Source organism: Eleutherodactylus coqui, chromosome 10, assembly GCF_035609145.1.
Source record: "Eleutherodactylus coqui strain aEleCoq1 chromosome 10, aEleCoq1.hap1, whole genome shotgun sequence".
Taxonomy (NCBI): domain Eukaryota; kingdom Metazoa; phylum Chordata; class Amphibia; order Anura; family Eleutherodactylidae; genus Eleutherodactylus; species Eleutherodactylus coqui.
This window is the reverse complement of record NC_089846.1, coordinates 129,597,480-129,669,568: the sequence shown is the minus strand read 5'-3', so window position 1 is coordinate 129,669,568 and position 72,089 is coordinate 129,597,480. Positions and strand designations below refer to the sequence as shown.

The 72,089-nt window shown below is 45.3% G+C and overlaps 1 protein-coding gene and 1 non-coding gene across 4 annotated transcripts; both read right to left on the bottom strand.

Annotated features, from left to right (window-relative positions):
* Window positions 1–29,012: 29,012 nt before the first annotated feature.
* LOC136580914 (P2R1A-PPP2R2A-interacting phosphatase regulator 1-like) lies at window positions 29,013–61,041 on the bottom strand. 3 transcript variants are annotated; one of them, XM_066581842.1, is made up of 10 exons: window positions 60,767–61,041; window positions 57,714–57,792; window positions 48,183–48,239; window positions 45,748–45,791; window positions 44,343–44,397; window positions 43,694–43,795; window positions 41,465–41,553; window positions 39,952–40,013; window positions 37,865–37,958; window positions 29,013–34,680 (listed from the first exon to the last, which is right to left on the bottom strand). In XM_066581842.1, exons 1-10 carry the CDS (start codon window positions 60,859–60,861, stop codon window positions 34,536–34,538), a joined length of 822 nt encoding a protein of 273 aa, XP_066437939.1. In that variant the 5' UTR covers window positions 60,862–61,041; the 3' UTR covers window positions 29,013–34,535. The 3 variants fall into 3 exon arrangements, with proteins under 3 accessions (XP_066437939.1, XP_066437940.1, XP_066437941.1); XM_066581843.1 differs by having other exon boundaries at window positions 39,952–40,010; XM_066581844.1 differs by lacking the exon at window positions 29,013–34,680 and having other exon boundaries at window positions 37,861–37,958; window positions 39,952–40,010.
* On the bottom strand, window positions 38,569–38,709 carry LOC136581195 (small nucleolar RNA U109). Its single transcript, XR_010787067.1, has one exon. It is a non-coding gene; the product is annotated as a small nucleolar RNA U109 (small nucleolar RNA).
* Window positions 61,042–72,089: the final 11,048 nt, after the last annotated feature.

Below are 72,089 nucleotides of genomic sequence, written 5' to 3'. Positions count from 1 at the left end.
GTTTGCTGAATTTTGGGAAAAAGTTTGGTCTGATGCAAATTAGGGTGAACCGAACCTTCACCAATAATAATGATCCTAGTCAAATAGTGTTAAAGGGGTTGTCCCGCGCCGAAACGTTTTTTTTTTTTTTTTTTTTTCAACCCCCCCACCCCCCCACCCCCGTTCGGCGCGAGACAACCCCGATGCAGGGGTTAAAAAAGAACACCGCACAGCGCTTACCTGAATCCCCGCGCTCCGGTGACTTCTTACTTACCTGCTGAAGATGGCCGCCGGGATCTTCTCCCTCGGTGGACCGCAGGGCTTCTGTGCGGTCCATTGCCGATTCCAGCCTCCTGATTGGCTGGATTCGGCACGTGACGGGGCGGAGCTACACGGAGGCGGCATCCTGCACGAGCGGCCCCATTGAGAAAAGAAGAAGACCCGGACTGCGCAAGCGCGTCTAATTTGGCCATTAGACGCCGCAAATTAGGCGGGCTCCATGGAAACGAGGACGCTAGCAACGGAGCAGGTAAGTGAAAAACTTCTTATAACTTCTGTATGGCTCATAATTAATGCACAATGTACATTACAAAGTGCATTAATATCGCCATACAGAAGTGTATAGACCCACTTGCTGCCGCGGGACAACCCCTTTAACTCTTTTTCTCCTGTGGCTCAGCAGTTAGCACTTTTGCCTTGCAGTGCTGGGGTCTGAGGTTCAAATCTGACAACAGCTGCATGAAGTTTTATGTTCTCCCTGTGTTTTTATAGGCTTCATCTTCACAATAATCACCTTTTCTTATATAGTGCACACATTTATGGAGAAGAAGGCAGAAGAAACATGGTGTCTCAGTAGTTAGCATTGCTGCCTTGCAGTGCCGGGGTCTATGACAGGATGATAGGAGTGGTAGCAGATGGTAGGTTCATTTCTCCAAGGCTTCTATCATTCTGTCAGGCAGCAGGCTCACCTGTGAGATAATTAATTAGTTGTTCCAGTGGGTGGATGTAAAAGGGCAGTGGGGTGGAGATAGTTCAGCAGTCGGAAGTTAGGGACACATTATGTTAAGTTAGAGCCCTACAGGCAGATTTTATTTTTGACGTTACTGTTTGAAGTAGGTGAAGTCTGTAAAGCCACACCAAGTTGAAGAAAAATATTACTTGTGTAAGCAGCTTGAATTGAAAGTGTGTCCTCGGCGATCCCAAGCTTATCTCCCCACAGGTCCTAGGATCAAATCTGACTAAGGAAAACATCTACATGGAGTTTCTATGTTCTCCCTGTGTTTGTGTGGGTTTCTCCTTCATAAGAATCTCCTTTATTCATATAGTGCATACATTTATGGAGGAGAAGGTGGAAAAAGAAGTACGGTGGCTCAGTGGTTAGCATTGTTGCCTTGCAGTGTTGGTCCTAGGTTCAAATCTAATCAAGGGCAACATCTGCATGGAGTTAAATAAAGGTGATTATTATGAAACACAAGGAGAACATACAGACTCACAAGAAAAAACATATCCAGCTCACCACACTTTCCACGGACAAAGCATGGATACACCCTGGCCAGATGCTATGCAGAAATATGCAGAGAAAAATCCAGCGCTTGGGAAAAATAGTGCGATGATGTCACTAGTCTCCTGACGCGTTTCTGGTGCCATCCAGCTCCCTTAGTCATAGCAAATACATTAAAACCAACACAGAGAATTTAAGATGACAACACCTGAAACCACTAATTAAAGCCCACATGGTTTAATGGAAAATCACGTGAGCCAAAGCCAAGATAAATAAATGGCAAATGCCCAAATACATCAGTATAGAAGTCTCAAGAGCGATCATGCTGCATATTAGTATATGATAATAACATATCAAAGTTAAAATATCACATAATAAGGTCTATCCTAAGAAGACGTTTTCCGACAAAAATATGGATTTCTTAAAAAGCAAAAAATAAAAATACATTTATTGTCAAAAAATCAAGGACCTAGAAGGAGTTCTCAGAGTCAAACGGAACTTTCTATGTGTGATTGTAATGTTCATGTAAGTGAAAAGACAAAAGGATAATTTATTGTGGAAAACTGACCCCTTTAAGGGAGGCTCTAGTACCCTGTTGTATCGCCTCTAGCTTGGATACAAGATGTGATACAAGAGACATGGAGGCTCTAGTACCCTGTTGTATCAACTCTAGCTTGGATACAAGATGTGATACAAGAGACATGGAGGCTCTAGTACCCTGTTGTATCGACTCTAGCTTGGATACAAGATGTGATACAAGAGACATGGAGGCTCTAGTACCCTGTTGTATCGACTCTAGCTTGGATACAAGATGTGATACGGGTGGGTATGGAGGCATACAGGGTCAGTATGGTATCCTGCGGCATATCGGTCCACATTTGCTGTAACTGAGCCTCTAGATCCTGCAAACTTGTAAGCTGTCAAAGTTGGTGTCCCAGATAGTCCTATACATGTTCTATTGGTGATGAATCTGGCAACCGGGCCACCCACGGAAGTGTGGCAATGTTGCGGGGGCTCCTGTGACCCCCCTTGTGTGTGTGGCCGAGCATTATCCTGCTGGAAGCCGCCATGAGAGGAACACATGTGGCTGCAGGATGTCCTGAACATATCGCTGAGCTGTCATTGTCCCTGGTACCACTACTAGGGGTGACCATTTGTCGTACGCAATGGACCCCCAACACACCACACCATCAGGGAGCAGTGCGCTGCTCCAGAGCAAAGGCAGAATTGAGGCATTCACGCCAAGGTCTCCAGACACAAACACAACTGTTGTTAGTGCCCAAACTAAACCTGGATTCATCGTTGAAGACCACCTGGTCCCACTCCATAGCAGTCTAACTTAATTGTTCATGAAACCACTGCAAATGGAAAAGACATGACATGTATAACATTTATGGTGGGCCCAGCAACATAGACTTCTGGCCACTACACAGATCTCATGAGTGTAAAGGCCTATTTAGACAGAGCGATGATCGCTCAAAAGCGATCTTTCGAGCGTTAATCATTGCGTCTAAACGCGCGCCCATTGTGCACTTTTCATGCACTGCTAGCTGATCGTTAAATTCAGTCCAACCTTAAAATTGGCGTGCGGTCTTATGAGGACCGCACGCTGAGTTCTCTACAGGTAGTGCTGATAGTGTTGTTTCAGCTATTTAACCCGTTGGAGAACAAAGGAGCTAAAAGCAGATAGGAGCCCTCTGGCTAATAACTGCATTCAGCTAAATGCTTAATTTGCACGCTAATAAGCTATTAAGTAGCTGAGTAGCTACTTAATAGTTATGCAAAATGATCGCTCAAAGCTGTCACTGTCGTTCGAGCGATTTTTGAGCGATCATCGCTCCGTGTAAATGGGCCTTAGTCCATCGATATTGCTGGATTCCATAGTGCCATCTCAATAAATGCAAGCCCAGAATGAATAATATAGATGCTAGCGCTTGCTGCACATGACACACATCAGTGTCGCTGGGTTCCTTAATACAATCTACATAAATGCAGACCCGCTAACCAAATGAGCGGAATGCACCAAAAAAAAAGCCAGCGCCTGTGCCATGGATTAGAAACCTCCCAGACTGATTATTCAGATGGCGTTTAGCTTTGTTGAGTGACCATGTCAGAACTTTTGAAAAGTTTTTCAATACATTATATTATACGTTAAATCGTACCATTGCGAAATACAACACGTCCCACAAGAAACAGAAACATAAAAAAATATGATTTTTTTTAAAGTGGTGATGGAAAATGAAAATATAAAAATGAAAAGGGCTGTAGTGGGAGGGGGAGGGGTGTAAATCCGACCATCTCTTTAACAATCTTTCATGTTGATATGAAAAAATAGTAAATGACCAAGAAAATAATTTTGTCATTTTGTGAATATTTGCATTTTCTGTGAAACACCTCTTTGTATTCAGCGCTGTTACACTCATGTCCTTTTAAGAGAAAGTATCTTGTTTTCTACATGAAAAGATCTCATGGGACAAAATCAGGAAATTCACAGCTGACTATGGATATATGAGAGAACAATGAACTGCAACTAAATCAGGATACATGTGTTCATGGTTCAACTAATTATGTATGGAAACCAAATATAGTGGAAATCTCATTGTTCGACCCAGTTCACATTTGGAAATGCAGTGCAGTATGGACCATGAGGCACAGTACATCACTAGAGATGAGCGAGCACGCTCGGATAAGGCAGCTACACGAGCGAGCATTGCTCTTCTCGAATAACTGCCTTCTCGTCCGAGCAGGCTCGGGGGGAAAGGGAGAAGGGGGCGGCGGGGTTGAGGCGGGGGCGGTGGGTGTAGCAAGGAGGAGAGAGAGAGATCTCCCTCACTCTCCCCCCTGCCGCCCCCCCAAGCCTGCTCGGACAAGAATGCAGTTACTCGAGAAGAGCGATGCTTGCTCGAGTAACTGCCTTATCCGAGCGTGCTCACTCATCTCTAGCCACAGTACCCAATGCAGTTGGGTCCCTTACTAGCGACTGATGGGTATAAGAAAAGTGACAACGCTAATTATGTTCCAATGACAGAATTGCTACGGAATTTTCAGCAGTAAATTCCATCTTCAAAAAAACGAAGCAAAATCCGTTGCTTCCTGCCGCAGATCTCAATTTGACACGTCAAAACCCACATTCAGATCTGCACCAAAAACTGCAGAAGAAAGCGGCTGATTTCGTTGTGGTTTTTAGAGACGGAATTCTCTGTGGCAAATTCCGCAGAGAACATGACAGTGAAGTCCCTTGACACGGGATGACTACCGGATGCATTAGCACTAGAGATGAGCGAACGTACTCGCTAAGGCACATTACTCGAGCGAGTAGTGCCTTAGCCGAGTATCTCCCCGCTCGTCTCTAAAGATTCGGGGGCCGGCGCGGGTGACAGGTGAGTTGCGGCGGGGAACAGGGGGGATAGAGGGAGAGAGAGATCTCCCCTCCGTTCCTCCCCGCTCTCCCCCGCCGCTCCCCGCCGCCCCCCGAATCTTTAGAGACGAGCGGGGGAAATACTCGGCTAAGGCACTACTCGCTCAAGTAATGTGCCTTAGTGAGTATACTCGCTCATCTCTAATTAGCACCTGACAGCCGTCCCGGTGACTATAACTTGTGTGCTTTTACAAAGGAGCGTTAGTCGTTCTGCCAATGTTGGTGGAGTGGGCTGGGGATAGTTCCAAGCCACCTGCCACTTTTTACAGTCGCGGGCAGTTGCTTAAAGATTGCTTAACTCCTATTTACACCGCTGACAGTCGCTTGGTTTTTAGGTGAACTGGTAGACGGGGTGACTATCATCCAAATTCAGTGTTTCCAGTAATAATTCATTAGATAATCATGTTCATATGTAGATCTACCTTTACTGTGACCATGACATGTTACCACTCTTTGGTTGCAGAGTATCAGTACCCCATCTTTTTCGGATGTACTATATGAAAAAGACACTACAGACGTCACTTTGCATTGGTTGACTTCAGACATCATTGTGGGGGAAATGGGGTTCTGGGAAGTTCTCTTTCACTGTGCCGGCACTTAAAGGGGTTGTCTCGTGGCAGCAAGTGGGGGTATACACTTCTGTATGGCCATATTAATGCACTTTGTAATATACATCGTGCATTAAATATGAGCCATACAGAAGTTATTCACTTACCTGCTCCGTTGCTAGCGTCCCCGTCGCCATGGTTCCGTCTAATTTCGGTGTCTTCTTGCCTTTTTAGACGCGCTTGCGCAGATCCGTCTTCTCCCTTCGGCTCCGCTCGGCAGCATCGGCATTTTGGCTCCGCCCCCTTGTACGCATCATCGCGTAGCTCCGCCCCCGTCACGTGCCGATTCCAGCCAATCAGGAGGCTGGAACCGGCACACATCATGGGGCGGAGCTACGCGATGATGCGTACAAGGGGGCGGAGCCAAAATGCCGATGCTGCCGAGCGGAGCCGAAGGGAGAAGAAGGGAGAAGACGGATCTGCGCAAGCGCGTCTAAAAAGGCAAGAAGACACCGAAATTAGACGGAACCATGGCGACGGGGACGCTAGCAACGGAGCAGGTAAGTGAATAACTTCTGTATGGCTCATATTTAATGCACGATGTATATTACAAAGTGCATTAATATGGCCATACAGAAGTGTATAACCCCACTTGCTGCCACGAGACAACCCCTTTAATTCTCCCCAGCATAGCACTGCTCTGGAGCAGGTAGGTGATACTACCTACGGCACTCTACAGTGGTGGTCAGGTAAGCAGCCATTTGGCAAGGGGAACAGGTTTATCGTTTTTACGTTAATAATCCAAACTTGTTTCTTTTCTTATTGGAGGGCTGGACAGGGTGTTTTTTTAATTACTAAATATATGCTTAAAGGGTTTTTCTGGGATACATAATGAGTTTTTTCTGAGTATATCAGTAAAACATTATACTTTTTTGACTTACCCTATTATTTTATAGCCATCCATCTCTAACCCTGCAGAGGCCATATTTATTGAAGCAAATTAGTTAAAAAAAACCAGTAAGCAACAATGGCTAAAGTTGGCAGCCAAGTGCTTGTTTCCCCGGCCGCTCTCCCCCCGCCATACACAACATGCTCAGTTCTGCAGAGCATGTGTTCTAAGTGGGAAGAGGCAAGTCATTAACCATGTTCAACCTTCTTCCCCATCTATCATTCGGAGAGAGTGGGATACCCCCATACATAGTATATAGCCTTCCAGTCCCGCTGCAACTGATGAGTTCAACCACCATTCTTTGAATGTGTATGGCCACCTTACATCTGGTATATCGGGTGGTCCAGAATACTGATAAACAACCATTTACATGCCTACTTTTCAAGAGGGAAATGACTGTAAAGTACTACAGATTGACAGAGAAATGCCTCCCTCCTCCGCTGACAGCCTAGTGATGGTGGCACAGGTAATCTGCCCAGTAGATGGCCACAACCACAAAGCCTGCATGGCATATAGCCTTTGCTACCACAGGTGTTGGAGCATCAGACTCAGGATAGGGTGCCAATAGGTGGAAGGGGGAGCCCCTTCCTTCTGTTAACCGCTTGCATGCTAAGGTCCTTATTAACCACGGCATGTAATGAGTTCAACAGCCGGGATTGGAGGTTTCTCCGTGCCGCGCTGTTAGAGCAGGAGCCCAGCTGTCAGCAGGCAGCCAAGTTCCAGCTCTTCCTGGCACGGGACACCTGTGCTGATTTAAACCTGCAATGGCGTATGTTTAAAGCCTATTAGTGACTATCATAAAAAGGTGTATTGGAGGTCACTAATTGGTTGAGGCCTTATACTTGGACCTAAAAGGTTAGTGGAAACGAGCAAACAATACCAAGAATACTGTTTATTGACAAAATTGATCATTCATACTTTCAAAGTACGAACAATCTCCCATGCACGAATGAAAGTTTATCATTCACCTTGTTAGGTGGGCTCTGATGGATGGACCATATAACTACTATTCACTTTGGATAGTTGGGGGTTTATGGCATTTTTATATATAATCATATAGCAGTTAGAAATACTGTCTAGCTACTTCTAGTTTCCGCCTTCTATTCCTGGCTCCACCATGCTATTACATGATTGCATCTACTTTTTGCCGCTGTCACTCATCAGAAAGTATTCTGAGGACTGCAAAGTGGGAATTTCCCTGGGTGAAGACCAGAGACTCCACACCTAAATTTAGCAAGTGGCACTACAATTGGGACATGGAGGGTTCACAGTCCTCAGCTCTTTCCATTAGTGTTAGTGGGACACCGAAAGTCTCAGCTACTATGCCAGTAAGTGCCACCCACAGTACCCACACATAAGCCAACAACACTGACCCCAACTGGTAGGCAATATGCATCTAAAGGCCAGTAGGAATTGGTACTGTCCCTCCTAAATAGGCAAACGTGGAGATTCTGTATACTCAAAAATATCCTCTGAATAAAACCTTGAGGGTGCATTCACACGAACGTATATCGGCTCGGTTTTCACGCCGAGCCGATATACGTTGTCCTCATCTGCAGGGGGGGGGAGGCTGGAAGAGCCCAGGAGCAGGAACTGAGCTCCCGCCCCCTCTCTGCCTCCTCTCCGCCCCTCTGCACTATTTGCAATGAGAGGAGGCGGAACAGGGTGGGGCTAAGTTTTGGGAATTAGCCCCGCCTCTGTTCCGCCTCTCCCCATTGCAAATAGTGCAGAGGGGTGGAGAGGAGGCAGAGAGGGGGCGGGAGCTCAGTTCCTGCTCCTGGCTCTTCCAGCTCCCCCCCCCCCTGCAGATGAGGACGACGTATATCGGCTCGGCGTGAAAACCGAGCCGATATACGTTCGTGTGAATGCACCCTCAAGGGAATGTAGCACGTATATATTTTTACTAATTAAAACTAGATAGTGAAACATATTCCAGCTTTTTTTAGCTGTTTTTATTTTCTGATTGTAGATTTTTTAAATTCTATTTACTTTATTTTTTTCTGTACATGACTATGTATGGGCGTTGCCATCTTGTCTAAACTGCAGTCAACAGTATCTGGAATGCCTTAAGGCCCATTTAGACTGGACAAATGTGGGGCAAACGATGCCTGACACTCGTCCCTGTACATACTCGCTCTCATGCTGCTGCATCGGAGCTAGTATCGCTGGCTGACAGTGGGCGGCTGCAGGAGATTTCTCTCCTCACGCTCCCCCGCTCCTCTTCATTGACCTAACATAGCGGCTGTTCAGTACTGAACGGCTGCTATTTACACTGAAAGATCAGTGATCAGCTCATGGCAGCAAGGACACACAGGGACGAGTGTTGGGCATCGTTTGCCCGACATTCGTCCCATCTAAATGGACCAATAGACACAGTGGACAGAAGGAGATCCGTTGACGTCTTTGGGAGACTGTTCTAGGCATGCTCTGTGACATGTGCCAAGGTCATTGTGGAGGAAGGGAGAAGAGGTGAGCTGTGACCAAAACCTATTGTAAATGTAGAATCCTATGTTATCCTATCTTATTACCTTTCATTGTAATGATAACGAGATGACTGCTGAAAAGTTTTATTTACAGAACAGGAAGTCTCTGACTTTTATTATACTTAGTGGTCAGTGTGAAAACTGCAGAATATTAGGATTGTTTTAAATATAAATTGTGCCATTAGAAAAAAAAAATATATATATATTTAAAATTATGTTTAACATAAAAACTTGATTTTTACGATGGGCCATTTTCCGATGACATATTCCCTTTAACCCCTTAGTGACAGAGCTTTTTTACATTTTTCTATTTTCGTTTTTTCCTTCCCCCCTTTTAAAAAATCGTAAGTCCTTTATTTATTCCTTGATCTGACTGTATGAGGGCTTGTTTTTTGTGGGATGAATTGTATTTTTCAATGGTACTAGTTAATATATCATATAATGTACTGAAAAACTTTAAAAAAAATTCAAAGTGGAGAGAAATAAAATAAAACGACATTCCACCATCTTTTAGTGCGTCTTGTTTCTACGGCGCACAAACTGCAACAAAAATGACATGATAACTTTATTTTATGGGTCAGTACAATTACTTTGAAACCAAACTTATATAGTTTTTTTTTTTTGCTGTACTACTTGTATTTTTTTTAAAGATATTTAATTTTTTCAAATTATTTTCTGTCTTCATATTCTACGCACAATAACTTTTTTATTTTTCCGTCAACTTAGTTGTACAAGGGCTCATTTTGTGCAGGACGTCCTGTAGCTTCCGTTGGTATTTTTTAACACATACGGCTTTTTGATCTGCTTTTTATTACATTTTTTTCTTGGAGACAGGGTGACCAAAAAAGCGCATTTATGGCGTTCTTTATTTTTTCTGGGGGTTCACCGTGCGGGATAAATAATGCATTACTATGATAGATCGGACTTTTATGGACTCAGTGAAACCAAATATGTATTTTTGTTTTATTATTTAGGTTCTTTTATTGTAAATCCTGCAAAAGGTTTTTTCTTTCCTTACTTTTATAACTTTTTTTAAAATAATTGGTAAAACTGATCTTATTTTAAAATATTTTTTTTAAGTCCTCCTAAGGGGCCACAACATGCGATGCTTTGATCGCTCCTGCAGTATGATGTAATGCCACAGCATTACATCATACCGCTATCTGTCAGGCAGTGTATCAGGCCACCCCATGGGGATGACTTGATAGGCATACTACTATGACAACACTGGGGCCTTTCAGAAGGCCCCCGGCTGCCATGACACCCACACGACTCGCTGCGATTACATCGCTGGGGCGCCATACGGGACAGCTGAACATCGGGGGATTTAAATGCCGCTGACAGAATTCACAGCGGCATATAAAGGATTAACAGCCCCGATTGGCCATGCGGCTTGTTGGGGCTGTTGCCTGCGGGTGTCAGCTGTAAGAAACAGCTGACTCCCACGATGTATGGAGGGAGGTCACAGTGTGATCTCCCTCCATGGACGTCCTGCAGCTGCAGGGCGTAAAAACACTGTAGGGCGGTCACTGAGGGGTTAACATGCAATGACAGAAGAAGGCAAGTCGAAAGTATAAAAGCAGGTACAAGCACTAATTCCAACCTGCATGCAAAGCCCTTGTACCTTTGTGTAAGTACCTGTCTTCTTTTGGTAAGTAAATTAAATTAACCCTTTCCAATCCACTGTCTGACATCTAAAGACATTATGATTTAAGGCTGTACAGCTCCGATGTTGAAAGACGTCCGTTGGGGTTCTCTTACTGTATATTGCCAGCCTCTCTGCTGTCGGAGTCTATCCAACGCGTCACCTCATGCAGTACTGGCTTTAGCCAGCATATAGCGCCATTGTATAACGGCAGAAAAAGAGTAAGCCCCCTAGGAAAACCAGAATACAAATTGGATTGGAAAGGGTTAATTAACAAATGAATTAATGTGAGCCTATTTTCTGCGATTTGCGAGCCAATTTACATTTACAGGTGATTTACAGGTGATTCTTTATTGTCTTGTAAATTGTTAAACACTATTAAAATATCATTAGAAGAAGGTTTAGCAAATATTTTCATGTCTACATCTATTAGCACCTTTGCCAAGGTTTCCGCTCCTTCCAAGAGGCTGACAGTGGAACAGAGCATCTGCATAACAATAGCGCAACCATCCACAAGTCTATACACACTTCCTGTTATTGATGTGAAGTGAATGAAAAGCACCACAGTCAAATCTATGCTAAAAATAATCAGCTCGGCTCCAATCGTCTTGACTTGAATAACTTAAGAAAGTTTTGAATAACTTAAGAAAGTTACAGTATGTAAAGTGCAGAGACGTTAATGAAGTAATTGTTTAGAATTCCTTGGTTCCAGTCCAGGTGATGTGAACACTGTTGGCTTCACAAAAGTTTATATTATATGTAGACATTTATGGTATGAACTGTCTTAAAGGGGATGTCCGAGTTATGACAAGGACATCTCAATAGTCTCCCCATGGTGTGAATTAACAAAGCAGTTGACACCTCTCCTTGCTCCCTGCTATCCCCTGCTAGGGTCTCCCTGCTGAAGTCATCATTACAGGCTGCAGTCAGCTTGAGCTGTCTCCAAATAAGCTGCTGCAGCCAATAGCAGGACTCAGTGATAATTGGTGAGCACTGTCATTGGCTGCTGCAGCATGTTTACAGGGCATCATAAACCTGCTGCAGCCAATAGCTGCATTCAGTGATAATTCCTGAGCACTGTCATTGGCTGATTCAGCGTGTTTACAGGGCATCATAAGCTGACTGCTTACTGTACCAATCTTTATCATCCAGGCTTCTACAAATCCTCAGTCTCAAGGCTTATTTTATAGAAATGAAGGCCCCATGTAAGAAGTCGAGCGGGGTCTCCTCCTTTATCGTAATTGCCAACATTTATCTCAGAAAACTTGTCATATAGTGCCAAAATAATACCTTTATATCGTATCCAAATAATACTATCATATATGTCCCACACAAGTCTGTTATTCCTTGCTCTGATTAAACTGCCATTCCGTGTCCATACAGTAACACCATACAATGCCTATATAAAGAAGGGGGTAACATCCACAGTGGTGTAAAGACCCATTTACACGCAAAGATGATCGCTCAAAATTTGTTCAAATGGTAGGTAGAATGGCAGTTTGAACGATCATTTAGCATAAGCTGCTAATGGGCACTAATGCCCATTAGTAGCTTACTAGCTTCATTTGCATGTAAATGAGCCTCCCAGAGCTGTATGCAGAGAACAGCGGGTGGTCTGTTCTCTGCATACAGCCGTTTTGTTCTGCCACAGGACTGCAGCTGAATACAATGCTATCAGCTCTCCGGCCAACCAATGGATTTTAAACTCAACTAAAAATCATCGTTCGGACGAAAAGCAAACAATGGTAGCATTTACACGTAACGATTATCACTCAAAAGACATTGTTTGAGCAAATTTTGAGTGATATTCATTGCTTGTAAATGGGGCGTAAGGCAATGAAGTGCTTAATCGTTATGGGTACTTTTACACTATTTTCTGAAATATCGCCAAAGCGAGCGATTTATAATGAGAGTTGGGTGTGTAAAAGCACCCCAAGTCCCTGTTAGTTAGTAAAAGTTTATTTGGTTCAATCTCAGGTTACAACTGGTACCATTCTATGTAAGCAAATGTCAGTATCCTGCACTGGATACATGTAAATGGTAAACCGTGTTCATTTTATAATGAATGAATGTCAGATTTTACACAGGGACAACCCCTTTAATATGGTATATATCAATATAAAGATACATTTTATATTATACACACACTTTTTGATTAGAGTTGTGGTGTGATTAGATGAACGGTTTAGCCACCCGAGGGTCTTAGGCCTCATGTCCACGGGCTTTAAATCCGCAGCGTTTTTCCTGCACGCGGATCCGCGCTCCATAGGGATGCATTAGACACCCGCAGGTAGTTAAATACCTGCGGATGTCATTTTTCCCGTCAGGCGCGGATCCGCGTGCGGGAAAAAAAATGGACATGCTCCATTTTAGTGCGGGTCTCCTGTGGGGATGGCTCCTGCAGGCTTCTATTGAGGCCTATGGAAGCCGTCCGGATCCACGGGAGACCTGTAACAGAATTAAACTCACCTGCTCCGGACGATGCGGCTCTTCCCTTCTTCGCGGCCGGATCTTCTTTCTTCGGCCCGGCGGATGTGCTCGGGCACATCTGCCGTGCCAAAGAAAGAAGATCCGTCCGTGAAGAAGGGGAGACACGCATCGCCCGGAGCAGGTGAATTTATTCTGATTTTTAGGCCTCATGTCCGCGGGGCTGGAGGGACCCGCTACGGATTCTACATATAGAATCCGCGGCGGGCCTGATTTTCCCCGTGGACATGAGGCCTAAAAGTGGCAACTTGTCTGGATGGGACCTCTTTTTCCACTTGTGTAGAGCTTGTTGACCACTAGACATGCATCAGCAATACAATTGAAGAAGCTGGATGGTTGCATCGATGAATTGCCCTCCACCTGAGCTGTTTCTGACCTGACAGCACCATCATTACAGCTTATGTCTGTTGGAACCATTTCCAGTCACTCGGCTGAAGGACATTTGGTCTCACAGCGCCCATTACATGTACCGCCATTGAAATCACCTTTACCTCCATTTGCAATGATGTAGTTAACAATGAAACTGGACGCTACGTAGGGGAACCGGGTTGTCTACAGCGACAAATCCAGGTTTAGTTTGGGCACCGACGATGGCCACGTTTGTGTCTGGAGACCTTGGGGTGAGCGATTCATTCCTGCCTTTGCTCTGGAGTGGCACACTGCCCTCTGCTGGTGGAGGAGCATTATGCTACAGGATAGCCTCCATGTCCCCTATATCACATCTTGTATCCAAGCTAGAGGTGGTTCAACAGGGTACTAGAGCCTCCATGCACAGCTGTATCACATCTTGTATCCAATCTAAAGGCAGTACAACAGGGCACTAGAGCCTCCATGTCTGCTTGTATCACATCTTGTATCCAAGCTAGAGGCGGTACAACAGGGTACTAGAGCCTCCATGCCTGCCAGTATCACATCTTGTATCCAAGCTAGAGGCAGTTCAACAGGGTACTAGAGCCTCCATGCCTGCCAGTATCACATCTTGTATCCAAGCTAGAGGCGGTTCAACAGGGTACTAGAGCCTCCATGCCTGCCAGTATCACATCTTGTATCCAAGCTAGAGGCGGTACAACAGGGTACTAAAGCCTCCATGCCCACCTGTATCACATCTTGTATCCAAGCTAGAGGAGGTACAACAGGGGACTAGAGCCTCCATGCCCACCTGTATCACATATTGTATCCAAGCTAGAGGCGGTACAACAGGGTACTAGAGCCTCCATGCCCATCTGTATCACATCTTGTATCCAAGCTAGAGGCGGTACAACAGGGTACTAGAGCCTCCATGCCCGCCTGTATCACATCTTGTATCCAAGCTAGAGGCGGTACAGCAGGGTACTAGAGCCTCCATGCCCACCCGTATCACATCTTGTATCCAAGCTAGAGGCGGTACAACAGGGTACTAAAGCCTACCCTCAAGGGGTCAGTTTTAAATTATCCTTTTGCTCTGATATTGTAATCACTTACTTCTATCAACATTACAATCACACAGAGAAGGTTTCATTCCATTCCGACTTCTTCTTTTTTTTAACAATGAGTGTATATATATATACATCTCCATACAAGTGACAGATACGGCTGATTTTCCCCTCATCCTGCTGTATGTCTATAGTTCCTGTGATTTTAGCTGAGTTAGCATCTGTTGGCTTAGCAGTAAATGCAGTTACCAGAGAGACAGGTCCAGGTCTGGAATAACTTTTTCTCAGATGTTAGATTTCCGTTGCTCTGGTTATCCAAGAACACAGTTTGTTATTTGCAGAAAGTCCTCACACTGAGTTTGGTCTTTATTAGACACAACTTCAAGAAAACTCAGAAAGGGCTCATTTCTATTAAAATTACTGAAGTCCTTTTCCAAACCTCATTTTCAAAGGTTTTAGTGCTTTGTATGCAAATAGCAAATTTCTTTGCATCACTCCTATGAAGGGGCATTGATAAGGGCGATTTTCACGCACGAGTTTCATACGAAATGGACGGAACTCGCAAGTGAAAATAACAAATGTTTATTCACGTTAGCGATTTTTTTTTTGCAGCGCTGCATGTCCGATTATTTACGATGGTATCTTTAAAAATATGCAATCTGAGGATGGATTCAGATGACCGTATATCGGCTCGGTTTTCACGCCCAGCCGATATACGTTGTCTCTCTCTCTGCAAGGGGGGAGCCTGGAAGAGCCAGGAGCAGTGCTCTGAGCTCCCGCCCCCTCTCTGCCTCCTCTCCGCCCCTCTGCACTATTTGCAATAGGGAGAGGTGGGATGGAGGCGGGGCTAATTCTTGGCACTTAGCCCTGCCCCCGCCCACCTCCTTTTATTGCAAATAGTGCAGAGGGGCGGAGAGGAGGCAGAGCACTGCTCCTGGCTCTTCCATCCTCCCCCCCTGCAGATGAGGACACCGTATATCGGCTCGGCGTGAAAACCGAGCTGATATACGGTCGTCTGAATCCACCCTAACATTTACTATTGAAACTATTGGAAGCACTTACAATTTTTTTTTTCCCATGTGTGAAAATCTCAAGTACATAGATGCAATGCATTACATGTGCAATTTTAAAGGTGCTTTCACACAAACCTAAGAAAACCGTGTGAGATTTGTCTGTTGCAAGATGCACAAATCTTGCACGAATGTACAAGGAAAAAAAAATCGCTGCATGCCCTATCTTTGGGCGCTCCCCTGGAACGCATCGCCCATTATTTTCAATGGGGTCAGAAAACACATCGCACAGTGCGCAATGTGCATGTAAGGTTTCCCATTGACAACAATGGGAAACACTTACCGATCCTCCAGCAGGGCTGAAAGCTGCCGTGGAGGATCGCTACTTTACCTGAAGTGATTGCAGACAGTTTTAAAGAAAAACGCCTCACATCCACGGGTAAAACACATGTTGATGAGCGCAATATCAGAAACCTAAGAATATGATATCGGTTGGAGTTTCTTGGGCAGATATCGTACTTGCCCATGTGAATGCTAACGTGTCTGTCGTTTGCTCCAGTGGTCTATTTCACATACCTGCTCGCCTCCACTGAGTGGAAGAAGACCCTTCACAAGCCTAATAAATGAAGTATGGGCAGAACTGGTGCTAAAAGGTCTAGAATTAGCAGCAAGAGTATTCACAATCTATTCCCTATCTGGTTGAGGCTACTGCTCTGGTTTCCCTTCATAATTGTGGGATAAGGGGAGTGAAAAACCACTCTTCACGGTTACATAGTAATCAATTGATGGAAACAGTAGGGGTGAGGGTCCTGCTCCAACGAGCTTACGTGCTACAAATAATGGGGTGGTACAGAAGGTAAAGGGTCTGGAGATGACCTCGGTATGGTGAGGTGGAGAGTGAGGGAGGCTATACACATAGACAATGGTCAGACATAAGACGTATGGTGGCTGAATCCGTATGACTACGTGCTCCATTTTGGAGGAAATGGTGTGATTTGTCTTTGTGGTTATGCTGCCAATGTTGAAATATCCCTTTCTCCATACTTGGGGGGAAGCCCGGATAACCGAGGACAGGGGAAAGGGGGATACCTCCAATCTTGGGTCCTACTGTGATGTGATTTTTAATATTTATATTTATGGGAATTTTATCTAGAAGCCATGGTAATGCCATCAAAGGTGCAGGTGAACCACTTTGTTTCAGAGATATCCAACGTTTTCGATCCTCATGCCTTGGCCAATCAACGACTCGTGCTAGATGTGATGCTTGATGGTATGTCATCAGGTTGGCAGTCCCGAACCTCCCTTCAGTTTAGGTCTGTAAAGAGTAGTCCTGGCAAAACGTGGAGATATTTATCTGCCCAGATGAATTTGTTCACTGAAAAGAGCCTGGGGATAGAGATGGGTAGTGCCCGAAAGACATAGAAAATGGAACATCTGCCCAGCCACCAGAATAGGCCTTTTGTCTAATTGTTCAAGTCCGATCTAATTTCGTTTAATAGGTTCTGGAAATTGGCCGTATATAAATCCTTCACGTCTGCGGCCAAGTGAATACCTTAATATTTTATGTGGGTAGTAGCGCGATAAAAGGTAAAGGAGTGTTTGAGCTCTGTCACCAATGATTGGGGAGGAGAGATATTAAGCGCTGACGATTTTTCAGGGCTAGTATTAACGGGTGTGTACACCTTTCATTGCTTTTAAGTTAAAAAAATGAAACAACTTTGCAGTCATAATTAAAAATCTATTCTTGTGTGTCTACAGCTGCTATACAGGCCTATGTGTTTCCATAGCAACAGACTACAAACACACCATGTAGTCAGATACTGAAGTTATAGTGCTATCTGTCTCCTATTTCTAGCTCACCTACCAAATGTATGCTGGTAAGTAATAGTGAAAAGATGTGACAAAGTCTGTTTCCATCTTATACATAAAACGCAAGATCTGTTAGTTTATTTATGTCGTATATAGAGATGAGCGAGCACGCTCGGATAAGGCAGTTACTCGAGCGAGCATCACTCTTCTTGAGTAACTGCATTCTTGTCCGAGCATGCTCGGGGGGACGGCGGGGAGCGTGAGAGAGTATACCATATAACAACACACGGGTATATAACCTAGTATACCATAAAACAACACACGGGTATATAACCTAGTATACCATATAACAACACACGGGTATATAACCTAGTATACCATATAACAACACACGGGTATATAACCTAGTATACCATATAAGACACGGGTATATAACCTAGTATACCATATAACAACACACGGGTATATATCTTAGTATACCATATAACAACACACGGGTATATAACCTAGTATACCATATAACAACACACGGGTATATATCTTAGTATACCATATAACAACACACGGGTATATAACCTAGTATACCATATAACAACACACGGGTATATATCCTAGTATACCATATAACAACACACGGGTATATAACCTAGTATACCATATAATAACGCACGGGTATATATCCTAGTATACCATATAACAACACACGGGTATATAACCTAGTATACCATATAATAACGCACGGGTATATATCCTAGTATACCATATAACAACACATGGGTATATAACATAGTATACCATATAACAACACACGGGTATATATCTTAGTATACCATATAACAACACACGGGTATATAACCTAGTATACCATATAACAACACACGGGTATATATCCTAGTATACCATATAACAACACACGGGTATATAACCTAGTATACCATATAACAACACACAGGTATATATCCTAGTATACCATATAACAACACACAGGTATATATCCTAGTATACCATATAAGAACACACGGGTATATATCCTTAGTATACCATATAACAACACAAGGGTATATCACCTAGTATACCATATAACATACGGGTATATATCCTAGTATACCATATAATAACACATGGGTATATATCCTAGTATACCATATAACAACACACGGCTATATAACCTAGTATACCATATAACAACACACGGGTATATATCCTAGTATACCATATAACAACACATGGGTATATATCCTAGTATACCATATAACAACACACGGGTATATATCCTAGTATACCATATAACAACACACGGCTATATATCCTAGTATACCATATAACAACACACGGGTATATATCCTAGTATACCATATAACAACACACGGCTATATATCCTAGTATACCATATAACAACACACGGGTATATATCCTAGTATACCATATAACAACACATGGGTATATAACCTAGTATACCATACAATGACACACGGGTATATCACCTAGTAACATATACATAAGCAGAGTTGGTCGTGGACATAGCCTTCAATGGAGCGAGGTGTGAGGACCTACACAGCAGTTTGAAAAAAACTCCTCTTGTTCGGGTCTTGAAATATGACTTTCATAATTAGGTGGACGCATTCACTTGTAATATTTATTTTTGTAGAATTCAGTCTCACGCTGTCACACCTAGATTAACAGAATTGGCAGTAATATGTTCCAACAGCTGTCTTACTGCATTTGGCACACCGAGGGAAGCATGTGAGAGCAAACTCCATGTCGGAGGGGTGTCCCGGCTCTGTGGTTAGAGAGAAGAAAAAACTATCACCCCAGTACTGCGTTCATCATACGGCCCCCCTACATCCATGCAGAAATAAGTAGGAAAAAGGGGTGGAAAGACAGATACTGTTGGACCATTTCAAGCCATTCTGGGTTCGGGTCCTGTACAACTTTACAGCTGAGGAATCACTTCCTTCTCAACGGCCGAGGTCTACGTGATCCGCCGTCCAGACAAGTTGCACTTCTTTCCAAGCGCCCATGACTTCTAGTGACTGGGTAATTGAGGGGGGCGCTCTAGGAGCGCTTAGCCTAGTGATTGCATAGAGATTGAGCTGCTAGAAACAATCCCCCCGCGCAGCACCCAGAGGTGAGACATTGTGGCCGTCCTCAATATGAGATCTATAAATTGAAGCGGAATGTCTGTTTCATTAAATATCTGCTCCGGCAGAGTTCATTGTTTAGTCAAGTCCTGAGTAATATCTCTCTGGCAGACGTCCTACACAGCGTGGCTCCTATTTATGTGCTACTTGCCAAATGGAATGTTTGGCCAACTTTCCACAAGTGTTCATTTACAGCAGTGGACTTGGAATTTAATTTCATGTATTTCTTTTAATATGAGTGATTAATGCTGCAGGTTTACCCTTTATTCGTTGCAAGGTGTGTTTGATATGCTAGTTAAAGCTACGCACACAGTTTGGGGTAAGGTGACATTCAGCTAAGCAACAAATTGTTACATGGCTAGTGTTACACAGTTGGTTTTTGTAAAAACGCCAAGGCCTTTGTGTTTTTGCCGGAGGGAGTTTTTGTCACTTTTTTTTACAGCAAAATAGACTGCATGGAGAGGTGAGCTGTAGGTCATCATAAGACGTGGGAAGCCCTGGAACCGTCGGGATTTTAGGGGATTTTTTTTTTTCTGTATTTTGGTGCATTTTGTGCCGCATGCCGTTTTTCAAAATCGCAGCACGCTCTGGCGTCTTTTCAGCCATTTTCAGACTGTTTTTGTCCTATTACGAAGCCCATAAAACGCCTGTATGTGACCAAAAACACACCGCCTTTGAAATATGCAGATATAAAAAAAAAATGCGCGCTTTTCTAATGTTCTTTTTTTTTAACAAACAGGGGGGGGAAAAGCAATGTCTAAATAAAAACGCGAGGCTACGTTCACACGAGCCGAATTTGCTGCGGACATTCCATAGCAAATCCGTAGAGCAAAATCCACATCAAAATCCATACCATTTAGTGCCAGTTTTGGTGCAGAATTCACCCCCTAGTGCACTGAGCACTATTTCCAATGGGAGGGGGCGGGGGCGGAGCCAAGTCTTGAGACTTAGCTCCACCCCAACCCACCTCCTCTCATTGCAAATAGTGCCGAGGGGGCGGGAGCTCAGAGCACTGCTCCCGTCTCTTCCAGCCTCCTCCCCTTGCAGAGAGGGATTCCGTATATCGTCCGGGCATGAATACCCGACCGATATACGGTCGTCTGAATAAGCTCTTAGGCTTCTTTCACATGAGCGCAAATCGGCCAGCCATTTCACAACCAGCCGATATGCGCTGTGATCTGATGCATTGGATTCCAATGCTATGGGAGCCCATGGCAGCAGCCGTGGGTGGGTGGGAGTTTAGCAGCGTGGCTACTAAACTACCTCCCTCTGTTCTCCCTACCTTCCTTGTGCAGGCTTACCTCTCCTCCCCGCTCCATCTCTGCAATGGGAGGGGGTGGGGCGGGGTAGAGCTAAGCACCGATCCCCCCCCGCTTCCTCCTACTGATGGCTAAGGACAAGGGGCGGGACGTGGGCGGATATTGCATCACATTTTGTTGTGGTTAGGCTTTATTCCCACGAGCGCATATGGGCCACCGCTTTCACAGTCGATATACACTACGTTGGGAGAGGAAGATCTGGTGAACGGGTGCACAGGCCATCGTCAGGCGAGCTCACCAGGCCATCGTCATTTCCCCTTCCTTCGCATCGCAGGTTCACCTCTCATTCCTCCCCGCTCGTTCTGTGCAATTGGAGGGGGCGGAGCTAAGCACCAGTCCACCCCGCCTCCTCCTATTGATGCCTATGGACAAGGGGCGGGGAGAGGGCGGCCGCTTAGCTAAGCACTGTTCCTCAGCATCTCTTCTACCCAGTAATAGAAAAATCCCCGCCTCCTGGAAGCACTGCCTATGAATGGCTGGGTGTTGTGGCACTTCAATCAGAGCCAGCGCTCGATGGACCAATCACAGCCATTCATTGAGCGCTGGTTAATGCTCAGCCAATCAGAGGTAGTGCTTCCAGGAGGCGGGGATTTTTCGATCCCTGACCAGAAGAGATGATGAAGAATAGTGCCAGGGATCGGGGGAAAAGATGCAGTGGAGTCGGACAGCGCTTCTAAGGTGATGTATTCTTTTTTTTTTTTACTCTCCCTAGCGGCGCTGTTGGCTGAAGCACAACCGTGCCGCTAGACTTACCATAGGAACTTTGACCTGGCCTGACAGTCATTCAATGTATCAAACTCAAATTTTATGATTTTACGGCAGTGGTGAGGATGTAAAATCTAATGACACCAAAATCATCCAAAGCAGTCAAAGTGTGGTGCAAGCAAAAGCCTGTAGGCTTTTTTATATGAGATGTGGGGTCTGGTTTATGCCACAGAATGGCCCCCAAACTTTACATTTGGTAGATAAGCAATAATAGTTTAGGTTGTTCTACATTGTTACATTCATTCATTCATTCACATAAAGGAAAATACAGGAAACCTCTGTTAATAATATCTTCCTTCGCTGTCTCTATTGGAAACAGAACTGTGAAAAACATAGTTACGCTCCTGACTTACAGGGTTAATTAGAACAGCGACTCTAAACTTTCTACTCATTAATGGTCCTTCTAGACGAGCATTCAGGATCGTTCGGTCCCTTGTTTAGGGAATGAGAACGACTGAGCGATCGCTGCTTAAACCGAACGCTAAGCAAACGAGACAACGATGATTGTTATGCCTGCAGAAACTGAATGGCGAATGAAACGCGCACGATTCTCATTTGTCGTTCAGTCATTGGCTTGTGGTTAGACCGAACGATTATTGTTCAGAAAAACTGCTAAGGGGCCCTGGAACACAAGGTCCTCTGTGCGGTGGCAATTACAAGTGAAGAGAACCCTAGAGCGGCAAGTATATATTTTCAGGCATTGAAATAAATGGAAACTTGGCCTGCAATACCAAGCCTGACCACTGCAGTGAGAACAGAGCTGTCTGCTTCCTGCAGAAATCAGCTCAGTGCGTGAGTACAAAGACCCAGCATACAGCTGACCAGCAGGTTTCCCAGGCGGTTGGCCTTCGCCGATCTGCTACTGATGGCCTATCCTAAGGAGAGGCCATCTATAGTTCACAAGCCCCTTAAGTGGCCTTGGACACTAATTAAAACTAGCCGAGTACCCATGCTCTATATTGCTGACAATACTTTTAAAATGAAATGTCAAGCAAGCCCATATGGATGTGATGTCTGACCAGTAATCCGTTTTTGTTTTTTTTTCTTTCAGGAAAGCCTTGTAAATCAGGCTGTGCTGAAGGATAGTATGGCCCAATGCCCATGGGCGTATTTGCATTGCGGAATTCGGAGCGGGCGTCCGCCTCTGGATTCTGCAGCAAATACTGCCCATAACATGCTATTAAAAATCGCTTTTTCATGTCCACGAGCGGAAATCAATTGTGATTTTCTGCTCCTGGATGGAAAATCGCCGCATGCTCTATTTGAGCGCAGATGGGTTCCATTGAATCAGTGGAAGCCGTCCGATCTGCAGACGGGACGCAGAATCCGCATCATTGCCTAGCGACGGCACAATCTGTACTGCACATGTGCCTGGTGCGCCGGCCGGCACATCCGCAGCACAGATCCGGACAGGTAAGCAACGGTCTCTGGTTGGATTCGGCTGCGGGATCCTTCATGAGCAATTCGACCCGGCCGTGTGCAAGCGGCCTAAGAAAAATATATACAAAATTTGTCAATTTTGTACACTTAGGTGCATAGTCCATTGCAGTCAATGTAAGCCGGCCGTCACGCTATACTTATGCTGTAGCACAGCGGAAGTATCGAGTGAATACACGTCCCCGTCCACCGCGTCATCTGACACCGCCAGGGCATCATGCGCTGTACTGCGCCGGCCCTCCATGCGGGACTCGGACAGCGGATCCGGAGTGGTAAATATGGGGATTTTGGGGGTGCCGTGGCAGCCTCCGCTGCGATATTCCCCTGGCGGAGTCAGTCGTGGCCGTGGGCTTAAAGGGGTTGTCCCGCGCCGAAACGGGTTTTTTTTTTTTTTCAATAGCCCCCCCGTTCGGCGCGAGACAAACCCGATGCATGTGTTGAAAAAAAAACCCGGATAGTACTTACCCGAATCCCCGCGCTCCGGTGACTTCTTACTTACCTTGCGAAGATGGCCGCCGGGATCTTCACCCTCGGTGGACCGCAGGTCTTCTGTGCGGTCCATTGCCGATTCCAGCCTCCTGATTGGCTGGAATCGGCACACGTGACGGGGCGGAGCTACGAGGAGCGCTCTCCAGCACGAGCGGCCCCATTCAGAAAAGAAGAAGACCGGACTGCGCAAGCGCGTCTAATCCGGCGATTAGACGCTGAAAATTAGACGGCACCATGGAGACGAGGACGCTAGCAACGGAACAGGTAAGTGAATAACTTCTGTATGGCTCATAATTAATGCACAATGTACATTACAAAGTGCATTAATATGGCCATACAGAAGTGTATACCCCCACTTGCTTTCGCGGGACAACCCCCTTAAGTGGATTACTGGACTCTATACATTGTAACAAGCCCTCAGCTTGTTACACAGATCTTGAAAAAGCGAGGAACTTAAAACAATGTATAACGAAAACTTCATCAACTTTCTCATACTTATTATTTACATCAAACTTCACAAGTCCTGAAATAAAATATGTTAGGTTTTATATTAATAGAGAAGTAGTAAAACGATGCAATTTAACTTAATTACAGTTTGCTTTTTTTAACCAACTTTTTTAAATGAGTAAATCCAATTATCAAATTGTTCTAAAAACACCTAACCAGAAGTAAATACGCAGTGAGGTTGTGCTACTGAACTCTGAGTAGCTCCACAATGACATCTGCAGGTGGACCTCATAACAAAACTCCCCCCCCCCCCCCCCCCCTTCCCAAGTGTTACTATACACATTGACATAAGGAAAAGAACAGCAGGGGCTGCAGGTGCAAGCACTCAGGGGCTGCGAGGGTCCCCGTCCATAAAGGGAAAAAACATGTGAAACAAAGAGCCGTCCAAGAGGTCATAGTCTGAGGGCGACAAGGGGGATTAACAGCATCTAATGCCAAGAGGTTGAATAGATTTACAGCATCTAAACTGTTAAATATCATACGGAGCCCACCAGCCCCACCCCCCCACCAAGTATTCTCCGTTATGATGGTGTACTGTCTTTTGCTGCTTTCCAGGCCTGAAAACATAAAAAGAACAGCCTGGAACTGGATTGTAATAGATGCAACGTAACAAACATGAGCAGTTTGTAACACAAAGCTGTATGAATACGCTATATGTGATATGTCGCATCATTTATGTGACTAGGCAATGATTCTAAGAGCACAGCAGCCTTCTAAAGCCAGAAGTTACCTAGAAACATAAAAGGGGGTAGAAAGCTAAAATTTATAAATTTTTTAATTTATACTTTATTTTTAAAATTAGTATATTTACACTAAAATAAAGTATGAGTTCTCCCCCCCCCTCCCCCGACGTTTGATATATAATTTGTATAGTCTAGGATTACAGGGCGCAGATGGCGACGGTTTTTGGTCGGTCATTTTCTTTATGTATATATTTTTATTTTATTCTGTAATGTTTTAAACTTACTTTTGTAACTTTTTTTGACCATCTATAACCCTTATGACATCTGGGGGTCATTTAGATTGTTTTTTTATTTTTTATTTCACACTTTTTCACTGTAGCTGGGGTATTGTTAGGAGCCCCAGTTATAGGAGAAGCCACCCCCCCTGTAGGGATAATAGTCACTAACAGAGCTAATCAGAGTCTGCTGTTACAGAGGGCACCAGGCAGTCACGTGATCACCGCGTCGCATAGTAGAAGTAATACTTCTACTTTCACTCCTTAGTACATGGCGCTCATTGAGTGCTATGTAGCCTGGAGAGAAGTAGTGGTTAAAAACTGCTTCTCCATTCTCCTCTGGGTCCACAGCTGTGTCTGACAGCTGAGGACCCGACCTGCTTCTGCTTGATTGCAGGACCAGAGGTTTTAATCCTGCACCGGGACCAAGCGCTGTATGTTTACTGCGCTTGGTCCTTAACAGGTAGAAAAAAAAGAAAAGAATGCACACACAGTTCAACGAGAAGCTATCATATTAGTCCAGTATTATTTGCAAATGGATTAAACAGGTTGTCACACCACCTAAAATAACTTCGCTACCACTTTGTTCTTCCAGGTTGCTGCTGATCAGGACCTCTTACTGCTGCAGCCAAGAGCTAGTGATTGGCTGCAGCAGTCACATGTCTTTATCAACAGCAACCAGGTGAGACAGAGAGGTTGTAAAGCAATTTTAAGTCATAGGAACAACCCCTTTAATAAAGCCAATTCATTTCAATAACCTCACCGTTTGGCTTCCCATTGAAGCCCCCCAAGTATACAGTACAGGGTACTTAAGTGAAAAGAAAAAAAACATACCCAGATTTTTTTCCCCTTGCAGCATCGCTCTGAGGGAAGACATCACGCAGGTGTATGACTCCATGCAGTTCATATTCACAGAAGTTAATGAGTCTTGCAACGCACAAGACTCATGCGAGATTACTGCTTGTGTGAAACCAGCCTTACCGTAAAGAACCCCTTTCTATGTCGGTGTAGAAACCTGCTTTCCTCTAGACGTAGATGGCGCCCCCTTGTTATAATCCTGGGTATGAACAGATCATGGGAGAGATCCCTGTATTGTCCCCTCATGGATTTATACATAGTTATTAGTTCTCCCTTTCTAAAAAAAAATTAGCCTCGATTTCGGTAACCTCTCGGGGTCTTATCGTCTACCCATTCCACTTATTACCTTAGTGGTCCGCTTTTGTACTCGCTCAAGCTCTGCTATGTCCTTCCTGAGTGCCGGTGCCCAAAACTGTCCACAATATTCCATGTGTGGTCTGACCAGTGACTTGTAAAGAGGAAGAACAATGCACTTGTCATGTACCCCCTATTCCTCTTTTGATGCCCCCATGATCCTATTTGCCTTGGCAGCAGCTGCCTGACACTAGTTACTCCAGGTAAGCTTATAGTTAACTAAAATCCCCAAGTGCTTTTCCCCATCCACTTTGCCCAGTGGTTTCCCTTTAGTGTGTAATGGTGGCACGCATTTCCCTGCCCATGTGCATAACTTTGCATTTATCAGTGTTAAACCTCATTTGCCACTTTTCTGCCCCCAACTTATCCAGACCCATTTGTAACCACATTCTGTCCTCTCGTGTTCATTTCTTTAAATAGTTTTGTATCATCTGCAAATATTGATATTTTACTGTGCAATACCTTCACCAGGTCATTAATATATTCAAAAGAATAGACTGCCCCCCTGTGATGCCCCACTAGTAGTGGTGACCCAATCGGAGTCATTAATAATCACCCTTTGCTTTCCATCATTGAGCCAGTAGCTGTGCAGATCTTCCAAATGGAAACCCAATTTGTATTTTGACCATATTTTCCCACCAGGTACTCCAAGTGGGAAAAGACTTCCAACGGTGAAAGACTTTATTTTTTTTTTTTAAAGAATGAATTTTAAAAAAAAACTTTATCATTCTGCCTTGACGCTTTAAGCAATCCTTAACCCCAAAAGGTGTTTAAATTGTGTGTTGGCTTGTGGAAACCAAGAATGCTTATATCCACTCATTGAGCAGAAGCGAGGTGGCCGACCAACCGGTCAGAAATGATCAGTGAGAGTGGGTTGGGTGCGATTTGGCCTCCATCTTGCATTCACACTAGATCCAAGGAGCTGGTAAAAAGTCAGCCCTGCAGTCGGCCCCTGGGTGCTGAACGTCACAGGTAGAGTTACCGTATTTTTCGCCTTATAAGACGCACCCCCGTTTTAGAGCGGGAAAATAGGGGGGGGGGAAAAAAATAAAATCAGTACTCACCTCCCCCGGCGTTCTGCGGCACTGCTGCAGGCTGTCGCTCCCTCCTGGTCCCCGGCAGAGCATTGCTTTCCGGACGCAGGGCTTGAAATACCCGCCTCCAGAAAGCTAATACTGTGATTGGCTGAAGGCGCACGTGTGTTAGCCAATCACAGCCAATGATGTCATTGAATGGCTGTGATTGGCTGACGGCGTGTGTTAGTCAATCACAGTATTAGCTTTCTGGAGGAGGGGATTTCAAGCCCTGCGTCCAGAAAGCAATGCTCGGCCGGGGACCAGGAGGGAGCGACTGCCTGCAGCAGCGCCGCAAAACGCCGGGGGGGGGTGAGTACTGATTTTTTTTTTTTTTGACAGGAGAGAAATCTTCTAACTGATCGCACATTTGTTCGTGCTAAATAAATTGCGTCCGCGCGTTAAATTCACGATCGCGCTAAAAATGGCGATCGGAACGAATTTTCGCCACATTTGCTTTATAAGATGCAGGAACTTTTCCCCCCTGCTTTGGAGGCGGAAAAAGTGCGTCTTATAAAGCGAAAAATACGGTATAGAATCAAGATCATTTGTCAGCCTTTTTAATTTCCCTTTTTGTTTTAGATCAGGGGTGTCAGACTCATGGCCCACAGGCCGCATATTATCTATTTTTTCCCCATGTGCATGGTACCTGCTCCTTGTGTGTTGCACAGAGGTTTATTGCTATACTATATACTCTTATAGTAAAAACCTCTATCCATGACTCAAGGGGAAATTTATAAGTTCTCGATTTGGATACATTGGGTTTCCATTCCTTTACTATTAAACATGTGCTCCATCAAGCCACGCCCATTATCATACATATTTTTATAGCAATATAAAAAGAAAATGAGAAACTTGATGAAAATCTTCAAACCCCTAAATTGTAACTTAGCTCGGATATTTGGGGTTTCTTCTATACTTTAAAAGGGGTTGTCCAACTTCTAGCTGTTTTGCTGCAGGAAGCAGATGGCTCTGTACATTGCGCAGTGGCCCATGTTGGTATTGCAGGGTGTCCCTTATTGAAGCAAATAGGACTCTGCGCAGTGGCTGGGGTTGGTACTGCAGGCTATGTATGGAGCTCTCTGCATCCTGCAACATAACAATCCTATTAAATGTAATCTGAACTCAGCCTCACATTCAATAGAAGGAAGTGGAGCCAAGGCCCTCAAGCTCAGCGCTTCTCAACGCCAGTCCTCAAGCACCCCCAAACAGGTCATGACTTGAGGATATTATATAGAGCAGTGTTCCCCCAACTCCAGTCCTCAGGGACCACCAACAGGTCATGACTTGATATTATATAGAGAACACCAGTGTCCATTTCTGATGCGCTGACAATAAATTTTATCACTTGTGCAATACTAAGGAGACTCTGAAAACCTGAACTGATGCGGAGTACCTTAAGCAGCCCTCCGGGCCTGGACGATCCGCGGTGGCCGCACCAGCGCCTGACTCCCAGATGCCCACTGAACATTAGTATGCATTATTTGTCTAAGACCATAAACCAATGCTGTCCACATGAGCAGCACTGGCCAGTCAGAGCAGCATGTAGTGTCTAAGACCATTAGTACACAGTAATGCAGTGTGCATCCGGTAGTCAGAAGCAGTGCAGCCATCTTGGTTTGTTCAGGCCCGAAGGGTCGCTTCAAGATCTTGAGCTGAGGGGGGGGGGGGGGGGGGGGGGGGAAACAAAAAAAAACAAAAACAAAACTGTTCTCGCCAATGCTCTGGGAGAAATAGCTTTCACAGATTTCAGCGACGGGTCTTACCGTTAAAGACGTGAAAACGGAGCTATTGCTTTTGAGCAATCAAATATGAGTTGTCCCCTTTTTGGAACACAAGGTCCCTGAGAAGTATTGGCAACATGAAAAACGTCTGTTTAGAGATTTTTAATTTACACATATACATAGCAGAGCATTATGGAAACACTGTAAGGACAAATAGGCAACATTTTACCGATGACGAAGCAGTATCATTGCAGAAATAGATCTGTACATTGACATCGTACATTCCAATACCGATCGTGCGCAGGACTTTACAGTGGAAAGTTTGACCAAAAAAAAAAAAAAAATCAGAGGAAGAGAACTGTACAGCAGATGAAAAAAAACTGCCAAAAGTAGCTTAGCAAACAATCATATATAGGAGGACAAGCCTTCACAGAAAATATCACTTTATACATTTATATACAGACATATTTGCACAATGTTACAGCCAACACCATGAGAACGGGTTACTTGGATTCCATTTAAAAAAAAAAACAAAAAAAAAAAACCATTTTGGCACCACTAGCAGAAAGCCAATGTGATTAAATGGCAATTGCATTCATAAAGCAGCACATTAACGCAACCATGGCACGGTATGGTTTGTGTACCTGGTGAGGATCTTGCTCCCCAGATAAATGCACAATTAATGCAATAAGGCACTGCAGGAGTTAATATTGGAGACATGCTAGTCAAGGGTTGGTTTATACGTCCCATTTGTGATCAATGTTGCTTTTTTTTGTGAAGGTCGATTAGGAAAAAAAAAAAAAACACATCTAAAAGGAAAGAAAATTTTTGATTCTTGGAGAAGGGGAGGAGGGACATAGACCACAAATATGGCAGGGTAGGCAATCCTGAAAAGTGGATATTAACCCTTTATCATCCAAATTTTGGTTCAGTGTTTCCTAGGGGGTTCTCTCTTTCTGCCATTATACAATGGTGCCATCTGCTGGCTAGAGCCAGTACTGTGGTATGTGACATGCTGGAGAGGCCCCTAACACAGTGGCTAGTAATATACAGTAAGAATACCCTGCTGGACGTCTTCCGAAATTGGAGCTGTACAGCCTTCAATCAGAATGTCTTCAGACGTCAGACAGTGGATTGGAAAGGGTTAAGGCTTTTACCTTTTCCGCAAAGGTAGGAATGGCCAACTGTGGATTCACTTAAATGCTTTTTTTTGTAAATAAAGTTTGTTGAAACTGTTTTGCACTTATTTTGCAATACTGTTGGCCGTATCCATTATCTGATGCGTATGGCCAGCTGTAACTTGGTCCCCTAAAACTCTCAAGCAATATGTACTGTGCTGCTTGTCCACATGGACCGCATATGGCACCTCTGTGAGGCAATGCCTCCATACTAGGGAATGCAATGGAGCGTGCCTCAACTTTTTTGACCCGGCGCACAAATAAACTTCTATATACACCTTCATTCACACTGTAGCATTTTGCATCAGCATTTGAAGTACAAAAACAAAAGTGCAAGTTTTTTCCATTCTAGCTTTCCCTCTGGATTTGCTCCTGGTCATGGCTTACAAATCCTGCCATGCCAACGAGGCCTACCTCCATACAAAATCAGCAGGATATGGGGGTACATTATGGGCTCATAGCAGGCAATGGGTACTGTATTTCGGCGCTATACTACAGTTTGTAACAGGGCCATGTGCATGAGCCCAAAGAACATTTCCTGTGCTTTTTTTCAATCAACTTTATTTACATTGCCTTAGAACAAGTCTAAGGACAATGACATGTTACGGCCGATTCACAATAGCATTTCATTTTCAGTTTTTATGTTCCATCCTGAGAGCAGAAGGATGGGAAAAATAAATAAATAAAAGTAAAAACCTATTGATGTCTGTAGGACATTTAATTTCAGTTTCCTTCCATCTGATTGGAGATATTGAGCAGAAGGACTTTTTTTTTGTCCAAAAATGGAAACTGGAAGAATCGGTGCTTTTACTTTTTTTTGTACATTGTGTCCATTTCCCATTGAGTACAAACGGCAACTATCACATTTGTATCAGCTTGGGCTTCCATTTAAAGGGATTCTGTTACTAGCTTCTTGCTTGACTCAGAGCTGAGCTCCAAGTCACGGGGGTGGGCCGCACCGACCTCTTCCTACATGCAGCGCTCTCCCTATATACAAAAGGGGAGAGAGCTGTCAGTGTGATGCGACTGTGGAGAAGCTGGAGCTGAGCTCGGAGTCAAACTTTAGGAACCTTAAGACAGAATCCCTTTAACGGATCCATTCAATACAACAATGCAAAAAGAATGAAAATTTTTTTTTTCATAGTAGCAAATGGATGTTGCAGTAAGACGGACATTCTATTCTGCAACATGCCAGACCAAGGCCACCACCGTGGTAAGAGAACTAACGGACATGTACTACAGGCTATTCCTTACTATTGTGCAGGTCTAAGTACTAAGCCACCTTAATAAAAATACATCTCTTAAAAGATACATCGATAAGTTGGTAGAGCTTATTTCATATAGCATATACATTTACAAGGAAAATTACACAAATAGTATAAATAACAGGGAGAAAAATAAAATATTACTTTGTAGCAAAGTCTATGTAAATGTGACAACTGGGGAAAATAAAATAAAATTTGTGCATTCCCATATACAAAATGTCGCGGAGGTTTCTTTATTCCAATCCAGGTGGTCGAGCAACACCTAAAAGAGGACACAATCAAGGTGCAAGTCCTTATTCACACGGCTGAGAGTCACACCCAATACTCTAGGGAGCAGCCAGCATTGGACAGAACAGTCGCCCGTGTGCTGCACATCTGCATGTCCTAATCTAATCCGAAAATCGGACAAAAATAATACATGCAGCGATTTTCCAAACTCAGTCCATCACTCAGAGTGGAAACCGCTCGTGTAAATGAACCATACAAATGAATGGGTTCTTTTTCTATGCACGTTCTGTCCATTTTGGACAGCGCATGTACGGATTAATCGCCCGTGTGAATACAGCTTAAGTGGCAGTCTGAAAAGGAGTATTAAAGATCTAACCTCAGTTGATCCCCCAACACCCAGAAATCCTGTGGATCAGCTGATGTGTCTGGGTGTCCGGGGCTGTGTGCTTCCTGCCACACAATGCTTGTGGGGTGGTGTTCCAGGTACAATTCCCATTCCCAAGCCCCTGCAGTGTGTAAGGAGCCGTGCGCCTCCGGCAACATAGCAGAACTGTGACAGTCTGATCAGCAGGGTCCTGGGCAACAATACTTCAGTTTCGGAAAACCCCTTACAAGTCCAGGGCCAATGTACTGCCAAGCATTGCTTGCATGTTATATGCAACTTTACTTATAATGTCCTACCAAATAACTTGGGAGATTAGTGGTTCCTACGGAATGAATAGGATGCTGCTTCGGCCAATAATAGGACTGCCTTTACCATGTATAATAGGCAAATCTTACTACAAAAGCCATATAAAGGACACATGAACCTCAATATAAGGGAATGTGTAGCTTAGACTAGAATTTGGCACATTTTATTGATAGTGAAGAACATATGTACTAAAATCTCAAAAAAAAAAAAAGATATGTGCTTCACTGTACAGAGGAGGATCTCCTATAAATAAGAGTTATAGTAGGTAAAATAAAAGAAACCTTTATTTGGCAGTAATCTGCACCTGTACCCTTGTCCACTACACAATACTGATGCAAAGATTTGGTCAGCTGACATACTTCAAGACACAGATTTGGAAATACAAGTGCCAGTAATACAATAAAACTTCCAACACATCACACAATTGTTTTTTGTTGTTTTTTTTGTTTTTTTTCCAAACAACAGATTTCAGTTGCTATTTTTTGGACAAACGTGTAAAATTAAAGCAAATTTTCATGATATTCCCCTTAGAATACTAAATTGATAAATTGAAGAACTTGCTAGAACTACTTTGGTACTGCCTCCCTTGTAAGTGCGGGAAGCAGAGGGTCCAGGTATTGGAAGCACACTTCTTTCATAGGTTTGACTTTAGAAAGTAGCTCAGCACTGACGATAATAGAGGCAACTAAAAAACAGAAATGAGGAAGGGGCGAGGAGCTAAAAACCATCTGCAGACTATAAACCCTTCTGGAGAACATTTCGATTCCATATTGTAGCAAATATTCAATATACATTAGGCCTCACAACATCTATTAGAGGGGTTGCCCATAGCAGCCAACTGAAGCCCATCTGATATATATTTTATTTTTTAAATGGGTCCAAGTCTGTTAAAACAAGAAAAAGCAGCGAGACTTGCCTGTCCTCTCCTAGTAATCCAAGGTCCTCCTGGTCTTTGTGCAGGAAGGTGGAGGGCCATGGGAGCTGCAGCGTTAAATTACCAGGAGAAAGAATGGAAGTCTCACTGCCTTTAATATTTTTTTCAATCATCCCACCCCTAGACAACCCCTTTAAATGGCTGTGGGAAAACAAGATGACCCGTGATTGGTTGTTAGGAGCAACAAGGAACTTTTCTGTTAGACAATTTTGATAAATGAGGTCCATTAGTAGTGGTCGATATTTTTAATTGCACAGGCCCTACCTGTTCATTTTCATAATGGGGCAAAGTAATAGTGGATTGAGGTGGGCAGTCAGAAAAGATCTGCAGCACGCTCCGCCTCCATTCACTGAACGACTATTGCTCCTGTGTGAAAGCACAAGACCGATAGTCATTGGGACGACTATTGGGCACTTTTGAGCCCATCTAAAAGTACCCTTAGCAAGTTAATTTTATTTGGCTCAACTCAATATTAGACAGCAATGTCTTTCCTATGACTTTAGATAGGACTTAAGTAATGCCATAGATTTACCTAAAGACTCAGTTATTGCTAAGCACTCACACTACAGTTCAAAGTGAGGATGTCCCACTTCTAGCTGCAGGAAGCAGATAGCTCCATACATTGCACAGTGGCCCAGGTTGGTATTGCATGTTGGGTCAACTTCTTTAAGGTGGCCATACATATTAGACTAATGTCGGAAAAATCAGTTAATCTCGGCAGGACTGGCCAACCATCTAATATGAATTAGGGCATGGTCGCAACAAGCAGCAGGGGCCTCTGTGCTGAGCCTCTAGGGCAAATACAGCATAAAGTCCCAGACAAAGTACAACAGCATGCTGCACCATTTTGTCCAGAAAAATGGCATTTGGTTCCGAAAAGTGCCGGCTCCAATCATTTTCATTGTTCAGCTCAAAGGGCGGAGCCTAACAACCGAAATAGACCAGAGGCCTAGCTGTAGGTGTGAATGTGCCCCAAGATGTTTGGCCGAGATTCGTTCAGCAGATTTAGGGAAAGAAGAACAAAAAAAAAAAAAGGATTGGATATTTTGAATTTCAAAATCTAAATTAAATAACATTCTTAGTCTGCATGTATTTCACTTCTTGAATAAATAAAAACAGCAAAAATTATACTTCAAAACTCAGGTTTTGGATAAATACCTGGAACGAGCAGGCAAATTGCATGGTACTGTACATAGCGTTCTGTACACAAATTACAACCCTGCCACTCCAACAGTCCTTCAAGCTGGAGGGAGGAGTAGAAAAAAAAAGTATATGTACAAAAATAAAAGGAAAAAAAAAAATAATACACAGGGTTAATTCTTCTCCCAGTCTTTAAATAATGGGGGTTGAGGGACACTATGGTGCTGTGTCACTCACTTGGGTGACAGATCATCCAGTGATATGAATGAAGAGCAGGAGTTAGAACAGGCAGCGGGGGAGTCGGTCACACAGCCGTCCTTCGCTGCAGAGTCAGATGAAGAGCCGATACTGCTGCTGCTGTCCAGATCTGAAGAAAAGCTGCAAAATGAAATGCAACATAAATTAGACTCATTCTCTGATGGGCATCACATTGACTATTCTGCACATGATGCATAGGAATAGCATATAGACTGCACTGCATGAGCAAGGTCTTTGTAGGAACCACTTTTAAAACTTCTGCTCATACTTTAGGGGTTAGAGATCCAGCAGGAAAAAACAAATTATATATATAATGTATTATCTCAGAGCAAGTTCTGAGATGGGCCGCTCCTCAAGGCTCTTTCCACCAATCAGCTGTCAATGCTGCAGGAAGTTGTGCCTAATAAAGCTGAGACAATAAGGGGCTTAATATGGGTACCCCTAGTCAAATCACATCCATAAGCCCCAATGGTGAAAATGAACAGAGGCTGCCTTCATAAGACAACCCAGAGGTGTAACTTAAAGGGGTTGTCTCACGCCGAAAAGGGTTTTTTTTTCAATAGGCCCCCCGCTCGGCGCGAGACAAACCCAATGCATGTGTTAAAAAAAAACAAAAACGTTTAGTACTTACCCGAATCCCCGCGCTGCGGCGACTTCTTCCTTACCTTACTAAGATGGCCGCCGGGATCTTCACCCACGATGCACCGTGGGTCTTCTCCCATGGTGCACCGTGGGCTCTGTGCGGTCCATTGCCGATTCCAGCCTCCTGATTGGCTGGAATCGGCACACGTGACGCGGCGGAGCTACGAGGACCAGCTCTCCGGCACGAGCGGCCCCATTCACCGCACAGAGGACCGCACAGCGCAAGCGTGTCTAAAATCGCCAGAAGACGGCGATTTTAGACGGATCCATGGCGACGGGGACGCTAGCAATGGAACAGGTAAGTGAATAACTTCTGTATGGCTCATAATTAATGCACGATGTACATTACAAAGTGCATTAATATGGCCATACAGAAGTGTATAACCCCACTTGATTTCATGAGACAACCCCTTTAAAGCTTCTGGGCTCCAATGCAAAATCTATAACAGGGGCCCCAACTATAATGCTTTATTCATAGTACTGGGCTCCCAATATGGTGAAGAGAGGCCTTATGGACCCCCTAAGGCTCCTGGGCCCGGGTGCAACTGCATCCCCTATAGTTACACCCATGGACAACACCTTTAAAGGACCACTCCAGTGAAAACTCATTCACCCATCCCTGCCCCTCTCAGCTGATTATCACAATTTGGAAGTCTAACATGTACAGTGAAATTCAAAAATAAAAGATGGTGCAAAAGTAAAGTGGATTCCTTCATACATGGACTGACATCCAAGAGACAGAAAGACATGAAAAGATAGAACTCTTCAAGTTTTTACTGCACCTTGCAGATGTTGGATGTGGGCGCAGTTGGCAACAGACGGCCTAGAAACCCATCTCCATTGCAGTGGAATCAATAACAGGAAATGCCAGGACTAATCTGGGCAGAACTGCACTATGGACTTGACATCTGCCGCGTTATCAATGGCATCCACATCGAACCTTTGTAAGGTGCATTTAAAACTGGAAGAGTTCTACCTTTTCACATCATTCTGGCTGCTGTATGTCAATTCATATACAAATAAGTCCGGTTACTTTGCACCATTCTTTTTCAATCATACTGTATATTGCAGTCACTTCCATGCAGTGCAGCCTCCTGTCTTATACGTATGAGGCACCATCTTGATTTTCTACATGCTTTCTCTTCTGATGCATCAGAACAGCGTCACATGACCAGCTAGAGCCAGTGCCAACTCTGCCTGCTGAGAGGACACTAGAAGTATCTTAACCTCCTCTATGTCACTTAAATAATGACTAAGATATGAACCATCATCCTCTTCATTATTACTGGGCGATAGAAGCCTCTAATCATAATCAGTAACTTGATAGGAGTTTTTGCCTCCCTTGTAAAAAGCCTGTGTGGTACAATCCATGCAGGAATCCTGGTGAATGAAATAGTGATTCCTGGAGAGAGCACTAAGCCAAGTATTTCCCAGGCAGTCACAATAACAGAAGGAGTCAAGGAATATTTAGATTAAAAGAATAACTAAATATGGTAACGCTAGCCAACATTATCCATCTATCACACTAGGACACTACTTCCCTAATGAATGAGAACACTTTTTCACCAGAGTGTCCCTTTAAACATCTATAAGATCGGCACTAATAAAATTGCCACTTACTGTAGTCTGCTTTTACATGAATGGAAAAAAGGCATGTAAATTGCTGAAGAAAAACCAGACATTACATTTCATGGTTGTGGATATTCGCATACAGAATTAAAGGGGTTGTCCCGCAAAAGCAAGTGGGGTTCAGCACTTCTGTATGGCCATATTAATGCACTTTGTAATGTACATTGTGCATTAATTATGAGCCATACAGAAGTTATTCACTTACCTGTTCCGTTGCTAGCGTCCTCGTCTCCATGGTGCCGTCTAATTTCAGTGTCTAATCGCCCGATTAGACGCGCTTGCGCAGTCCCGTCTTCTCCCTGCTCAATGGGGCCGCTCGTGCCGGAGAGCTGGTCCTCGTAGCTCAGCCCCGTCACGTGTGCCGATTCCAGCCAATCAGGAGGCTGGAATCGGCAATGGACCGCACAGAGCCCACGGTGCACCATAGGAGAAGACCCGTGGTGCATCGTGGGTGAAGATCCCGGCGGCCATCTTAGTAAGGTAAGTAAGAAGTCGCCGCAGCGCGGGGATTCGGGTAAGTACTAAACGTTTTTTTTTTTTAACACATGCATCGGGTTTGTCTCGCGCCGAACGGGGGGCCTATTGAAAAAAAAAAAACCCGTTTCGGCGCAGGACAACCCCTTTAAACATTTTTAATAGAGATGAGCGAGCATGCTCGGATAGAGCAGTTACTCGAGCGAGCATTGCTCTTCTCAAGCAACTGCTTACTAGTCCGAGCAGGCTCCTACACAACCAGCATTCTGTTACATACTGCTTTATCCGAGCGTGCTCGCTCATCTCTAATTTTTAAGTCTTGCAGCAATGAGGTGGTATATTTGACTAGGACAACATCTCTGTAGGGTATATACATTCTTTTGTATTAGTTTGGGTGCTCCTACATTCCAAAAGCACATACTTTAGTTCAGTCAGCCCCGGATTGTGTGAGAGCTTGAGAAAGACTGTAAATTAATGGGAAAAAGCAGCAAATCGGTGTAATCTATAATGCCAGACCCACTGCAGCACTGTACAAAAACTATAAAAAGGTCCTACTTACCAACTGAAGTCCGACAGATGGGTGATGTCAGGAGAAAGCATGCTGGTCGTTCCTTGAAACAGTCTCTTTGGTTGACTTTCTATTTCCATTTCAACTGGTAGGAAGGAAAAGGAAGAAATGATAAGAAAAGCTGTGAGAATGGAGTAACATTAGCAATCATGATTCTGATTCCCTCAAGGAACACAAGACACTTTCAGCTTCCTCTGGCAGCACTTTATTTCCCTGGGAATTCTTACATTTTGCAGACTGCCAATAGTAAGAAAAAGTTTCCAAAATCGGTTTTGCAAGATGCACCAAATCTGTAACACAGCACACGCCTATGTGACACATTTGGCGCATCTTCTGCTTGTCTGGTCTAGTTTTAAAACCGTAATTGTAAATCTCCGTCAGTGTGAAATAAAGACATCTTTTTAAACCCAATTTCACACATTCCAGCCCCTCAAAATGACTGTTGGGGTCTTGTCAGACACAGAAGATTCAGTGCAGAAATTTCAGCTATTGCCCCATTAATTTTAGTGGTTTTTCAGTAACGCATTTATGCTGCAGAAATCACCACCTTCAGAGGTTAGGAATTGATTGTCCGTTCTGCAACAAGTCCGCTGCGTACGATTTACCCTTAGTATACATTAGATGCAGCTGCATAGTAAATTGGGACAAGTTTAATGCAGTAGAGCAGATATCCACAGTATGTAACAGAATGCTGGTTGTGTAGGAGTAATATACTACTACTCAGTCTGTACTCGACAACTGGCAGCCCTGAGAACTCCTCAAGTACTTTCTCTAGCATGAATTAGATACACTCCTGTACCACGGCATGGAGCACAAGAGCGACATCCGTCATGCACACAAATCTTAGGTAGAAAACCCTAAATCTGTTTGTGTCGTATGCAAATCCACAGTTCTGGCCCCTAGTCTCCCCCCCCCCCCCCCCCATCAATCCATCTTCAAGCATCCCCACAATGTCAGTATAGTCAGAGCAGAACTTTATTTGCTCTCAAACACATACAAAGATGGTGACGTTTGGGTTCCTCAGAACCTTTATCAACACTATATAAATCACATTTAAAAACATCCTATATCCTGTCTTGATGGATATTAGAGATGAGCGAACGTACTCGGTAAGGCCGATTTCGCAATCGAGCACCGCGATTTTCGAGTACTTCACTACTCGGGTGAAAAGATTCGGGGGGGCGCCGTAGGTGAGCGGGGGGGTTGCAGAGGGGAGTGGGGGGGGAGCCCCCCCCCCTGTTCCGCGCTGCTACGCCCCGCTCCACCACGCCACGCGGCGACCTGAGTAGTGAAGTACTCGAAAATCGCGGTGCTCGATTGCAAAAATCGGCCTTACCGAGTACATTCGCTCATCTCCAATAGATATCCAATCAAATCATTACTTTTTGGGAAATGCTGCTCGGCCGTCAGCCATCAGTTCCACAATGCTTTGGCATCTGACACAGAAAACAATGCGCCTGCTCCAGTAAAAGCATCCATAGTAACTGTTCATTCACCATGCACTCCAATAATGTTCACCAATGTCAAAGAGACACGAGAAATAAAAAGACCGAATTGTGAAGTCCTTTGGTCTGGTGCCCTTATTGGAAATCAGAGGATGTGCACAGGAAATACCCCAGATGTGGAGATAACACGGGCGCTGTGCCGATGGCTGGTGAATGGGTAGTCAGGGTGAGCAGGACCGCTGTTGTGCCAATATATCGAATAAGCCACGTGTGTATAGGCTTAGTAGGATTGATTGACATGCACAGTTTTCAGTGCAGGATACCGAAGCATTGTGGATCTGACAGCCTAGCAGCATTTACCTAAACGTAATGATCTGATTGGACAGTGGTTATGATCATATCGAGGGACATATCGGATGTTATTAAATGTGATTGCTTGTACACTTGATAGTGTGTGTCTATATGTGGTGATGTACTGATTGATTTTAGAGGATTGAAAAAGGTTCTGAGGAACCGAAATGTCGCCATCTTTGTACGTGCTTAGGATGCAATCAAGTTATGATCTGAATCTGTCCTGCAGACGTCATCATTGACACAAAGACACCACTGGAATAAGAGAATAGAATACAATACCTTTCCTCTTTATGGGGCCAAGAACACTTGGACGTATACAATTAGGACTCTGACTCCTTCTGCTAGAAAAAACACATAGTTTAAAAAAATAGAAAAAATAAAATAAAGACAAGCCTATAATTTGTGGGATATAAAAGAAGGTTACACTATACTTCAAGAAGCACTGTCACGTCCTCGTGTAAAGGCCCTTTTACATGGACCGATAGTCGTTTGGACGACTGTACGAACGCTGATGGCACCGCTAAGGTCGCCAACACTCTTGCAGAGCGTCAAACTGAAAGTCCTGCCAGTGGCTCACGGGCTTCTTATCCGCTTCTCGTTCAGCGCTTCCCCCTCCGATGGGAAGCGCTGAGTTTGAAACACTCACACAGAACAAACTAGCGAGCGCCAACGAGGTTTTTTAGGCGGATTTGAAAAGTCAGCTTAAACATCCGTGAAGACAAGTGAGTGATTTGTTCACTTCACACTGAACGATTATCGCTCACTTTCACTCATTCGAACGAATTTTGAGCGATAATCATTGCGTGTAAACGGGCCTTTAGTTGGTCTAGCTGGATAGCTTTGCAGCTGCTTCCCTGCTGCTCAACACTGTGCTTTTTTCCCTGTACATACTCATCCCCGTTACCCCGTGCGGGTTGTTCTTAGATTAGGATTCCGGCGCTGTGAAGGTATCATGTGGTGGTCTCCACTGCTCACGGTCAATGAGGCAGATTTGATTGACAGTGGGCAGTTTATATGCACAGGAGTAAGTATGAACAAAAGAATCATTGGATTCGGTGTGGACACTGCTGCCGATATGAGGACCTGACAAATCCTTTTGAAACTGGCCTTGAATGACAAACCAACATCATTCATTGACAGCGAGATGCTGAGATTGCCAACTTGAGACAGTGACGGGAGCTGAACTTAGGAGCCCACCTGGGTGAATGGAGGGGAGCATGGGGAAAGAGGGAGTTCATTATTGCCGACAGCCCTTGCAGTGACTATAGTCGTTCTGTGAATGGAGGTGGAGCAGACCAGAGAGGTCTTCAGGGCCGCCCGCCTCCATTCACAGTAAACAGTCGCTCAAAGAATGAGCAACTCCTGTTTACACGTCAGTTACTTCATTTTTAGGGGAACTAAAAAAAAACAAAAAACAAAAAACAAACAAACAAGCAACTCTGACAAATACAATTTCTCGCTCAGTGCCCCATCGGCAGCCGCTTGCATATGGGATGACGACTATTTCCCGAATTCACCTTGACACAAAAAGGTAAAATACAATAAGTATCGCATTAATGACCACATACCATAAATATACAGTGCTGGGTCCTGGGCTTTAATCCCACCCGATAGTAATTATAAGACACAGGATTAAAGCTCCTGCAATCTAGCAGGAGCAAGTCAGGTTTCGGATGTCAGACACAGCAGAGGGTCTGGAGAGAAGACAGAAGCGTTTAATAGCTTTTGCCTTCTCCCTTACAAGCGACATGGCGCTAGAAATGTAATTACCAATAGGATATACCATACTTACGTGGTAAAGCGCCTTGTGGGACTGGGGATAGGACTCGGAGGCAAGCCATTACTGCTCACAAACATTTGCAGAGATGGAGAAAAACATTGCTGTGGGTGAAAAGGAAAAATCAGACTCTTTCCAGGGCCGATATGTGTGCATAATTAAAAGAGGGTATAACAAAATATAAAGTTATTCCCCATCCACAGGACAGGAATAACTACCGTATATACCGGCGTATAAGACGACTTTTGAACCCTGAAAAATCTGCTCTGCAGTCGGGGGTCGTCTTATGCGCTGGTAATACAAAAAAAAAAAAAGTGTAAAAAAAAAAAATTTATTACTCACCTCCCACGGCGTTCTGTCGCGCTCCGGCAGGATGTCGCTCGCTCCTCGTCCCCGGCGCAGCATAGCTTTCTGAATGCGGGGCTTGAAATCCCCGCTTCCAGAAAGCTAATACACACGCCGGCAGCCATGACAGCATTGAATGGCTGTGATTGGCTGAAGGCGCACGTGTTAGCAATCACACCCATTCAATGATGTCATTGAATAGTGTGATTGGCTGAAGCCACGTGTGCTTTAGCCAATCACAGCCATTCAATGATGTCATGGCTGCCGGCGTGTGTATTAGCTTTCTGGAAGCGGGGATTTCAAGCCCCGCATTCAGAAAGCTATGCTGCGCCGGGGACGAGGAGCGAGCGACAGCCTGCCGGAGCGGGCGACATCCTGCCGGAGCGCGACAGAACGCCGTGGGAGGTGAGTAATGAATTTATTTTTTTTTCTCCACTGTATACCGGCGTATAAGGTGACAGTTGGGGGGTCGTCTTATACGCCCCGTCGCCTTATACGCCGGTATATACGGTATGTTCTGTGGGGGTGTGACTGCTGGGATCCCCACTGAACAGGAAGGTCCCCGCATGAATGGAGTGCTGCGTGCCGCCGCTCCATTTACTTCAATAACAACGGAGACTGCTGAATACTTGTAATTACAATCTCTGATACAGTCATTGAAATAAATAAATTCCATTCATGCAGGGACCTTTGGGATTGGTGGGTGGTACCAGTGGTCAGCCCCACCGATCATAAAGTTATTCGCTATCCTGTGGGCAACTTTATATCTTGCAATTCCCCTTTAAAATTTGCAGCTCGGATGTTAAACATAGGAAGATGTAAATTCTTTTAAAATATACTATCAAATAGCTTTCTTATTCTAAGTGCATAAAGCACATTTTTATGGAAGTTATCAGGAAACAGAACTTTTATAGCTAAAATAAAAAGGGAACCAGAGAGCTACTTCCTGCCTTGTCAACATAAAATGTCCAGCAAGCATTCCACCATATAAAATGAGATATTAAAATGGGTATTCCGGGACTTCTTGAAATTTTTTTCTATCGATGACCAATAGGGATTAAGGCCCATTTAGACACAACGATGATCACTCAAAAGATGTCGCTCAAGTGACTTTTGAGCGCTCATCGTTGTGTCATTTACAGTACAAGATGAGCGATCACCTTGCGCTGCCAGCGGAGGATGCAGAAGACAAGCAGGGTGTCCCCACTTGTCTTCTGCATACAGCTTTTCCCAGCTCCGAGCGCCCGGCTGTTATACAGTCAGGCGCTCAGAGCGGAGAATGCAGAAGACAAGCAGAGTATCCCCGCTTGTCTTCTGCATACAGCGGTTCCCGCTACGAGCGCCCTGGCTGTCATACAGCCGAGCGCTCGGAGCGGAGGATGCAGAAGACAAGCGGGGTGTCCCCACTTGTTTTCTGCATTCAGCGGTTTTCTGCACGGAGCACCCGGCTGTTATACAACCAAACGCTTCGTGCCGGGTATGATGAACAGAGCAGACGGGGTAACGAAAACTGCACGAGGTGAAACTGCTCAAAAGACGACTTGAGCGATAATCGGTGTGTCTAAATGGGCCTTTAGCCCTGCTGCTTGGATCCATACCAATGGGCTGATTCCTGAGGCCACTGTCAATATAGTCAGTGCAGGAAGCACTGACCATGGCGCAGCAGCCGGGAATGGTACTGCAACACAACTGCCCTTGAATTCAACGGGAGCTGCACCTGCAATACCAATCCGGGCCACTGCGCTACCGTAGGCGCCTTCTGCTTCCTGCCTTCACCACAGTGACAGCCATCCCAGGAATCAGCTCATCGGCAGGACCCACACAGTGGTTCGCTGTCAGTCATAAACTAAGAAAAATAAAAAAAATTCTAGGAATGCCCACCAAAACTATACACAATACCTTTCCAATTCCTCTGGTGGGTGAGGGAGCTGGTGACACTGGTGTAAAATCAATACGCTTTGGGGAAGAAGATTTATCCAGTTTATCAAGATCATTATCACTCTGTAGGGAAAGAAAAACCCGTTAAGACACCTTAATAAATTCAGACAAAAAGGTGAAAGAGCAAAGATAACATTTTGAAGTGTGATATCTGGTCACTTAAAATTTTGCTTGCAGGTATTTTCCTCCTTCACGGCTTGTGCCTACATGAAATGCTCAGCATCTTTTGAGATTGCTTGACTTTACTTGTCTTGTGCTAATCTAATTTACAGAAGATATTTTTCTACATTCATGTCTTATGCCAATTTCTGTTCCCAATAGGCAACAAGCAGGATTTTGAAAGTATAAAAACTGCTAAAAGTAGAACATAATCAAGGAGGATGTTTACAAGGTTAGCAAATATATACATTTTAGCTGTAAGAGTTATGCATTTCATATTGGAGCTCAGGCACACTGAATCTTGGTCTTGACCTGCAGTCCCAGAGAAATCCAATCGTCAAGCCTAGTGCCGTTTTTTTGGAAAGACAGACCCTTTTTCCCTAATCCTAAACCACCAAATAAGGCTAAACAATATGTAATAGATAGCAAAAACAACTGTTAAGAAGCCTACCAGGCTGAAGCTCTCCTCCCAGGACAGGCTCATCTGCATCGCAGTTTGAATCTCTCTAAAAAAAAATTATATATTATGAATAGAGAGGAGCGAACGTACTCGTTTTGAGTACTTACGCACCCGAGTACCGCCATTTTCGAGTACTTCAGTACTTGGGTGAAAAGATTCGGGGGGCGGGGAGAGGCGTGGCGGTGCGGGGGGTAGCAGCGGGGAACAGGGGGGAGCCCTCTCTCTCTCCCTCTCCCCCCCACTCCCCACTGCTACCCCCCGTGCCGCCACGGCGCCCCCCGAATTTTTTCGCCCGAGTACGGAAGTACTCGGAAATCGCGGTATTCGGGCGAAAAAGGGGCGTGGCCGAGCACGTTCGCTCATCTCTAATTATGAACAATGCGTAAAATCTGTAAAAGGAATATATCGTCAGCAATGTTGGACTGTGATATGCATTTCTCCACGTTGCTCATATCTAAAAACTAAACTTTATAACATCTATAAAGTGTACAACACCAATCCGGAGGACACAACTGGCACTCCCTTGTCTGGATCGTTACTAAAGGAGTAATGCCAGGGACATTGGCGGCAATGGGGTATTCTTTAAAGTTTAACCCATCCACTAGATGGGTAACAACTGATAGATCAGTGGGGATCCGACCAATGAGACCCGAGAATGGGGTACAAGCGTCACCTCCTCTTCACAGTTCACGGTCCATTCTCCCATCTCTTTAGTGGCGAATGGGCTGCTGGTTGCACATGTTTGGCAGCGGCTCCATTCCTCTCACTAAAATTCAATATTGTCTTCATAGATCTAGTGTGAACAGTGCAGATGTGCTGCTAACAATGACCATACTGTACTGGGGTCAAACAAGTCCAATTGTGATCGTCCATCCCCAATGCAGACTGCATCAGCCTGTGTAAAGGCCATTTAGCAACTACCAATCTCACTGATCGCTGCACACGTCAAATGGCTGCTATTGGCCATTATAAAATGACCCTTACAGAGCAGATTACTGGGGTCTCAGCAGTGGAACAGTCTGATTAGCTAATGTGATGGATGACCCCGTTTAGCTAAAAGGTGGGGCCCTCTTCACGCAAACACTTTCCATGTAGTTTAATAAGACATGTAACATCAAACAAGGAGGTTCACAAAAAAGATATTCCGGTATCGACCAGAGCAGGTAGTAAGGTGGGACCTAAACTACAGAACTAGACTCGTCCATATAGAAGGATCATTGACTTCAATAGATTCTACGGGATGCCCCTTCACAGAAGTGATTAGTAAGCATTCACCAAGGGCAACTGAACTTTGCATAGCCGGCCTATCAGATAGCTCAGCTCGGTAGGGGCTATCTAAAGGAAACAACCACTTATAGGTTGGTAAGAGTACAAAATGCATAGTGGGAATACTCACCTCTCACGTGCCGTTTCACGGTTCATTAAGTTGACACCTTCCTCCTTTAAAAAAAAAAAAAGACATTTTTGTGGTAAATTACTTGTTTGACCAATTCCAGGCATATGTAAGCTGTCTATAAAGCTTCTATCCATTATATTTAATGACAGTAAGAAATAGTTTTCTAAATTGAAGGGGTATTCCAGAGACTGGACATTTCTGCAAGTATTCACTGGGTAAAAATTCGATGCTATGACCCCAACCGATCCCAAGAAAGGAGGTCCCATTTTCCCCATCCTCCTCGCAGTGAGGACAAGATTGAATAGAACAGAGGCCACGTATTCGCAGAGCTGCTCTGTTCATTTTCAATGGGACTGATTGAGATAGCCAATTACTTTGTGCTCGGCTATGTCGATCAGCCCCATTGAAGTGAATAGAATGGAGGCCGTGCACGCTCAGCCAGCACTCCAATTCACTGACATCAGTATGGGCCACATGGAAGCGAGAAGGAATGGGGAAACAAGACCCCTGTTCTTGGTATCGTAGGGGTGCCGGCGGTCAGACACCTACTAAACTATCAGTTTTCACCCATCCAATACATGGGTAAAAAACACAAAAAATGTCCGGTCTCCAGAAAACCCATTTAAGTTTTGGTATTCAGCATCTTTTACTGTAAAACATAAAATATCAAAAAATTGTTTATAAAAAAAAACAAAAAAGTTATAAGATAAATAAAGCAAACGATTTACAAAGTTGAATTCATGATATACACAAACTGAAGTATTAATATCATTCGAGAGTTGAGCTCAACAGCATGGAAACCGTCAAGTAGGAAGTTATAGTTTGTTTGTGCAACATGCAAATGAAATAGTAACGTCTATCTCTACACGAGAATTGATGAGGTTTTGTTTTTTTTGAGTACTCACCGTAAAATCCTCTCTCGTTGAGTTCATTGGGGGCCACAAACAACATGGGTATAGGCTGCTGCCACTAGATCTGCCGCCTCCATTCACAGTGAACAGGCAGTTGTTTACACATGACTGTTTAAACTGAATGATGCAGCGGCAAACCAACGATAATTTAATGGTCTGCATGAAAGAACCAATCAGCAATTTATAGCCGATCGGTATTATCCTGCACGGGTTCACACGGCACAATTGTAGTGCAAACCAATCGATCTAACTAGCAGTTTGCCTGATAATCGTGCCGCGTGAAAAGAGTTTTGCTCTGATTCTTTTTTTCCCCCAGAAAAGGAGTGAGAAGATGCTCAGCTAATCACTCCTCTACACTGCTTGACTTTACGCCTCATGTCCACTTGCACGCACGGAATCCCGCAGTGAAATCCGTGTGTGCCTGCAGCCATGGAGAGGAAAAATACAATAAACTTACCTCCCTGTACGCTGCGGGGCTCTCCTTAGTGCAGGCCGGATCTTCTTTCTTCCAGACGGCGGATGAGCTTGGCACGCCTACGCCGTACACATCCTTCCCCTTTTTTTTTTTGTTTAAATCCTGCGATTCCGCGTATCCGTGGCACAGCACAAACAGCTGCGGGTGTGCCGCGGATACGGACGGCTTCCATAGGCTTCAATGAAAGCCACGGGAGCCGTCTGTACGGGAGTCCCGCAGCAAAATGGAGCATGCTGAGATTTCTTCCCGTGCATGCGACCCGCACGCTGGGAAGAAATCCCATCTGCATGCTTTTAGCTGCCCTACGGATGGTAATGCATCCCTATGGGCAGCAAGAGGCACGGATCTAACATGCGGGGGCCACGCGCGTATTTTATAAATAAACTCCGTATGTGGCCATTGGGCCTTAGCATGTGCTTTTACAGAAAATGAAAATTAAAGATGTACATTTTTTCCCCTCATTACACAATACTTTACATATTGAAAAAAAACACTAACAAAAAACAAACTGTACTTAAAAAAAAACAAAAAAAAAAACACAACTTTACATTATTAATCCAGCACAGTAAATTTCATAAAAAAATAAAGCTAAACAATGTCAAATTAGCCATTTTCTGTCGTTAACCTCAGTTTCCCAAAGCAAGAACAAAGATTAATCAAAAGCAATCCTAGTGGCGACAATCTATACCCCTGGTGTCAGCATCCTCCAAGGACACAAGCCAGAAATTAAAATTACATTTTTCACAAGTCATGCTTTAGGATGAACAGTCTTTGTGTTCATCCTTAAATACTTCTCCTTCCCCAATCAGAACACAAATGTCATTGAAGATGGATATCAGCGGTTTATCACAGCCAGGACCCACCACATATGGAGTGCGTTCAGCTTCTGAGCCTTCCGCACATGCTTCCCTGCGACATGCGATGCAGGTATACATCACATGTCCAGAAGGGGTTAATAGTGACAATTCTTCCCACAGCCATGCCGCTATTACTAATTAAGTGAAGTTAGCTATGACCAGATTTGGAATATCATTGGTACCATTTCTTACCCTTTTAAGCTGATACAATCTGCTGCTTGGAATACGGATAGGAGAAGACGATGGGATCTGCAGACATAAGACAGAAATGATAAGACACAAAGACCCCGTCTAACTTTGCTGCTCCAAAGCTTCTTGTATCGAAAAATAAGCAACATTGTAAATGGTCCCGAATAATAATAATATCCTTCCAGTATACCACCCTTATCCTATCTCCACGTTTACAGAGTACAATACCCCAGTGTGCAGCCCCATCCTGCAGTCAGTGCCCCGCTGCTCAAATCCATGTACAGGCCGCCTGCACACAAACGGGTCGGATTCCGCTGCAGCCTGCCGCATTCAGGGGATCCGGCTCCATGCCCAGCTGGAATTTGCGCATACCTGTCTTTTTTCCCTTTCATCAGCACTGTGGACGGTCGCAGTGAGCCGCCAATTGTGGGCAGTAGAGGTTTTTAAATTTTTTTTATTTTTTCCCCACGCTGTTGCTAGGCGATGACTCGGATTCTGTGACCTGTCCGCAATGTTAATTGCTGACGGCTCCCATTGACTTCAATAAAAGCTGTCCATGCGGACATCGCACGAAAACATAGCATGCTGCGACTTTTACACCACTCACGGAAAACGCAATTGGTTTCCGCTCGTGTGCAGTTAGAATAGATTTTCCATAGCATGCATTGGACTGTATTTGCTGCTAATCCGCAATGCAAATCCATCCGTGCGCAGCCGGATTTGCATGCAGATTGTGTAGCGGAATTCACCTTTTGCATTGCACTGGATGAAAGCTGTAGTAAATCCAGAAGAAATTCTGGAGTGCATTTGGGGTGTGTTCACACAGCGAATTTTCACTGCAGAATTGGATACAGAATTTGCATCTAGCGAAAATAGAGCTTAAATACGCCAAAAAAAATAAATAAATAATTTGTGTGCCATCTTTTTGTCGGGGTTCTGCTTTTATGGTGTTGAAGGGCATTAAAAATGATATGTTAATGGGGGGGCGTGGCTAGCCAGCAGCAGGAAGAGAAGCAGCAGTGAAAACTCCTGGCTGCTAGAAAACTCCGGTGCCAATAACTCCGGCCCAAAAGCTCCCACAGGGCCGAAACCACTACTGCTAGCACCACCGGGACCTGGGCTTTAAAACGAGACCTCTCACAGGTCTCTAGCTGAAACCGCGATTTTGCGGCCTACTGCATCGGGCGCATCCCCAGGCTAAATTTATAAACGCGGCCGACCGGAAGTGAAGGCCGGCCGCGATCGGCAGCAACAGATACCTCCTGCAAAGAAGCAGGCAAGGAGGAGCAGCCACTGGCAGGAAAGAGACAGCCGGAGAGCAAGAGGAACAGGGGAAACAAGAGCAACAGGGACACAAGTAAGTGCTCTCCCAGGACAGCCCCCACAGACACCAGAAGTGGAGCAGGCAGTGGGCCACTGCAGGGGAATTAAACTCTTTACATGAGGGTCGGAGCCTGACCTCCGAGCGTGATGGCTGCCTGAGTCCAGCGCTCTGTCTGCGAGGTGTTCCTGCGGGGTCCTATCATCAGCTTGACACAGCGGACATGCCAAAAACGGCGAAGGAGAGGAGCGCAGAGCAGTTGAGCACCCCTCGGGCGCTGAAGAATCAAGTCGGGATGCAGCGGTATCTGAAAGATCGGGACTCGCGGTCACCGCGCCAGCCGGCTAAGATGGCGCCGTCCCAAGAGACTGCTGCACCAGCATACAGTAAGGAGAGGGGAGGGGAGTCCTCATCTGAAGAAGAAGAGGATAATGAAGCCATATCAAAAGGCTTTATGAAGCAACTCCTTGCCGATGCCCTGAAGCCCCTAATTTCAGACCTTTCTGAAATAAAGGAGGATGTGAAACATCTGGGGAGAAGGGTTGAAGACTTGGAGGTCTCTTCCTCCTCCATCACTTCTCACGCCCGTGCTCTGACGCAAGTGTTGAAGGAACAACACGAGCACCTGAACCGCGCCATAATAGCCCAAGAAGACTTAGAGAACCGTAACAGGAGATGTAACGTTCGCATAAAGGGGCTCCCCGAGTCATATGAGGCGGACTCCCTCCTTAAGGTAGGAGCTGAAATTTTTGAACTTTTATTAGGAACTGAGAAAACTCTACAAATGGGCATTGAGCGCATTCACAGGGCTCTAAGACCCCCTCCTTCCATAAACGAACCGCCCAGAGACATTATTTGCAAAATGTTCTCACACCAAGACACCCTTGCGATCTTAAACGCTGCGAGAGGTCACAAAGGATTAAAGTATGGAGGGCACGCATTGCAATTCTACCAGGACCTTGCGCCCTCTACCCTCTACAAAAGGAGACTCATGCGACCGCTACTTGAAGCCCTCAGGGCTAAAGACTTACGTTACGCATGGCTGTTCCCTTTTGGACTTGGGATTACTGTAGGAGGGCGCAGGCTTACTATAAGAACCCCAGAGGATTTGCATAAAGCTTGGCCCTTGTTGGATATCCCCCCTCTTGATCTGCCGTGCTGGCTACCACTTCCAGGGTTCCCGAACTTGCCAAAACTACCTTCGCCGGATGCCTGGCAACCAGCCTCCAGCACAAAATCCCCGAGAGGGAAACGCAAGAAGGGGAAGGAAACCAGCAATAACGAGGACACTTGAAGCTTCCGTACGCTACTGATATTGTTCACCTTTTTACAGGCTGTACACACACGGACTGGTTATACGTTGTTAAGAAAATGCTCGTGTGGAATTATGCCGGCGTCCGAGCCTTCAAGCCTCTCGGCTCCTGACCGACCTCGCCTTCGCTGATTCGGTTTTGTATATTCACCATACAGTGTCGCAACATGTTTTGTTAGGCTTACTATGTTAAAGCGGACTTTCTCGCTATGATTGCACCCCTCTCATGCTCTACTTGAGAGGGGATTCAAGATCGTTTCCCCCCCCCCTTCCACGGATGTCCTAGCTTAAGGACCCTGCTGGACCCCTGCAGTTCAGACTGTACATAGTTGATCGGACTTTATTCGCGTAAAGGCCGACCAACCCGCCTCACACCCACCTTACCCTCCCTCTTTCCATCTTCTCACGAATAGACGACCTTGTCGTCGTGAGACCCTACAGTTCTCTCCATTAGGAGAGTATAACCTATCTTTCTCGTTTATACGTCCCCTATAGTCTACCCTCCCTCTTGTCTCTGTTAAGTTAGTCCTCCCTTCCCAGCCTCTCTCGGGTTGCTCTCTCCTCCCCCCCCCTATCCCTTTACCCATTAGTCTCGTGTACCCGGCTAGGCGACTCCGTACACAGGAGGCGTAGCTGACCTTTATCTGCTCACGACTGACGCTTCTTTTTCTCCCACGCTCTCCAAAGCTAGGTGTGCTAGAGCCTATCTTAGCATGAATGAACCACTGAAATGGACCACGTGGAACGTGAAAGGACTGAACTCCCCATCCAAAAGGCATCACATTGCGCTGCTGTTGAGAAGGTACGGTACTAAAATTGCTTTCCTGCAGGAAACCCATTTCAGGGGAAACAGACGCTTATCACTCCCTGGTAGACAATTTACGCAGGCATATCACAGCACGCATCCGACATCCGCCGCGAGGGGAGTCTCTGTACTGTTCCATCATTCAGTAGCTTTTACATGTGAAGCCCAACATTCAGACGAAGAGGGAAGGGTCCTCTTTTTAAGAGGTAAACTCCTAAATCAAAAAGTGACTATCGCTAATTTGTATGCTCCAAATGTGGGGCAGGTGCCCTGGTTGTTGGGACAGCTCGAGACCCTAAAGTATTTTGCAGAGGGCCCAATTATCCTAGGGGGTGATTTGAATCTGACTCTAAGTCCCATTCTCGATTCATCGACCGGTAGGTCCCACGTCTCTCAGACTAAACTCAGACGACTGTACCGCAGTCTTTCGGAGTTGGGTTTGGTAGATGCTTGGAGACATTTTAACCCGTCCACGAAAGATTTTACCTTTTACTCCCATGTACACCTCTCCTTCCAACGCCTCGATTATTTTTTCATTTCCTCATCCCTTTTAAACACCCTCAAAGGAGCTAAAATAGACTCCATTTTAATTTCTGACCATGCTCCACTCCACATCAGCATAGATTTTATCCCTCCCTCTCCTCGGGAGTGGTGTTGGAAATTAAACCCATCGCTCCTGGACGCGGAGGAGGATAAACAATTCCTTAGGTCCCGCTTGGAAGAATTCTTCCGATTAAATAAATCCCCAGAGGTTTCAACTCCAATGACATGGGAAGCACACAAGGCCTATGCAAGGGGCTTATTAATCGCGCTGAGCTCTAGAATTAAAAAAAGGCATCAAAAAGAGACAGAGGAAAAGCTCCAGCAAATTACTAAACTAGAACAAGCCGTGAAAAGCTCCCAATGCAAGGCCTCATTAGATAAACTAACTAGTCTCAGGAAGGAACTGAAAGGTGATTTCGACTCAAGGTACAACAAGAAATATCTACACTTGCAAAAAATAGTTTATATACAGGGAAATAGGGGGAGTAAATGGACCTCTGCTCTTATCAAAAAAGCCCAGAAAAGAAACTTCATCAGTTCCTTAAAGACCAACACGGGTAGGACCGTTACATCCTCTAAGGACATAGCGGCGGAATTTCAAGCCTACTACTCCCAACTGTATAACATTCGCCACCCCTACACCCCGGAAGAGAGACAGACAGCTCACACACAGATACAGGCTTTTCTGAGCGAGTTAGACCTCCCTTGTTTAGACGAAGATGCAGCTAATACCTTGACGAGGCCAGTCTCCTCTCAGGAGGTGGAAGACATTCTGACCTCATCTCCATCGGGTAAAAGTCCCGGCCCCGACGGCCTACCGGCCGCCTATTACAAAGTCTTTAAATCCTGCCTGACTCCCCATTTAACGGAATTGTTTAACTCCCTACTCCGAGGAGATTCACTACCCAAACAAGCGCAAGAAGCGCATATCACGTTAATACATAAAGAGAACAAAGATCCTGAAGCCTGTGGAAGTTACAGGCCTATTTCTCTAATTAACTTTGACGTGAAGATGTGGGCTAAACTTCTCGCAAAAAGATTGGAAAGATACATCCCATCCTTGGTGAATGAAGAGCAGGCTGGCTTCGTCAGGGGCAGGGAGGGTAAAGATAATTCCATTAGACTTATACATGCAATAAGACACGCACAAACATTAAACATCCCATTAGCTTTAGTCGGCTCCGACGCAGAAAAAGCCTTTGACCGGGTCGACTGGCTATACATGCAAACAGTTCTCTCTCAATTTAAAATACCTTTCACTTTTATCACTGCCATTTTCTCTCTCTACGCCGCACCGTATGCCAAACTTAAAATAAACGAGATCCTGTCGCCCTCCTTTAACATTGGTAACGGCACGCGACAGGGATGCCCCCTATCTCCCTCGTTATTTATCCTCGCCCTGGAACCGCTCCTACAGAAGATTCGTCTAGACGCAGGTATCCGTGGGCTAAAAGTAGGTCAGAAGACCCTCTCTTTGGCTGCTTACGCAGACGACATTGTCTTCGTAATCACAAACCCGGAGGAAGGCTTGCCACGTCTTACCACTCTGTTAGAGGAATTCGGAACCCTATCCAATTTCAAAATAAATTACTCAAAATCAAAGGTCCTGAGTGTCTCGATCCCATCTAACCGGAGTAGGGCACTAAAGTCAAATTCACCTTTTACATGGGCCACAGCAGATATTGAATTCTTGGGTATACGGCTGACCAAAAAAGTGGAGGATCTGTTCTCGGCTAATTTTTCTCCTCTCCTACCTATGATAAAGAATTTGTTGCGCTCATATGACCTTCCTTTTTTGTCATGGTTAGGGAGAAAGAATATCCTTCAATCTTACGTTATGCCTATTTTCATATATAAAATGCGTCTTCTCCCGATCCATATCCCTAATACTTTCTTTAAATCATTGCGCTCAATTATTTTGAACTATGTATGGAGGGGTAGAAGAGCGAGAATAGCTTACAGCTTGCTAGAAAAAAGAAGGTCAGATGGTGGTATAGATTTGCCTAACCCAAGGGACATATATCTGTCAACCCAACTAAGTCATTGGATGGAGCTGGTACATCCTATTAAGGATCATCTGGTACATGACTTTGCACTATCTTCTTACGGCCCCACCCTCCTTCAGGACTTATGGTGCCCTAAGCAGATCTTACGGAGACGGGTTACGGTTAGTCCCCTCCTGAGGGGAGCTATGGAGACCTGGCTTAAGCTGGGAGAGGAGTTGGCCCCTTGGCCCTCTCCTCTCACCCCCTTAAACGCTCTACACGCGACAATAGGCTTACAACTGGACCCATGTTCTGCTGGCAGTTGGAAGATCCTGTCTGATAAAACAATATCAGACTTACAGATGAGGGCCCACCTGCCTCCCTCGGATATCTTGGAAGCACTATTACCCGGACATAAGCTACCTTTTCTTGTAACAGCGCACATGACACATATTTTTAGAAAGTTCTTGGCCATGCATAGGTCGACCAGACCCCTATCTAATTTTGAGAAATCTCTTAACGACCAAAATAAATCCAAGAGGAAACTAGCTGTCATTCGTAAACAGTATGTCTCACCACCACACAACTCTAAACCAGCATTCATCACCTCCTGGGAGAAGGAGCTCAAGATCTCTCTATCGGAGAGTGATACGAGGGTCATTCTCAACAACTCATTCGGCACTTCCCCCTGCGTCACTTCACAGGAATCACATTATAAGCTGCTATCTAGATGGTATAGGACTCCCCAGTGGCTCTCGGACCATAAACTCACTTCTAAGGACTCCTGCTGGAGGTGCGACTCCGCAACCGGCTCCTATCTACATCTGTGGTGGGAATGCCCGGTGCTGGTTCCTTTCTGGAAAGATGTGGGATGCGTGCTGAGCAGACTTGCTCCAGGGTTAGTCCTTTCCCCTGAGATGGTATTTCTGTGGAGGCCGACCGCTACCTTCCATCCGCAGAAAAACAAATTGATAGCACTTTTGATTGACGTCGCTAAGTCTCTCATCCCCCTTCTCTGGCTTAGAAGGGATCCCCCTTCCCTAGTTAAATGGAGAGAAAAGGTTGATCTCCTGTCGAGTTTGGAAGAGCTGACTAGCTATGCCAGAGGTTCTCATGAGAAATATCTAGAGACCTGGAGCCCTTGGCATGCTATCAGGGTAACCCTGTGACTAAATTATAGGCCCCCCTGGGCGCCTTGGGAAGGATACCCGGTCACCCATACCTCTGCAGAACCTTGACTCAGGATCTACCCTCCTATTATATTATATGGCGACCCCCCGAGTTAGCCCTCACGATCTGTGGGCTGCTCCCCTAGCCGTTCCAATCCTCTTAGAGCGGGCTCTCACTATACACAAAGACAAACGAAACACGAGACACCACCCCTCCCCCCCCTACTCCCACCCCCCCAACTTTCCCACTTTGTTCTGTTACCTAATGTACCCGTACCCCAGGTTCGTAGTTAATTGATAGTTTCTGGAGGCATCTCGTACGGGGCAGCCCCCTGTATGGCGATCTCCCTCCCCAAGTGGCTTTTGCTACTTTATTGCTGCTTTCGTCTCTAATCTAAAACGGAATGATTTGCATTTCATGTGATCATTTTACGTTTATGTAATCCTTCTTTACATGCTTCTGGAGACGTTGATCTATATTCTGTCTGTTGATTGTTAAAAACTCAAAATGTCAATAAAAATTTGATTTAAAAAAAAAAAAAAATGATATGTTAATGTTACACTGTTGGTCCGCACAATTATGGCAATACCAAACTTCGTTTTTTTTATGTTTTAGGACTTTAAAAATAAATAGAGATGAGCGAACCTACTCGGATAGGCACTACTCGTCCGAGTAATGTGCCTTATCCGAGTACCTCCCCGCTCGTGCTGAAAGGTTCGGGAGCTGCCGCTGCTGACAGGTGAGTCGCAGCGGGGAGCGGGGCAGAGCGGGCGGGAGAGAAGGAGAGAAAGATCTCCCCTCCGTTCCTCCCCGCTCTCCCCTGCAGCTCCCCGCTCCGTGCCGGCACCCGAACCTTTCAGCACGAGCGGGGAGGTACTCGGATAAGGCACATTACTCGGACGAGTAGTGCCTATCCGAGTACGTTTGCTCATCTCTAAAAAATAAAGCCTTCAAAAGCAAAAACGAAGAAAAAAAAGACAAAAAAAAAAAAAAAAAGAGATTCTAACATCCAGAATTTGGAAAGTTTTTTTGTGGGCTGAGCTGTAGTGTTATTTGTACTATAATGGGTACAGATGACTTTATATTCAATCTTTTTTTTTGGGTGACAGAAAAAGCCCTGCACTTCTGGCACAGAGTTTTTTTCTTTTCTTATGGCATTCACCATGCATAATAAAAAATACAATATTCTGTTACGGGCGATACCAATTATTTTTATTGGCATTATGATTTTTTTAATAGAGCTAATGTGAAGGAACTCATTGAAAAGCATGGGCTCTACATGTGTTTTCCCGCGCTGTGACTACATTGTACGCTTTTGTTGCCCGTGTGAAAGCGCTCTAAGATCTTATTCACCAAAGGAGTTTTGCAAAAATGTCTGAGATTGCATTCAAAGGAAGTTTGCAGAAACCAACCGCCGCCACGTGTGCGGAATATATTTTTTTCAGATGCAGAAATTTCTGAAACAAGTCCACAATTATACCCCAAAACTACTTGAAAGGGAACTTTTCATCAATTTTTATTACAGTAAACCAAGCATTACCTACACCCGTTTTCAAAACCAACTTCCCTATAGATTTTTATATAAGAATACCTGAGGAATCGTTCTTTCAAAAATTCCCACTCCGTATGTAAATCATGCAGACTGGTCTGGTGAGCGAGCCGGACCGGCTCATGGCTGCCGGCTTTTCTCCCCATGTCCACCTCTCTTCTCCTACTATGCTACGTCATCCATGAAGCACTTCTAAATCTTGCGGCACGACTGACCGGAGCACATGCAGTTGAGTCTCCCCTTTTGCGGGCAGGAACACCGTACTCATCTGTGCCACGAGATTTTGAAGTGCAGTGTGAGAGCCGGTTCGGCCCGGTCTGCATGATTTACATACAGCGCAGGAATGTTTGCCGCAATGATTCCTCGGGTATTATATAAAAAGCCATGGAAAATTAGTTTTTGAAATAGGTGACGGTAATAATCGTAGCGCTGGGATTATGTCTTTTACACGGGCCGACAGTCGGGTAAATGACTACACGAGCGCTGATGTCACCGTTCGCGCCGTACTGAGCATTTACACAGACTTCACCGATGGATCGCGGGCTTCTCGTTCGGCGCTTCTATATGAAGTAGGGAGCGTCTACACAGAACGACAAGCCAGCGATTGTTTTTATGCTGATTGAAAGCGAGCAATAAAAACCTGTGAACCAAAAGTGAACAATAATTGTGCGTTTACAAGGCACGATTAGCACTCAGATTCGTTTGTCTGCATGACTTTTGAGTGATAATCGTCCCGTGTAAACGGCCCACCAGTTAACTATACTAAAAGCTGCTGGCAGTTTAACGAAAACAAACACATTCGTCTTCCAGCGCACTGACCATGCGACTACTTCACCCGGTTTATCTTACCAGAGTCTGGCGGTTTACTACAGTAGTGCTGTTCCTGCGCGCTCTGGTGCCGTACGGCTGAAATACTTGACAGTGATCACTGAGGAGAGAGGAAAAAGAAAGAAAATACACGCTTATTACAAGCTTACTGTATACAGTTGTACATTATACATGTTCTGTGCAGCTGATTGCAACCATTGTTCTCTGTTATCAGGTTGGAGAGACTGCACTGTCCTTTAATGTGATTATTGGTAAGATACCACCCCCCCCCCCCCCCCCCCCCACCGATTATTACTTTATGTGCGGGTGGGGGGCTAAGATGACTGTAAATAAAGTTTGGTTGTTCAAACCCCAAACCCACCAGTTACAACTGGATGACTCTCTAAAGTATATGGGGGGGGGGAATCAGAAATGTGGAATTTCAACGCCCGTTCCTTTTGTTCCTGGAGATACAAGCCGCTGCCGGGCTGTCTGGAGGCTTCATTACCAAATACACAAACCTTCAGCTGAGCCAAATGGCCATGTTATGGGGGAGCTGGTGGAAAGAGCTGTGGGACAAAGGATCCCAGTCTGAGGGTTGTTGGGGGCTGAGCTCACACTTATTGGGGCTTTCTGGCACAATTATATACCTCTATTCTGTTTTTGAAGCAGAAAAACTTGTTTTTATCCCCCTTTGCTTACAGCAAGTTAAAACAAAACAAACAAACCAAAAAAAAACAACAAACACAGCCACCACCCAACTTTTAAATTCCATCCTTTGACTCCAAAAAAGGAACAGCGAGACAGAATTGTGCCAGAAACCCCCAACGCAGCACCTTGGGCCAGAATTCATAGAACAGTGGTCAAAGGGCCAAAAAAAAAAAAAAATCAAGTTTCATAAATGGCGCTCATAGCTGTGTGTTAATAAAAGGTGAGGGAACCGTCGGTTCCGATGGGTGGAGTCAGGCTGTTCCCGATCGCCACTCGTCTGATACAATCGGTTCAAGTCACATCTTGTCCTTATATTTCGGACTGAGAATTTGCTGTTTTTATTCTTCGTTTTGCGCGATCTCTGTGTAATATGGTTAATTGTTTTATATAAGAAGTGATTACTGAAAATAGTTAATTAAGGTATTCCAGAATTCTATTTATTAGTTTGCTATTAAAATTATCCGTTTTTAAAAAATAGGGGTAAGTGGGCCTAAAAATAAGAGCTCTCTACATACGGATACTTGTTTTTCCACTAGAGCTACAAAATTAGTCCGGCGTTATGTTTTTATTGAAATAACCATTCAGGTGTATAAAAAAGGATCCTGTCATCTATTTTCGCTGATGCTTGCATAAAACCGAGTTATAATATACTTTCTCCAATAATGACGAGTGTTCAAATGTACCAAATAATGTACAAATGCGTATTTGTCTGCGCCGCGCAGTACTGGACATTAAACATTGTATCACTTTCCGTAATATATTTCTGTAAGATTATAACACAACTATGGTAGATCTGTAAGATTAGTTAAAGGGGTTGTCCCGCGCCGAAACGGGGTTTTTTTTTTTCAATAGCCCCCCCCCCGTTCGGCGCGAGACAAACCCGATGCAGGGGTTAAAAAAGAAAACCGGATAGTGCTTACCTGAATCCCCGCGCTCCGGTGACTTCTTACTTACCTTGTGAAGATGGCCGCCGGGATCTTCACCCTCGGTGGCCCGTTGGTCTTCTGTGCGGTCCATTGCCGATTCTAGCCTTCTGATTGGCTGGAATCGGCACGTGACGAGGCGGAGCTACGAGGAGCCGCTCTCCGGCACGAGCGGCCCCATTCAGAAAAGAAGAAGACCTGACTGCGCAAGCGCGTCTAATTTGGCCATTAGACGCTGAAAATTAGACGGCACCATGGAGACGAGGACGCCAGCAACGGAACAGGTAAGTGAATAACTTCTGTATGGCTCATAATTAATGCACAATGTACATTACAAAGTGCATTAATATGGCCATACAGAAGTGTATACCCCCACTTTGTTTCGCGGGACAACCCCTTTAATAACGCATTAACGCTCCGAATCCATTAAAATCCATAATTAGTAAAACTACCAATTTTCACCATTAAATTCATAGATTTCACTTTTGTCCAACTTTTAAGGTATGCTGGCGCACTGTGCGCAGGTGTGAATGCGCCCTAAGGGAAGGAGAGCGGCGGCTCTTATAGACGGCACATTTATAAGACGCCGATTTTATTTTTACAGTTACTAAAAATATAAGCCAAAATATATATATAAAAGTATACATATCTCCAATATACACCCCGTTCTGATTCTGTATGTGGAGCGGCAGGGCATAAAAGGGGTGTATCGGGCTTCTACTACTGCCCTTAGGAAGATCATCAATAGTTTATTGGTGTGGGCCCAGCACTCAGGGGCCCCGTCGATCCTCCACCCCGCTACCATGCGGTGGAGCTGGAGATTAGTGGTCAGGGACGGAAGGGTAATAGTCGGCTTCACTCCCAATGAAATCAAGGGGAGCAATGCCTTTATTACATTTCGTCCCTAACCACTGAGAGCGGGTCAGGAGGGGGGGATCAGTGGGAATCCCAGCGGAGGACCCCCACCAACTAGTGAGGACCTACCCCGGGGGCAGTAGCCTACCCTTCCCCGTCCCGGGGGGCAGTAACCTACCCTTCCCCGTCCCAGCGGGCAGTAACCTACCCTTCCCCGTCCCGGCGGGCAGTAACCTACCCTTCCCCATCCCGGCGGGCAGTAACCTACCCTTCCCCGTCCCGGCGGGCAGTAACCTACCCTTCCCCGTCCCTTCCAGGAAGTGTTATCCCAGCGACAGAAGCAGCAGAAATCAAGATGGAGTGCATGGTTACAAAGTTGCAGCATACAATTTCCAGGGGGTGTCATTTAGTAGACAGCTCAAAAACACATAAAAAAGGCAAAACTGAATGGAGCTGCTGCAAAACTACAACTCCCAGCATGCCATGCCACACACCAGCTAACAAAGCATGCTGGGAGTTGTAGTTTTGCAACAGCTGGAGAGCCACAGGTTGCAGAGCAGTGACTTACTCATTAGGCCGCCACATCCTCCCCACCTGGCCACTCACCTGAGCCCGTTAATATGGGGGGCGCTGTTGGACCTCCTCAGGCCTCCATCCCCCGGGATCTCCACCACGTCCAGCTCCATTTTCTCCTGAGCCATGATGTCCCGCTGCTCCCCGGATCCTTCAGTGGCTCATCCCCGCCTTAGGCCTCAGTTACGCCGGGGAGCCCCTTGGTGCTACATGCCCGTCGTGAGGAGACAAGTGTGAGCTCTGCCCGCTCGTCAGTGAGTGAGGAGGCCGCGGACAGCTCCGGCCCAGCACAGTGTAGGGAGAGCGGCCCCGCGCATGCGCAGTGCTGCGGAGAGCGCTGAGGTACTGAGCGGCCCGCGCCTCCCACCTCACACGTAATGCTGGAGCTGGGCAGCACAACACGCCATTGGTCCTCTCACACCTTCATTGTCCGTCGAGGTGTCCCATGTCTGGTCACCTGTGATCCTTCACACTCAGCTGAAGATGTAGTCTATACATGAAACCATTTACCACCCATAGTGTACAACATATGTGTCCATCTATGCCCAAACATCAGAGATGAATGAAGCGGGGGTCACGCGTGTGCCCTGCCACTTACATACAAATGAATGAAGCGGGGGTCACGCGTGTGCCATGCCACTCCTATAGAAATAAATGAAGTGGGGTCACGCGTGTGCCCTGCAACTTCCATAGAAATGAATGAAGCGGGGTCACGCATGTGCCCTGCCACTTACATACAAATGAATGAAGCTGCGGCGAGCATGCGTGACCGATGCGCCATTCATTTGGGTAGCTTCATGACCCGTGTTCTTGTGATCGCTGGGGGTCCCAGCCGTTGGACATCTGCAATCGGATAATTATCCGCTTCCTGTACTCCCGAAAATCCCCGAATGAAAGGGATAGGGGAGGCCTGTGCGCACGGCCGCTCCATTTCAGCGGGACGGTTGGAGGTAGCGGAGCGCTTGCAATAGGCCATCTCACTGAAATGAATGGCGCAGTAGTAGTGCACATCTGCAAAAAGGGGATGCTTTGGACGCCAGTTGTGTCATCGTAGTCAGACCCCACTGACCAGCTGGTGCTCTGCCATCTTGTGGAGAGGGGAGACCCTAATCTCGTGGGACAACCCCTTTAAGGATAGATCCGCAAACGGGCGGAAATGCGGCCGATTTTGTATGCAAATTTTATGCATGAAAAACCAACATTTAGGGCTTCTGCACACGCCAAAAAAGTGTGCACAAAACGCAGAGAATAGGACCCGTTGATTTTGATGGGTTCACTTACATTCCCTTTTTTTGCACACCCAAGGGCCCCATGCAGAGGGCACCAATGCGCACGCAATACTCAAGGGGATGCATGAAGTACAGCGCAAAAATGTGGGGAAAAGAACACATCTGGACCTCATTGGGCTACATAGCCTTTTAAGTAAGGGTGGGGGGGGGGTGTTGTACAGACCTATGCATGGCCATGCGTGCGCAAAAGAGTACACTACTATGTGCAGACACGTGCGCAAATCAACCTTGTTCATAGTGCAGACACGTCGCGCTGAAGCGCGCACATTGACTTGCGTGAAGGAGCAGTTGGGGTTCGTTCACACGGCGGGTTCCATCATGGATCCTTCGTGGAAAATCAGGATGGAAGCGTTGGACCGAAACTACACGGCCAGAAGGGGCGCGCTGCAGCTTTAAAACCTACACCGCAGTCCTCCCTGCGCCAGATTGCACTGTTAGGGCACCTTTCACACTGGTGAGAAAATCGTGCAAGATTCTTGCGTTGCGAGATGCACACATATGACACCCATTCTCATAGCGGCGTTGCGAGGCAGGAAACATCGCAGCATGTCTGTTTTTTTTGCGATTCCACCCATTGCTTTCAATGGGGCAGCCGGCAGCAGTGCCTGTCCCGTTGAAAGCAATGGGAGAAGATCGCGGTCCCTGGTCCCTTCAGCCCCGCAGGGATGTAAAGCTGTTGCATCCAGGGGTTACCACAGGGGTAGATTATTCAATGCTGTCAATGCACAATACATTCATACACAACGCCGCTATGAGACAGAGCGGGGAATAAAAAAAAAAAAACCAAGTCTCAATGTGCATGGCAGCGTGCACTATCGCGGCTCCCACGGCAGTAAACCGCTGAGTGATCCATGCAGCGTTTTTGGCATTCCCCCATGGGAATGAGCCCTTACTTACACACCAGTCTAGACTGCGCGCCCATCTATAAGCAACAAATGTATTAAGAGGCGCAGCTTTCTTAATACATTTGTCTCATCTGACGACACCTCCATGCGCCAGGTGGAAATCTACACCCCCAACACTAAGCCCCACCCAATTTTATATTTATATGTGAGGGGCCCAGCCTAAATGCCCATAAAGTCACAATTTTAGTGTGTACGTATGGAAAGGAACTGGTGTACGCGGATTAAGCGATATACCGCATTGTATGTAGTGGTCTATTCTGGATCCTAACTAGAGATGAGCGAGTATACTCGTTAAGGCACATTACTCGAGCGAGTAGTGCCTTAGCGAGTATCTCCCCGCTCGTCTCTAAAGATTCGGGGGCCGGCGCGGGTGACAGGTCAGTTGCGGCGGGGAGCGGGGGGGAGAGAGAGGGAGAGAGAGATCTCCCCTCCGTTCCTCCCCGCTCTCCCCCGCCGGCACCCGAATCTTTAGAGACAAGCGGGAGATACTTGGCTAAGGCACTACTCGCTCAAGTAATGTGCCTTAGCGAGTATACTCGCTCATCTCTAATCCTAACACAATGGGAGATTCCTGAAAACCTGAGTGGCGAAAACGCTTGGAAGTTGATAGAAAAGCCGGAATGGAGGGGAGAGGTCATTCTTTTGCGCGGATGTTTCGCTTTGCTTACACATACATTTTATAGATGCAAATGACATTCAATGCCAACTGAAAACCCATCTTCTGGTCTCTTGTATTTGAATGGCCACTTTTTTGTCATGTGTGGTATCACCTATGTCAGTGGTTCTCAACGTAGGCGTTATTGCCCCCTGGTGGGCATTTTTACTTTTCAAGGGGGCAGTGGAACGAAAAGCAGCGTTGGAACATAAAGGGGGCAGGTAGGGGGACGTTCTATGTTTGAGTCGTTGATTTTTTTTTTTGTCTAGTAACTAAATTTTTCTAAAAATTAGTAGCGATACCTCGGTTTTTGTCGATAATCCGTCCAAACACAATCGGTGAAATCCGAAACAGACGGAAATCGAAGTAATTATTTCCATATGAATCACTTACATGTAATGGGAGTTGTGTGCAGCCTGCGCGCCTCTATCATATAATGTATGACTTTTATAACTCCACGACTCCGCTACAGATCAATCACACTTCGTAACACTGGATAACCTACAGCACAACCTAACCCGCTGTATGCCATAATGCCGCTGATTGGCTGGAACAGCTTTAAACTTTCACTTGTGTGGGTCTCTGGGAGTTGTAGTCTTAGTGGACGCCAAGTGTCTTTTCAGAACGCTGATATAAAGTACAACTCCCAGAGACCCACACAAATGAAAGTTCCAGCCAATCAGCAGCGTTATGAAATACAGCGTGTTAGGTTGTTCTTTAGGTTATCCAGTGCGATTAATCTGTAGCGGAGTCATGGAGTTATAAAAGTCATACATCATTATATGATGAATACTTGAAATACGGATTCATCCCTTCTCCTATAAACGGACAGCTTCCCTTGTGCCTCGTTTGTGAGAAGGCATTTTCAAATGAAGCTATGAAGGCTTCGTGACTGAGTGAGCACCTTGCAAAAATGCATTCCAACAAAAGTGGGTAAGCCCATTTCATTTTTCCAAGGTTGAAAGTCAAAGTCTGAGAACCGCAGCACTGTAGGCAAGGAATTGGAAAATCTGCTCTCAATGCTGACAAAGGCCTCCTTGCTTCCTATAAAGCCTCTTTATTAATAGTGTAATGTGGCAAATCGCATACTATTGGGGAAACACTTGTGCTACCCGCAGTTAAAGAGATTGTCAGTATTATGCTGGGGCCTGATGCGTGTTCCATAGTGAAATCGATTCCTCTGAGTAATGACAGCGTTTCAAGAAGAATTGATGAGATGGCTGCTGATGTGGGAGAAACACTTTTGGACATGTTAAAGAACACACAATTTGTAATGCAAATTGACGAGTCAACATTAAGGCCCTTTTAGACACAACGAGAATTGCTCAAATTACGACGCTTCTACGAACTTTTTGACACAGTAGTTGAGTTTCTTCGGCCAATTGACCCAAGCCTTTGTGATTCAATCGAACTACGATGTTTTGACGTTGCCTATCTTGCAGACATAGTTGACAAACTCAACGAGGTCAACACAAAGCTAGAAGGAGACGAAATGAATTTCAATAAGGCTAAAGGTATAATCTCTTCCTTCATTGCCAAACTGGACCTTCATACCAGTAATCTGAGATAGCGCGAGCTCTGTCAGATTCAGAGTCTTCAAGAAATTGCACGTGTAGACGGAGACAAACTTCAAGATGCAGACTTAGACGTTTTTTGCTCACACCTCAAACAAGCCAAAGAAGACATGCAAACTAGGTTTCATGATCCATGTACCCTTGAAATACCATGTGGGTACTCAATCCATTTTCAGGAGACACAGGAGAATTTCATCCCAAATTACAAGAGCAGTTGATCGACTTGAAACATGATAGCAAAGTCCAAGCCGCTTTCCAACAATGTGGCTATGAATGTTATTGGGTGAAGGTGAAGAATTCCTACCCTATTCTGTGGCAGGAAGATAAGTTACTCGTGTTAGCTTTTCCATATACCCCGTTTTCCCCTGAAAACAAGACAGTGTCTTATATTAATCTTTGCTTCAAAGGATTATACTGTTTTACATGTATAGCTGCCTGGGCACTATTTATATTGTCTTTTTTCCTTAACTGTAACTAGGGCTCAATTTTGGAGTAGGGCCTACACTTCAAGCATCCACAAAAATCCTGAAAAATCATTCTGAATCTTCAAAAATCCTGAAAAATCATGCTATGGCTTATTTTCAGGGTAGGTCTTATTTTCAGGGAAACGGTACTTAGTGGAGAGGGGCTTCAGCGCGGTTTAGCAGCTTCTGACAAAAGCGAGAAACAAACTTCAGATATGTGTAAGGGGGACTTGAGACTGCGGTTGGGGAAGATAGAACCAAATATCGCAAAATTGGCGTCCGCTCATCAGGCTCAAGGCAGCCATTAATGACACAGATTGATTGTGGCTGCTATTATTAGCCAAATTTTCATTGTTCTTGAATTTTAGTCCTCTCACCATTAAGGATTGAGGTGTATCTTGCAGTTTCTTTATAGATTGTATTATTGCTTGCTTCCCCCCTAAAAAAAATTATCTTGTGCAATAAAACCTGACATATTTCATCTGTATTTTAATTTGAAGGTAAACTATGACTGGGTTTAAACAAGTGAGGCTTGGGGGACGCTGGCCACCATCCCAATACCTAAAGGGGGTCCTGGGATGAAATAGGTTGAGAACCACTGACCTATGAGACTACAGGCTTATATACTCTCTATATCATGCGCGTAATACGGAGTGCTGAACCCCCATAGATTTGCATTGGGATATTCAGACCTGCGTTCCTCATTACAGACTGAATACATTGGGACTGAATGTAGTGGTGAATATTTACACATGAAATTCATGGACTTGCTTGGGTTTTGTTTTTGTTTTGCAAGCATGAAAATCACAAAAGCCCAATGCACATGGGCGTACTCGCATTGCGGAGCCGGAGTGGGCGTCCGCCTCCGGATTCTGCAGCAAATACTGCCCATAGACATGCTATAGATAATCTCGTGGAGGGAAAATCACTGCATGTTCTATTTCGGCGCGGATTCTAGGTGGCTAGCTTCCACTGAAGTCAGGGGAAGCCATCCGAGCCGCGGCCCATCCACAGCTGCCACTGCGGACGGGCTGCGCAATCAGCGTCATCACCTAGCGCCGGTCATCTGTGCTGCACATTTGCGCCGCTGACACATCCGCAGCACAGACGAGAAAAAAATCCAGACAGGTCCGCAGGGGTCACTGGCCGGGCACCGCGTCGGATTCCACTGCATGCGGAGTCCGACCCGCCGTATATTATACACAGCATTCCACTGTGTGCAGAGCTGCGTTTATACTACGTACTTTTGCACAGTATTTGCCGCGGATTGCCGTTGCATATCCGCACTGCGCAAAACCGCTGCGTTTGCAGTGCAATGCAGCACAAATGAGTTTTGCAAAAAAGCTGTTCTCACAGGACAAATTTTTTCCGCACAGCCGCAGTGCGGAAATGCAACTGCGGCGCGATTTTCAAAGATGCAACATGTTCATTCTTCTGTCTTTTCCGCAGCTCTTTTTTTGTCCATAGACCTCTATGGACGCAGCAAAATGTGCACCAAAATACGCGGCAAAAAGTGAAAAACGCTGCGGAAAAAAAACGCTTGCGGATTTTTCCGCAGGAAAATCCACAAGTCAAAATTAACCGTTAAAGCGGTTTTGCCGCAGAAGCATTTCTTCTGCGGCAAAACCGCAGCGATTCTGCCCTGTGTGAACCCAGCCTTAAAACGTAGACAAGCAAGCTGAGGATGTCAGAAATGGCCAAATCCACAGGGAACACCCCTGAAACAGTCACATGACCACACTGCAACCTGCATAAAAAACACAGTATTACGTGCGCAATTGTGTATTTACTGCATTTTTTTAATGCACCCCATTCATGTCTATGAGCGATCTATGCGCATAAAACGCCAAAAATGGAACATGCCGCATGTGATAAGTAAAAATACACAGCTCAAAAACGCTATTGTGTGAGGCCCCATGGGAATAAACGTTGGTTTAGTGCTGCGTAATACACAGTAAAAAAAGAAGAAAAAAAAAACGGCTTGTGAGAGAATGGCCAAATAATGCTCTCGCCAACATGCGATTTTGCAGCAGACGCAGGCTGTTTTTGTAACAAAACTGCCTCGCATCCCTTTGGGGATGTAGCGCCAAAGGATTGCAGAGTTTCTTGCATCACACACGCTAAAATCGCTCTACTGAGCCTCCATTGATTTCAATAGGGCTTCTCAGTCGAGTGTTTTAACGCCACACTTTAACGTTGCACTAATCAAACGCAGTCTATTTCAGTGCGTTGAAGCGCTTTTTAACGCACTGCATCACCCATTGCAGTAATGGGGTGCGTTAAAAACGCTGTTGGCTGCGCTTGTGGAACAGTGTTTTACGGCGTTTAACGTCTGTGTGAGAGTGGCTCTGAGGCCCGTTAACACCGGAGAAGCAGTGTCCGACAGAGCGTGCCCGTGAAGCTGTTGTGCTGTTACACAGGAGTAAGTATCGTTGGCATCGCTCAGAGCACGGCCAGCATGCAGGCGGGGAGCGTTCTCCTCCCGGCCGCCTCCATTCACTGTAAGCGTACAGTCATTCAATCTCTGCATACATTTACACGGGACGACTATCGTTTAGAACCCCGTGGGAGCACGAGTATTTAAACAACTCTGAACAATAATCATCCCGTCTAAAATTATTGTTCAATAGTTGTATGCCAATATATCTTTATAGAGGGATCTCCATGCCAGTTCTTTCCCAAGTCTTTCAAATATGACTACGACTTCAGGTATTAGTGCAGTATGTCTCCACCGGAAGTATGAGCGTGACCTGGGCTCAGCTAGAGGTAACGCCCAGGTCACACCCACAGCTCCCAATTGGCTCTCGGCCACATCAATGGAGACATACTGCACTAATACCATTGCATGACTTAGGAGACACGAGTAGCTGCCCTTTGCCAAGAACGGATACAAAGTAAGGGTGACTACCCACTACAGTTTTTTTTTCACTGCGAAATTCGCAGCGTTTTTTTTTCTGCAGGGGTCTATGGGACTTGTAGTGTTAAAAAAATCGTGATTTTGCGGTAAATTGCGATTTTGCGCAATCGCGATTTTAACATTACAAGTCCCATAGACCCCTGCAAAAAAAAACAAAAAACGCAGCGAATTTCGCAGTGAAAAAAAAAACTGTAGCGGGTAGTCACCCTAATACAGAATTTGGAATTGGTCACAAGTGAATATAACAATTGCTCCCTACTGATAAATGACAGTCGCTCTGTCAGCCTCCTACTGCCCACTGTGCCCGCGATTCCATCACGACACAGACCAGTGGTGGAGAGTAGGAGTGGCAGCCAAGGGGCGAGCTAAATGCTGGAGCTACAGGCTGAAGCGTTGGAAAGCGGCACAGCGGAGAGACTGACCAGACACCGCTTTTCCACCGGCCTCTGCACACTCGACGCACACTGCGTATATTTGCCCGTTATTCTTCATCAGCCTGGAACACGGAGCATGAAGAGATTGTGCGATAACCGTGATCTGGATGAGATCATTCAGCCTGCTACACTCACCATGAAAACGCGGTTTTCATGCGGTGCGATTAAACTTTTACAGTAGGAAATCCTACTGTTTACTCTAAAATAAACCCTACCTGCATTTAAAAAGAAATTAAAAAAATACATCAGCTAATAGGCGCTGTCTGCTCAGCCGCTCTTCTCCCCACAGGTCCGCGGCACACTTGTGTGTAAGGTTTTCACTAGCGCTTCCTAGTCAGGAGTTCAAAAACCCCGCCTCCAGGAAGCACTGGCTCTGATTGGTTCTCGAAAGCGCGGCTCAGCCAATCACAACCGATGCTTCCTGGAGGCGGGGTTTTTGAACCCCTGACCAGGAAGCGCTAGGGGAAACCTTACAAGCAAGTGTGCCAGGGACCTGCGAGAAGTGCGACTGAGCAGACAGCGCCTGTTAGGTGCTGTATTACGTTTTATTTCTTAATGCAGCCAGGGCTTATTTTCAGGATAGGGCTTATATTTCAAGCTCTCTCTCTCTCTCTCTTCTCTCCCCAAAATAGCAGAAAACAGAGCGCTACAAAGTCGCTTCTAGTGACACAAAAATCGCTGTGAGAAAATGCAGCGATATCGCACAGAACACAGATTTTTCTCGCGGCGACATTGCTGTCACCCATGTGAACAAGGCTTTAAGGCTTGTGTCTTCTATCTAATGTAGCTGGTCCAGATAATAAAATGTCACTCCAAAAGAATACTTAATTATCGTGCGCATAAATTACACATTGGTCATTTGTAACAGCGTTTAAAGGGAGTCAGCTTGAACACGCAGTCCTGTCTGCTTGCATCAGGTTATAGAGCAGGAGGAGCTGAGCAGATTGATCTATACAAAGTTTCTCCAAAAATAAGACCCTGTCTTATATTAATTTTTGCCCCAAAGGGGGCACTAGGTTTTATTTTCAGGGGGGTGTCTTATTATACTTGCCTAGCAGACTGGGTGTACATTCCTTCTGCTGTTCTCCACAACTCCAACACGCTTCCCACAGGCCTCGGGCTGCTCATGATTGGTTCTTTGACCACTGCTCAGCCAATCACTGCGTCGCTGGATTAACCAATACAATGGCTGTAACTGCTTCATACAGCACTGCATTGATTGGTTCTTCGACCGCTGTTCAGCCAGTCACAGCCATTGCTTCCAGGAGGTGGGATTTATAAATCCCGTAACCAGGAAGTGATGTTGTACGAGCGGCTGAGGACTGCGGGAACCACGTTGAACCTCTATAGAGCAGCCCTCCGAGCCTGCTAGGTAATATTTTTTTATGTAGTGTAACTAGGGCTTATCTTCAGGGTAGGGCTTAGATTTTAAGCCTCCCTGAAAATTAGGCTAGTGCTTATTTTCGGGGAAACGGGGTAGTTGTGGGAAAAGCTTCAGTCTAACTTCTATTTCTTTCACATCTCTGCTCATGGTGCATGTAGAGGTCCAGTGGCGGTCCCATCAGTGACTGCCAGCTATTTCTGTCGGCACAGTCATACAAGGATGGTTGTCAGCCACTGATAGGACCTGTAAGCTCAGCAGGGATGTTACTAGCTATTCTAGATCTTTACCCACAAACGTATACATCAATCTGCTCAGCTTCTTGATGCGCTACCTGCAGAACAGATGGCATGTTTGAGCAGACATGTTCCCCTCAGGCCACTCTCACAAAGGTGCTTGTAAAATCGCTGCATTTTTAACGCAGCGTTTACTCCTTTGACATGCGGTTTTGAGAGCGTTTTCAGCACAGCTATAAACACAGCCAAGCAAAATGATGAGGCCAAAATTGTGTTGTGCCCCATGGCTTTAAAACGTACTTACCGTGCAATGTAGCCAGAATGGCAATACAGCTAGTAAGGATCTCTCAAAATCATCATGGGGGGGGAGGTAGAGAGATAAATGGGAATGTTATCCTATGTATGTGAAGGACCTTCACAAGCTACTATTGGCCTATGGCAGTGATGGCAGACCTTTTAGAGACCGTGTGCCCAAACTGCAACTCCAAACCCACCTATTTATGACAAAGTACCAATTCACTAGGGGGCGGGGCTTATCACAATGGATGATTTTTACCTCCGTCGTTATAAAAAAAAAAGGAGAGGGCTACCCTATGTTTTTTTCCCCTTACTGGAGAACCATTGGTGCAGGTTTTGATTGGAAATGAGCCGATTTCATACTATGCGGCACTCCCCCTCAGATCCTCCGAAGGCTTCCCACTGTCATCCCTCCCAACAGCCTGTAGTAGCCTCACCTGACCTGCGGCGCCGCACCTGACTAGGCCACTGGGAACCGCTGACAACGAGACGCCTTTGGGAGCAGGTAAGGGGAGCGCCGCATAGCATGAAACCAGCTGCGGGTATGTGGTTGATTTCCAGTCAAAATTTGCACCAATGATACGGATTTTGATATTTTTTGGATGTGGAAATGCTGCAGAGTTTGATATGGAAATTTCCGCTGCGGATATTTCACAGCATTTCTGCCATGTGTAAACATACACATACAAGTCAGCTTGAGGTATGCTGCCACATGCAGTGCCCTCAGTAGTAACAGTGCTCCCTATAATCATAGTGACCCCCACACTGGCCCCAGTAGTCATAGCCCCCCCCCCCCCCCAACCCATATAGTTACCCCCTAATAGTCAGCGCCACCGCTCCTACTTTTCTCAGCGCTGATCCCAGGTGCACAGTGACGGCAGTTTGTGCACCTGGAACATTTCTTTCCTTGTCCTCTCTTGCAGAACTAAAGAGGTCAGGGGGAGGAGGATCCCGGGTGCACACACTGATGTCAGTGTGTACTGGTATCAGCGCCACTGTGTGATTACCAGCCGGGGAGCTGCGGCACCCTGGCTGGTAATCACCATCGTGGCGAGCAGCAGTCTGTGTGCGTGCCAGCAGAGAGCTCTCGGTGTGTCCCCTCTGAGACATGTGCCATACGTTTGCCACCATAGGCCTATGGAAACAGGAGTCTCTATCTTTGAGCACTTCCCTGTTTGCAGTACATGGAAGCGGCTGGCCGGCT

Bases quoted from the DNA above. Each gene is read 5' to 3' on its own strand.
- LOC136580914 (XM_066581842.1), bottom strand. From the start codon at position 60,861: ATGGCTCAGGAGAAAATGGAGCTGGACGTGGTGGAGATCCCGGGGGAT. The intron at 45,792-48,182 runs GTAAGAAATGGT...TTTTTTTTAAAG, and splicing joins GATTGTATCAGCTTAAAAGG to GAGGAAGGTGTCAACTTAAT. The intron at 34,681-37,864 runs GTAAGTAGGACC...TTCATTTTGCAG, and splicing joins CATCTGTCGGACTTCAGTTG to CTTTTCTTCAGATCTGGACA.